General features: G+C 40.8%; 1 protein-coding gene across 5 annotated transcripts; it reads left to right on the top strand.

Annotated features, from left to right (window-relative positions):
- The first annotated feature begins 17,168 nt into the window (after positions 1-17,168).
- On the top strand, positions 17,169-61,236 carry LOC139361342 (lysine-specific demethylase PHF2-like). Of its 5 annotated transcripts, XM_071089974.1 has the most exons (5): positions 17,169-17,975; positions 21,552-21,736; positions 22,783-22,922; positions 24,601-24,893; positions 60,982-61,236. In XM_071089974.1, the coding sequence occupies exons 1-4, from the start codon at positions 17,887-17,889 to the stop codon at positions 24,745-24,747; spliced, it is 561 nt and encodes a 186-aa protein (XP_070946075.1). In that variant the 5' UTR covers positions 17,169-17,886; the 3' UTR covers positions 24,748-24,893; positions 60,982-61,236. The 5 variants fall into 5 exon arrangements, with proteins under 5 accessions (XP_070946075.1, XP_070946073.1, XP_070946071.1 ...); XM_071089972.1 differs by lacking the exon at positions 17,169-17,975 and having other exon boundaries at positions 20,921-21,736; positions 22,884-22,922; XM_071089970.1 differs by lacking the exon at positions 17,169-17,975 and having other exon boundaries at positions 20,921-21,736.
- The last annotated feature ends 10,853 nt before the right edge of the window (positions 61,237-72,089 follow it).

Genomic DNA, 72,089 nt, shown 5'->3' with positions numbered 1-72,089 from the left:
TAGGACTCCCTTACCCTCACAGGCACAGCTGGGGCCTTATGCAGGCTTTGGTTGGGCTTGGGGTCCAGACAGGACCCAGCCAGCCTGTCCATATGCCGAGCCTGAGGTGACCTTGAGATGTCTTTCTTAGCTTGGTTGGCAGAATAACAGCCCCTGAAGGCACCCATGGGAAGGGAAGCTGTGGATGGAGTTGGGGCGGTTCACCCAGCTGTGGATGGGGAGGTTGTCCTGGGTGACCTGGTGGCTGCAACATCATCACAGTGGTCCTTAGGAGGCGAGGAGGGCAGGAGGAGGGTTGAGTCAGGGCGATGTCTGTGAGAGTTTGGCCATCAGTGGCTTTGAACATGGAAGGGGCCAGGAGCCAGGGAGTGCAGGCAGCCTCTAGGAACTGGAGGAGGCAGAAACATTCTTCCTAGAGCTTCCAAAGGGAGCTGCCCTTGCCTACACCTTGATTTTAGCCCATTGAGACCCATCTGGACTTCTGACCTCCAGCCTGGAGAGCGAATCCTTCAGGGGGTGCCTATCCAAAGGCCCTGTGGGGATCCTGATGTCTCCAGCCCCTCATCCCAAGTCTTATCCTGAGAACAGACATGTTTCAGGGACTGCTGACCCTGCTAACTGAGCACTGAGTCTGTCTGTCTGTTCTACTCTGAGTTTAGTGGTCTGATCTCTGACCTTCTGCCTGAGAGTCAGCACCAGCCCATAAAGCCTTGGCAGGCAGGGGTGTTTGACGGGCCGTGTGCATGCAAAGGCCCTGCTGGGATGGTGGCAGAACTAGGTCAGGGTGGTGTAGGCCATCCTGTGGCTTCATCTGCTCCAGATGCTGCAGTGAGAGCACAGCCTGGAGCAGCCTGAGGGCCAGGTGAGGGTGTGGACATATGGGGCATGGGTGTGTCTATGGATGTGGGCCTGGACATGGAGCGTGGATGTGGCTGTGTGTGTGGATTTGGGGTCTTAACATGGATGTGGGGTCTGACGTATGGGTGTGAATTCTGGGTCTAATATCTGGGCTGCAAGAGCTCAACCAGCTCCCCTCCAGGGCAGTGTATTATAACATGTGTCTTTGAAATGAATCATGATGGTGCTGAAGGGACTGTCCTCAGCTCCCAGCTCATCTGGTCCCACAAAAGTCTTTGCATGTGACTGAAACTTGGTGTCACTGATGAGAACCTGAGGTATATGTGGCACTGTGGTCAGTGCATGTGACATTTTCCAGCCCTGTCCTGCCCTCCTCTGTGCTGAGCTCTTCTTCACGTGCTGTAGTGCTGTGCCCTGGTACCGTTTCTGGCTTTGGACTTTTACTTCTATTGGGAAGACACCCTTACTATAAACTTGCTGAAGGAAGACTGTTAACACTTTGCAATATTTGATGTAAATATTTTTAATAGCATGCATTTTAAAGTTTGTTTTGGTGTTTTGGAGCACGATTTTCATCCATCAATGTTGCTGAGTTTCCTTTCCAATTTTTGTTTCTTTATAAAGAAAGTCACTTTGCATCCTGAGAGCAAACAAGTATTCCCTCATGTTGTGCTTTTGATGGCTTTTCTGGTTTTTTTTGTTTTGTTTTGTTTGTGTTTTTTGTTTTGAGACGGAGTCTCACTCTGCTGCCCAGGCTGGAGTGCAGTGGTGCAATCTCAGCTCACTGCAACCTCCACCTCCCGAGTTCAGGCGATTCTCCTGCCTCAGCCTCCCGAGTAGTTGGGATTACATGCATGTGTCACCATGACCAGCTAATTTTTTGTACTTTTAGCAGAGAAGGGGGTTTCACCGTGTTAGCCAGGATGGTCTTGATCTCCTGACCTCATGATCCTCCCACCTCAGCCTCCCAAAGTGCTGGGGTTATAGGCATGAACCATTGTGCCTGGCCAATGGCCTGCCTTTTATACTTGACTCTTTGGACTTCATTGCCTTTATTTTAGCTTGTATTCTAAAATAAAGTGAACTTTATATTTTCAAAAACAATTTGCCAAGATCTTTTTCTGGGCTCCATGCTCTGTTCTCAGAACTCAGGACTGTGGTGGCTGTGGAAGAGAACACCCATCTAGGGCCCAAGACCCTGCTGACCTGGCAGGGTTAGTCTGATACTTTGGGCACTAGCAGTAACAGCTCACCCTGTCTAACAAGTGCTCTCTCTGGGCCAACCACCCATCTCTTTGCCTGGCTTTATTTGCACATGTAAAAGCCCCAAGGGCAAGGGCAGTACTATCCCCAATGAATGAATAAGGAGACTAATCTGTGTCTGGGCAGGCCCTTAACTTCTCGTACCTCAGTTTCCCTATTCTGGTAAATAAGGCTAAAAATAAGAATTCCCATTATTGCAGCGTTGTTGGAAAATAATGCTATTAGACTAGTTCTTGGCATGCTCCCTGTCTCAGAGTCAGTGCTCAGCCAGAGTTAGTAATGATGGAGTTTGTAATGGTGGTGATGGGGTGATAATGATGGTGTGGCGATGTTGGTGATGATGGTGCTGGTGGTGATGATAGTGGTTGAGATGATAATGCTGGCATGGTGATGTTGGTGATGGTATTGGTGGTGATGGTGATGATAATGACAATGGTGGTGTTGATGACAGTGGCTGAGATAATGATAATGATGATGTGGTGAAGTTGGTGGTGGTGATAGTGTTTGAGATGATGATGGTGTGGTGATGTTGGTGTTGGTGGTGATGGTGGTGGTGGTGATAGTGGTTGAGATGATGATAATGAAGTTGTGGTGATGGTGGTGGTGGTGGTGGTTAAGATGATAATGACTGTGTGGTGATGCTGGTGTCGGTAGTGATGGTGATGATGGTGGTGATGTTGGTGTTGGTGGTGATTGTGATGGTGGTGATGATAGTGATTGAGATGATGATGATGGTGTGGTGATATTGGTGTTGGTGGTGATGGTGGTGATGATGATAGTGGTGGTAGTGATGATGGTTGAGATGATGATGATGGTGTGGTGATGTTGGTGATGGTGGTGGTGGTGATGGTGATGATGATGGTCCTGGTGGTGATGATAGTGGTTGATATAATGATAATGATGGTGTGGTGATGTTGGTGCCAGTGGTGATGGTGGTGATGATGGTGCTGGTGGTGATAGTGGTTGAGATGATGATAATGATGGTGTGGTGATGTTGGTGTCCATGGTGATGGTGGTGACGATGATGGTGGTGGTGGTGGTGATAGTGGTTAGGATGATAATGATGGTGTGGTGGTATTTGTGTCAGTGGTGACAATGATGGTGGTGGTGGTGATGATAGTGGTTGAGATGATGGTGTGGTGATGTTGGTGTCGGTGGTGATGGTGGTGGTGGTGATGTTGGTGTGGGTGATTGTGATGGTGATGGTGGTGATGATAGTGATTGGGGTGATGATGGTGTGGTGATGTTGGTGTCAGTGGTGATGGTGATGGTGGTGGTGGTGATGATAGTGGTTGAGATGATGTTGGTGTCAATGGTGATGGTGATGGTGGTGATGATAGTGGTAGAGATGATGATAATCATGGTGTGGTGATGTTGGTGGTGATGATAGTAGTTCAGATGATAATGGTGGTGTAGCAACATTGGTGACGGTGCAACCTCTCCCTCCTCAGTTCAAACTGCCCTGTCTCACCTTACCTGGTGATGGTGATGATAATGATGATGGTGGTGCAGGTGATGATAATGGTGATGGTGTTATGTTGGTGATGGTGATGGTGGTGATGATGGTGGTTGAGGTGGTGGTGATGATGGCGTGGCAATGTTGGTGATGGTGATGGTGGTGATGGCCATGGTGGTGATGTCACTCTCACAGGCCCAGGTTATTTTTTTCTCTTTTATTGAGTTAAATTTACATAGCATAATATTAATCTTTGAAAGTTAACAATTCAGTGGTACTTAGTAAATTCACAATGCTATACAACCATTGCCTCTGTCTAGCCTCAAACTATTTTAATTTCTGAAGGAAACTCCATGCCCACCAAACAGTAACTCCTCATTCCTCTTTCCTCCCACTCTCTGGCACCACTAGTCAGCTTTTTGTCTCCATGGATATACCTATTATAAACATACTATAATTTCACGTGAGTGGAATGTGGAAGCATGTGTCATTTTTCTTTCATTTCATATAATGCCTTTGGGATTCATCCATGTTGTAGGATGTGTCAGGATTTCATTCCTTTTTAAGGCTGAATTATATTCTGTTATATATACAGACTACATTTTGTTTATTCCTTCATCTGTCAGTGGACATTTGGGCTATTTCCACTTTTTGGTTATTGTAAATAATACTGTGAGAAACATTTGTGTACAAGGATTTGAGTACCTATTCTTTCCTTTTTTCTTTTCTTTTTTTTTTTTTTTTTGAGGCAGAGTCTCGCTCCATTGGCCAGGCTTTAGTGCAGTGGTGCAACCTCAGCTCACTGCAACCTCTGCTTCCTGGGTTCAAGTGATTCTTGTGCCACAGCCTCCTGAGTAGCTAGGATCACAGTTGTGTGCCACCACGCCCAGCTTATTTTTGGTAGAGACAGGGTTTCATCATGTTGGCCAGGCTGGTCTCAAACTCCTGATTTCAAGTGATCTGCCCACCTTGGCCTCCTAAAGTGCTTGGATTATAGCCATGAGCCACAATACCCAGCCTGAGTACCTATTCTTAATTCTTTTGGGTATGTATCTGTCAGTGGAATTGCTGGGTCACTTTGTAATTCTATGTTTAATTTTCTGAGGAAACATCAAATTTTTCTTCACAGTGCCTGCAACATTTTACATTTCTATCATTGATGTAAGAGAGTTATGATTTCTCCACATCCTCTCCAGCACTTAAAAAAAGAAAATTGGCCGGGTGCGGTGATTCACGCCTGGGAGACCGAGGTGGGTTGGTCAACTGAGGTAAGGAGTTTGAGACCAACCTGACCAACTAGGTGAAACCTGGTCTCGATTCAAAATACAAAAATTAGCCATGCATGGTGGCAGGCGCCTGTAATCCCAGCTGCTTGGGAGGCTGAGACAGGAGAACTGCTTGAACCCGGGAGGCAGAAGTTGCGGTGAGCTGAGATTGTATCTATCACTGCACTCCAGTCTGGGTGACAGAGCAAGCCTGTCACAAAAAAAAAAAAAAAAAAAAAAAAAAGAAAGAAAAAAGAAAAAAATATTGTAGCCATCCTAGTTGGTGTGAAGTGATATCTTACTGTGGTTTTGATTTTAATTTCCTTAATGACTGAGAATGTTGAGCATCTTTTCATGTACTTCTTGGCCATTTGCATATTTCTTTGAAGAAATGTCTGTGTAAGTCCTTTACCTGTTTATTAGTTGGATTGTTTGTCTTTTTATTGAACTGTAATAGTTCTTTATATGTTATGGATGCTATAGCCTTGTCATATTTATGATTTGCAAACATTTTCTCCTCTTCTGTCACTTGCCTTCTTACTGTGTTGATAGTGTCCTTTAATGCAAAAAAGTTTTTAATTTTGATGGAATCCAAATTAGCAATTTTTTCTTTGTTGGTCATGCTTTTGGTGTCATACATATCTAGGAATCTATTGTCAAATCCAAGATCATGAAGATTTATTCCTATATTTTCTTCTAAGAGTTTTACAATTTTAGCTCATATTTAGGCTGTCAATCCATTTCTAGTTAATTTTTGTATGTGGTGTGAGGTAGGCATCCAACTTTATTCCTTTGCGTATGGATGTCCACTTGCTTTAGCACCATTTGTTGAAGAGAGAATTCTTTCTCCATTGCGTTGTCTAGGAACTCTTGTCAAAAATCAATTGACTGTTGATCTGTGGGTTTATTTTTGAGATCTTAGTTCTATTCCATTGATCTATATTTCTATCCTTATGCTGGTGCCACACTGTTTTATCATAGCTTTGTAGTAAGTTCTAAATCATGAAGTGTAAGTTTTGTTAGCTTTTCCATTTCTGTAAACAAAGTTGTTAGGATTTGGTAGGGATTGCATTGAATCTGTAGATTGTTTTTGGTAGTATTGCTGTCTTAACACTATTAAGTCTTCCAATTCATCAACAAGGGATGTATTTCCATTTGTTTATAGCCTTTAAGACCTCTTTCAGTAGTGTGCAAGTCTTGTATCTCCTAGGTTAAATTTATTCCTACATATAATTATTCTTTTATTTTTGACGTTATTTTAATGGTAACAGCTTTCTTGATTTTATTTTCAGATTACTCATTTCTAGTATATAGAAATCCAACTGGTTTTTGTATGTTGTTTTTGTACCTATAACTTCTGATTTTTTTTTTATTTTTTATTTTTTAGACAGAGTCTCGCTCTGTCAGCTCAGGCTGGAGTGCAGTGGCATGAACTTGGTTCACTGCAAGCTCTGCCTCCCAGGTTCATGCCATCCTCCTGCCTCAGCCTCCCGAGTAGCTGGGACTACAGGTGCCCACCACCATGCACAGCTAAATTTTTGTATTTTAGGGTTTCACCATGTTAGCCAGGATGGTCTCGATCCCCTGACCCCATGATCTGACCGCCTTGGGCTTGCAAAGTACTGGGATTACAGGTGTGAGCCACTGCACCTGGCCCTTCTGAATTTATTTATTAGTTGTAGAAAGTTTTTCTATGTATGAATTTCTTAAAGTTTTCTTTATATAGGATTATGTCATATGCAAATAAAGATAATTTTATATCTTCTTTTCCAATTCAGACTCCTTTTATGTCAGGATTTATTTTTATTTTATTTTATTTTTTTGCCAAATTGCTCTGGCTAGAGCTTCCAGTACTATGTTAAATACAAGTGGCAACAATAGGCATCCTATTTTGTTCCTCATGGGAAAAACTTTCAGCCTTTCACCATTGTATACGATGTTTGCTGTGAATTTTTCATCCATGGCTTTCATCATGTTGAAGAAATTCCCCTCTATTCCTAGTATATGGAGTATTTTTATCATGAAAGGATTTTGTTAAGTGCTTTTTCTGTATCAATTGAGATGGTCACTTAGGATTTTTTATAATTGTGGTAATATAGTGTAATGTGTCTTGGGAAGGACGGTGAATTGGGGAAGAATTGGGAGAGATGGGAACATAGGAATGAGGCAGAGGGCTGTGCCAGCTGAGGAGAAAGCCAGGTGAACCCTGCTGCTGCTTGTATTTTACTCACTTGATGAGATCTGTCCTCCTGGGTGAAGGAAAGAGAAGCATAACTTCTGCTGTCCCAGCCTCCAGGACAGAGCCCCTGGGACAGTGATAGAAATTCAACTGGTTTTTGTGTGTTGTTTTTGCACCTATAACTTCTGAATTTTTTTTTTTTTTTTTTTCCGAGACAGAGTCTCGCTCTGTCAGCCCAGGCCAGAGTGCAGTGGTGTGATCTCAGCTCATTACAAGCTTCGTCTCCCAGGTTCATGCCATTCTCCTGCCTCAGCCTCCTGAGTAGCTGGGACTACAGGCACTTGCCACCACGGGCACCTTTTCTTTTCTTCTTGCAGTCAGATGTGATGCTTCAGGGATTGCAGCACTGATTTATTTTCATGTGCTGAACCGTCCTTGCATTCCTGTGATTAATTCCACTTGGTCATGGTGCATTGTCCTATTAAATGTGCTCCTGGACTTCATTTGCTGGCATTTTGTTGAGGATTTTTACATCAATATTCATTAGAGATACTGGTCTGTAGTTTTCTTTTCTTACAGTGTCTCTGTCTAGGTTTGGATTCGGGGTAAAGGTGACCTCATAGAATGAGTTAGGAAACGTTCCCCCTCTTCTGCTTTGTGGAAAAGTTTGAGAAGGATTGGTGTTACTCTTCTTTAAATGTTTGGTAGAATTCACTAGTGGTGGTTCTGGGATTTTCTTTTTGGGGGACGTTTTTTGATTACAGATTTAATCTCTTGTTATAGGTCTGTTCAAATGTTCTATTTCTTTTTGAGTCAGTTTTGGCACTTTGGGTGCTTCTGAACATTTCTCCATTTCATCCAGGTTACTTAATTTATTGACTTATGATTTTTAATGGTATTCCATTATAATCCTTTTTTATTTCCTTAAGGTCAGCAATGTCAATATGTTAATTTTTTTTTTTTTTTTTTGCTTGCTCTGAGTACAAACAGTCTGCTTCATGCACATCTGTAGCTTCCGTTCCAGGTAGCTTGCTGCCCTGACTCCCTCCTATAGCAACATTCTGGGGCTGCCTGGGGGGAATGTCCATTTTTCAATTTACTGGTCAGTTTTATTTACATACATTGCTCACTGGAGGAAGATGTTGAAGTATTTTCCAATTTGTTTGCTGCATTCTTCTTGTGGGAGTTGTCTGCTCCTGTGCCCTGCCCATTATCTACTGTGTTCTTATTTAGTCTTGGGGCCTCTTTACACGTTACAGATGGCCAATCTCATGTCACTTTTTTTTTCTTTGAGACAGAATCTCACTCTGTTGCCCAGGCTGGAGTGTAGTGGTGCAGTCTCGGCTCACTGCATTCTCTGCCTCCTAGGTTCAAACGATTGTCCCACCTCAGTCTGCCTAGTAGCTGGGATTACAGGTGTGCACCACTATTCTCCAGTCAATTTTTTTTTTGTATTTTTATTAGAGACAGGGTTTCACCATGTTGGCCAGGCTTCTCTGGAACTCCTGACCTCAAGTGATCCACCTGTCTTGGCCTATCAAAGTGCTGGGATTACAGACATGAGCCACCGTGCCTGGCCTCATGTCACTTTTAACTAAAAAAAGAAAAGTAGAAGGTATCAAAATAAAGCATTTCCATTTTGCTGCGTTTGCTTCTGGAGAAGTTTACTGATGTCTTAGGTTGTGTCTTTTGATACTCTTTGTCTTCATTCCTTAGCTTGCTTAAGGCCTGTAGCCCTGCCATCTGCATAGGAGGTGGCTCTCTCTTGTTCTAAGTCCTCAAGTGGGTTTTCAAGGCATCTGGAGGAACACCAGGAAGGGAATGAGGAAAGAGTGGTCATGGTGTCTGGAGTCCTGGGCATGTTCCAAGGACAGGCTGCTAGGTCTGTGTCTGGGCCTCTTCTTGGCCCTCATGAGGACAAGCGGGATGGGTGGTTATGGTGTGGCCTGCAGGAGGGGGCTCCAAGCTGCCTCTGGCGTTTTCTGTCCTCTCTGGCTAACCCTGGTGAAGTGATGGGGACAGCCTGGCTGTGAGACCCCCTCTTCCTTCCCTGTCCTTTGGTGAGAGGACATTGGTGATCTTCACCAATGCAGGCATGCCGGATGCCCATTCATTGGGTCCTCATGGTGGGGGATATCAGGATGCTGCATCTCGGTCCAAGCTGCAGATGCCTTTCCAGGATGACATCTCTCCAGCTCTTTCCCTCCACCTTGCTTTCCTGTTGGAACACTGTCCCTACACAGGTGTGCTCCATCTGGCCCAGGTTCCCAGATGATGAGCAGGGGTTCTCCCTAGAGCTTGGCAGATGGAAAGTGCTTGAGCGGGTGCTGAGTGCCTAGGGAATGGTCTGTTTCATTCGTTTCAGCTGTGTTGGGGTGGAGGAGGGGGAGGTGCCTGATGTGGACATACACCACTGCCCAAACTACGAGAAAACCCATGTGAAGTCCACCTGTAAGTACTGCAGCCCAAGCAGCCATCTCTTGCTGATGAGAGCAACATGCTCCCTGCCTGCACTGCATGGAGGGCAAGGTCTCCTGGGTCTGGGCCCTGGGTTGCTGGGGGCCAAACTCCCTGAGTAGTGTCTAGGCCTAGGGACCCTGCCAGCCTAGCTGACTGTCCCCTGTAGCCTCACTAGACCCACTGTAGCCCCTCCTGATCCGTTCCTGCTGGCAGAGGCAGCATTGCCAAGACCCAAAGGGCTTTCTGAGGCCTGGGGAGAGGCCAGGCCAGCCTGAGTTAGGAGGATACGGACTTGGGGACCTGGATAAATGGTGATGCAGGGGTTTTCCAGGGGCCCCCAGCCTAGCCCTGCCCAGCCAGCCACTGCCACACGGGGGGCCCAGCCTGTGTTTTCTGGGCACGTGCATTGTTGGTGGACTTGGTCCTCTTTTCCTTTTTCAGCCCTGCCTCATCCCACCCACCACCTCCTCTGCAGAGAAGCCTGGAGGTCCTGTGCCTTTCCCACCCAACCTGCTGTTTGCATATCCTAAGAGCTGAGGCTCTGTTTTCGTCTCAGCCCTCTCAGGTGTGGTGGGTCCTGGGGTGCAGGCTTGCCTCACACTATGCAGGTTCATCCAGGTGAGCTGGAGGTTATGTGAGCCTTGAGCTTCAAGCCTCATCCCTGGTTGCAGAGGGGGAACTGTGTGGCGGTCTTCAAGGGCTTAGGAAGGGTGTGGCCTGTAGACAGGACAGATGACATGGATGTGGGGGTGTGTGTTAATGTGGCCTCCGGGTTCCACTTCATTGGAGGGTCCTGGGTGCTCACAGAAGCTGCACTCGCTGAACATGGGCTCTGGATGGCTCAGCTGATCACATCCCTACTGACCTGAGTCCTGGACAAGGTAGGGCAGGGAATGCATCTGACTCCAGGTCACAGCCAGTCTGAGTCACTCCCCTTCAAAGGGAGCCCCTTGCCAGTGAGTTGCAAGCTGAAGCACCAGACCCCTGGATCCCTGTGGGACGGATTCTGTGGAACCAGTGGGGGCAAAGGGAGGATGCAGGCAATGGGTGGAAAGGGCCCCAGCACTCCTGTTCTGTGGACTAAGGCCAGGTCGAGGGAGCCTTGGAGGCCTGTCCTGGCAGCTGGTGATGCTGCAGACTGGGTCAGGTTGGGGTATCACTACTCTGTGGACCTGGCTGCTCTTTCTTGGCCTCTCCTAAGGCCTGAGTGCTTTGTACTTGCCCATTGCTGGACAGCGGTGGGAGCTGCATGTGTCGAGAACAGATCTGGACCCGATCCCCAGCACAGCCTCAACACCCAGAAAACCACCACCAAATATGCAAGAGGGTGATGAGGAGAAGCTAGCAGTTCTTCCTGAACTTTCAGGCTGATGGCTTGCCTGCAGGGAGGTTCTGGGATTCCTAAATTGCCTTCTTACCCCTGGTCCCCACTAGTTGGCTGCATTTATGCTCAGAATGCATCTGCCTGTGGCAAGCTCATTAACCCGTCATCTGATTACTGCTCAAAAACAGATAAAGGGTAGGAAGGATCAGCCTGACAGGACGGGACAGTCTCATGCTGTTGCCAAGTTATTGAGCCTACCCAGAAAGCTAAGGGCCGAGCTGTCTTTATGACAGGAATGACATCAACAGGGCTGAGTTTTGAGTGGAGGCCTGGGGGGTGGGTGTCAGGGCAGAACAGGGTTGCAGCCAGGATTCCCCAGGCGGTGCTTTTCTTGGGGGGCAGGACCCGCTCAGGGCCCCCAAGTGGGGTCTTGGGAGGATGCTGGGGTGGCGCTGCTCTTGTGTGCTTCATGCAGCAGGTACACGTGTGCATCACTTGAGAAGAGATTTTCAGACTAGTAGGGAAGAAAGTGTCAAAAACCCTTGGGCCAGTGGCCTTTTCTCATAGCATATGTTTCAAAGGGTCCTTGCTTGGGGTCTCTTGCATGAGTTGGAGCTGGGGTAGAGCAGTGATGTGGTGCTGGGGCTGGGCAGGTTTTGCACATTGGTGAGCTCTCAGTTTTGATTTCTCTGATGTCCCCAGGCATCCATCCCCAGAAACAGCCCACCTGCCATGGGAGTCCTGTGTGCCTGCCTCACCCAGGCCCTGCCCATGCCTGCAGGGAGTTTAGGCAGAGGCCTGGTGTCCCAGCCTGCCCTCGATTGCAGCTAAAACCACAGTGCAGGCTCCCCTTCCCATCTCCTATGGCCAGCTGCCCGGGGAGAGACATTCTAGACCAGCGGACAGTGCTGAGGTTGCAGGCGATGGGACTCCCAGCCCCTGCCTGGCTGTACACATGTGCATGTGCATGTATGTGTGTGCTTACATATTTGTGCATGTGTTTGTGTGCCTGCTTGTGCTTGTATGTCATGCTCTGTTCAGGATCCTGTAACACAATACTACAGACTGGAGGGCTTAAGTAATAGAAAATTTATTTCCCACAGTTGTGGAGGCTGGAAGTCCAAGATCAAGGTGCTGGCTAATTCAGTGTGTGGTGAGGGCCTGCTTCTGGTTCATAGACAATGCCGTCGTGACGTGTCCTCACATGGTGGAAGGAAGGAGGCAGCTCTTTGGGGTATCTTTTATAAGGACAGTAATCACACTCATGAGGACTTCACCTTCAAGACCTCATTATGTCCCAAACGCCCCATCTCCTAAAACTGTGACCTTTGGGGTCAGATAAATTTTGATGGGACAGATATTCAGTCCCTAGCTGTGTGCGTGCGTATGTGTGTGCATGAGCGTGTGTCTGCATGCACGTGTCTATGGGCTGAATGTGCTATATAAATTCTGTGAGGCAGATTTTCAGTGATTATTGAGGGATGTGTGCTCTGTCAGGGACAGAGGTACACGGTTCGAGCAGCTTCCACCAGTGTGCATGTTCAGATTTGAAGTGAATGTGCACTGTGCCCAGAGCCTGTGATGCCCCAGTTGGTCTTTGCACTGACTCTGTCCATGCCTTGCACACAAAGGCACCTTAGGGACAAGAGGGCCGCTCCATGTCCCTGGAGAAGCTCTAAGCCAGAGCTGGGAACCTCTGGAGGACTCGAGCCTGCCTCCACTTGTCCTGCCCCTGCCACCCTGGCCTGCAGGTGGGGATGGGGACTGCTCAGGGTTCCCAGAGTTAGCGGTGCCTGAGGCCTGGTCCTCACACTTCACCCCCTCTTTTTGAAAGCCACCGTGGTAAGGATTGCAGGGTCCCTCCCTGTGCTTTTCTAACCTGTCTCTTGAGCTGATTTTGGCTGTGGCCTGTGGGCAGGGGCCACAGGCCCACAGGTTTACCCGACTGACACAGATATTTGGTACAGGGTGGCCCAGGGTACCTGGCCAGGAACTCGGGAAGGTGTCCCCATCTGATGAGAAAGCCGCATAGTAGTTATAAGCAGCCCTGAATATCAACTCCTGACTTAGACACAATTACTTATCTTATTGAACTGACTTTTCTCTTCCTGTCCTGCCCTGTGGGGTTGAGGTGACTGTTCAGCGGCCGTCTCCGTGGGTATGTTGTCACAGGGACGCCGTCATCATGCTCCCCATGTGGTTCTGGGACAGGGTTCCCTGTGCCCATGCAGCAGGAGGGGCAGTCAGCCTCCTTGCTCCTCTCTGTACCTTCGTTAGCGACCTTGGCATGGCGCCACTTCTCTGGCTTCAGTTGCTTCATCCGTGTGAGGACCCTGTCCCATGAGAGAGGAGGTACACAGGTATAGCCGGGGGGCCCCTGGCCTCAGTGAGTGTTCACGGACAGGAGTGCGATTGATGAAATAATGACCACGCAGACAGGTGAAATAATGACCATGCAGACAGGTGACGGGGAGGACGCCCCCATGCTGCCGGCCGTGCTGGGCCCCTGCGGGCTTCCCACCATGGCCCCCTGTCTCTGTGGGCTGCCTCCTTTTCCTTGGTCTCCTCAGCCAGCCCTGAGGCCTCTCCCAGCTGCAGTGTCACTGCTGCCACGTGACCGCAGGGCTGCCTTGTGCTCCTGTCTGAATCGATGCCGTCCTGGGCCTTCATTGCAGCCCCTCCTTGGAGCCCTGTCCACACTTGGTGCTCCTCGCAGGTGATGATCTAAGGGCAGGCAGGGAGCTCTCCTTGGTGCAGAAAGCTCAGCTCTGGAAGTTTCCTCCCTGGGTCCCACTTGGCTCCCCCATGGAGTGCACGCAACTGCATCCATTTCCACGAGGCCCTCTGAGGCAGAGAAGGCACTTTGTGAACTCTGAAACCCTTTACTCCCTCGATATCCACACCTCCCTGGGTAGCAGCAGGCCCAGCAGAGGGTGATGGTATTCACAGTCGCCGAGGTTTAAGGTTGTTGGGGGGTTAGGAGGGTCTGGGTTGTCATTGGGAGTATCTTTTCTCCAACTCCTTTAATCTCTGGGCTGAACATCTCAACACACACACCTCTAGGGCCTGCCTTGGCCCCCTGCCCATCTCAGCTCTTAAGAAGCAGGGACTTCCAAACATCTGTCACTTGGGCGACACCTGCTCAGTGTCCCCAGCCTTGCACATGTGTACATGCGTGTGCCTGCATTGTTGCATGGGAACATATTCACTATCGATATGTGCACATGTACAAAGTCCAACGTGTGCGTACCTGGTGCCCCGGGAGGTGGTGTGACCTGGGCAGTGCGAGGAAATAGGTGGGTTATGAAGGTCGTTATAGATAGTTATGAAGGACGGGCCCTTGTCACCTCTCGATATTTCCATCTGACACGTGTGGGAGCCCATGTCCCCACTCCCCCAAACAGTGGGGTTCCAGAGTCAGCACTGCATCTGCCCTGGCTGCCCTATAGTCCCAGATGTGGCACGACGGCCAGGCCGCCTCCTGTGGCTGTGGGAGATAGGTGGCCAGACCTAGACTCGCCTCTCCGGCGCCGTAGGCCCTGTCCACACCTGTTCTGGTGCAGAAGGCCTCGGACCCAACGTGGCCTCTGACCTGTGTTTCTCTGCAGTGCTGGAGACGTGGTGGTCTGTGTGCCAGGCAGTCAGCTCACACTGGGCCACATGGAGAAGCATGGCTTCACGGAACCTATCCTCATCCCTAAGAAAGGTGGGCTGGGCCTGGCTGACTGGGCCCCTACATTCTATGTAAGTGACATTGAGAAATATGTGGATAAGTACCATCTGCTTCACAGTGCTCTGGAGCTTGAGCTGGGAGTGCTGGGGCACTCGTCACTGTGCATGCTGTTTCCCTGGCCCTGGCTGTGTCCCTTCTGTGCCGTGAGCAGGGGAGGCTCCAGGCTCACTGTACTCTGTTCCTGGTGCTCTTAGACCCTGTGTCCCATTGAGATGACATATGACCTGGCAGGTCCCTTGCCCTCCCCGATATTCTGGCTGCAAAGTGGGGCTGGTCTGGGAGGCCCTTTGATTCCGGCAGCTATGAATTGCATTTTTGTGGGTGCTACATCACACCACCATGCCCAGGAGGCCCTGGTGTTGCGGGCCCACGTCCCCATCCTGGCTGCCTGGCCAGGCACCTGGCCTTCCTCATCTGTAGCATGACCTGTCCCCACGGCACTAGAGCCTCTTCCTCGTCTGGATTCCATCTGGGTTCTAGCCAGTGCTGTCGCCAGCAACAGTGCCCATTTCATGTCCCCTTGCAGTTCCACATCTGCTGGGTTCAGGTGGGTACTTGTGGGTGCAGGAAGCACTGGTGGTGGTGCCATTTGAAAGCCAGTGCAGGGAAAGGCCAGCACACCTAGCAGTGACTGTGATAGGCCAGTGGACACATGGCCAAGCATGGAGGCCCATGTGGTTGCCGGGCCTCAAGGTGCTCATGGGGGATGCCTGGATGGCTGGCACCAGGAGGAAAAACCCTGAACAGGCAAATGCTAAGGACAGGAGATGGGCAGACAAGCACACTGGCTTATTGGTGCTGGGGCTCCGAGATGACTAGCCCCACCACGCTGAGACTCACTCTCTTCCTCTGTGCACCACTCGTGAGGTGGGTAGGTGTGTGCTGGAGATGAAATGAGGTCACCTGTACAAGCCTCTGGGCACATACGAGCACCCACCAGGAGGCCAGCAAGTTCAATTTCAGCAGGGGCCTGGGGCCACGACTGTTCTCTCGAGCCACATGGCCACGCTGGGGCCACCGAGACTGGGCTCCTGGACTTGTGGTGAGGAGGAAGAGCGAGCACTGTGGGAGCTATGAGGCATCTCAGGAAGAGGGGCTAGAAAAGGCTTCTCCCAGTACCTGGGGCGGGGGTGTTGGGGGTCCATGCAGAGGGGCTGATTCTGTGGGATTCTTATTGAGGAGGAGGGAAGACTGGGCATGGTTTGAGCTGTGACAATAGCTCTGTGGCTGACCCTGGCCTGAGCCAGGATCCAGCCCCTGGTCTTGCCTGTGCTCAGCTTTGCCGCAGGTTTGCCTGAGTAGAGAGGGGGCTGTGGCCATCCGGTGGGCTTGCTGCACAATGCTGGTCAGGCAGCCTTGTGTACCGCAGCTGTAATGTTCACACTCACTGGGCCAGTGTTCTTTCTCACCTTCCCAGCCCCCGCATGGTGCATGCAGGATAACAGCTAATACAAGTGAGGGTGTGCCCAGTGTCAGGCATTTTTCTAAGTTCTTCCCATGTAGGAGCTCATTTCCTCCCTCCCACAGCTCTGAGAGGTGGCTCCTGCTCTGCCACCAAGGCCTGTGGTCATCTAATTACGCAGACGGGGCCTGGTTTGTCCCCTTGCCCTGTTCCTTCCACAGCTGTCCCTGAAGAAGCAGGGCAATGGTTCGTAGTTTGTATTGCTTCTATGTCTGTCTTTTTCCTCTTAATTTTTTTTTTGTGATGAAACTTTTTAAACACACACAAAATTAAAGAAACAATAAGCCCTCATGCAGCTAGCACTGGAAACAAAAACCAGCAGCCTTCAGCCGATTTTCTGCCTCCATACGTTTGTTTTCTTGTAGTATTTTAAAAGAAATTCTGGCCAGGCATGGTAGCTCATGCCTTTAATTCCAGCACTTTAGGAGGCTGAGGTGGCTGAATTTCTTGAGGCCAGGAGTTCGAGACTAGTCTGGCCAACAAGGCAAAACCCTGCCCCTTCTCAAAATAAAGAAATTAGCCGGTTGTAGTGGTGGCATCCATAGTCCCGACTCCTCGGGAGGCTGAGGCAGGAGAATTGCTTGAACCCGGGAGGTGGAGGTTGCAGTGAGCCAAGATTGCACCACTGCACTCTAGCCTGGGTGACAGAACAAGAGTCCATCTCAAAAAAAAAAATCTTTTTACATACACCATTTCACCCATAAAAATTCCAGTACATCGCTCACAGTTCCACCATTACACTCGATAATATTAACAGTAATTCCTCGGTGGCATATAAGACTCAGTTTAATTCTTCCCAGTTGCCTCAAAAATGCCTCTTTACATTTGGCAGTGGAATCCAAATGAGGCCCCCACATTGCATTTGCTTTTTATGTCCCTGGAGTCTCTTTTCTTCTGACAGTGACATTTCCTTCCATCTCATTGGTTTGTTGGAGAGGAGGCCATGGTTGGTCTTGCAGAATGTCTGACATCCAGGATTTTGTTGCCAGCGTCCCCAGTGGTGTCATTGAGCAGATCCTTTTGTCCCAGGTGTTTCCTATGAACTCGTGGTTAGAGGCTTGCTTGACTTGCCTTCAGGTTTTTGGCAGGACTCCCTCTGGGTGCGTGTGCTTCCATCCGTGGGGAGGCCTATCGTGCCTGGCCGCACTCTTGCAGTGATGCCAACAAGGCCAGTGGCCACGGCACACATCTCATCTGTCCACACTAACCCCATGGCCTTGCACTTTGTGGACAGAGCAGCCATGGAGAACTACTGTAAAGGGCTGCTGGCAATTCTGTGCTTTCTTCTGCCTCTTTCAGTCATGAGTCTTTTATAAAGAAATTTGCCTTCTCAGCTCGTCTGGCTATCCTGAACTTTTCTTTGTCAGCTACAGAGAAGGCTTTTCCCTTTATCAGTTTGCCAATTACCAGAGTCATGAATTGGTGCTGTACAAATGCGGGGGATTTGATAGCTTAATTTTTAAAAAGTAGGTATGTCTCATGAATTACTTGGAACATACACTGAAATGTATTTGTTGTTCATCTGAAATTCAGGTGGGCCAGGTGTCCTGTGTTTTCATTCGCTAATCTGGCCACCCTCACTGAGGCCTGTCACCTGGCTGCCTTGCAGTTATCACCAGGTCAGAGGGAGAGTGGTCAGGGTGCTTTGCTGAGCCAGAGGAAAAGCACGTGGATGAAGCTGGACGTTGGCACCCAGAGCCTTAGCATCCAGCCGCTGGCAACTCTGCTGTGTGTGACGGCAGCCAAGGGTATGTGTCCACTCTGCACATCCTGGCCTCAGGGAGGCTGTGCCAACTTCCCAGGGTGCTCGAGCTCCTCCCAGCACCTCCCCACGGCTGGAGCAGAGTGTGGATGTGACAGATGTCACCAAGCAGAAGGACTGCAAGATGAAGCTGAAGGAATTTGTGGAGTGTTACTACAGCACCAGCTGCAAGCGGGTCCTCAACACCACTAACCTAGAGTTCTCTGATACCCAGTGAGTGCCGCCACCCTGGGGCTGGGGTTGGGGCAGGGGTGCTGTGCCATCCTTGGCAGTCGCCTGAGAAGCACAGTTCGAAGGTCTCAGTCTGGAATACTGCACATGGCACACATGGATTTTTCCTGTTTCTCTCGCTCTTTTAAATTTTTTCCCTTTTTCCTTCCTTTTTTTTAAGGTTGGCCCACAGCTGTTTCTCTTTCAAAGTGTGAAGGTTTGAACAATTGTGAACAATTCAACATTCAACACAAGGTTTCAACACAAGGTTTGAATTCAACACAAGGTTTGAACATTGTGAACAATTCAAAAATAAGGAGCAAAAAGGCAAAGCCTCTTCTGACCTTGGCCAATCCCATCCTAGTCCTCAGAGAGAACATTGGTAATGGTGTGTAGTTTTTTCCAGAATGCACACACTTCATCACACACTCAGACACATCAATGACACACCCACTTATGGACACACAACATTCACACTCATGGACACACTCAACAGTCATGACACCAACTCATGGACATGCTCATGACACACTGATTCATGGACACTCGAACACGTTGACACATTCATGACACACGGACCCTCACATTCGCTTATGGACACACTTACTCATAGATGTCACACTCGCAGTCATGACACACTCATACCTACTCACAGACACCAACGCGTGGTGAACTCACACTCATGGACACACCAACACACTCCTGACCCATTGACAACACACCAACACTCACCCATGGACGTACTCATGCCACATTCATAGATACGACACACTATCAGACACATGGACACACTCATGACACTCAGCATTCAGCAACACAGGGTGCAAACACTCACGGACACACCAACACGCTCATGACACGTTCACAACACACCGACTCGCTCGCATGACATGGACTTGTGATACACTCACTCATGGACATTCACGGACACACCGTGGACACCTTCCTGATACACAGGCACTGACACAAACACAAAGGGACTCATGACACGCTTATGACACATTCTTGAAAGACTGAGACACTGACTCACTGCCACACTCACACTCCTAACATCCACATCCCTGGCACAGTTACCAACACCTGCACACACCCATGGAAAGGCCTGCACTCACACATGAGATTCTGTAGGGGGGGCTGTTGTGACTCACCTCCCTGCCTTCCAGGCAAAGTGGACTCCCCACAGATGTGTTTTGGTTGGCCCCATCCCCCTGAGTTTCTGGTGCTGGTTGTCATCAGCCCTGCGGTCACTGGGTGGGGCATCCTCTGTCATGGCTGATCTACACCAGCCTGGCTTCCCAGTGGCAGAGCTGCTGGCCCCGTACTTTGTGGCTCTGACCTTGTTCTCCCCCAGGGCTGCCAGCCTAGGGGTGGTCGGTGCCGGCCCTGGATCCACCCCTCACCCCCTCTCCATCAAATCTGCTGCCATCCAGCTGGCCCCTGGAAAAGATCCAGAACACTCACTCAGTGTAAGGCATGGGTGGCTAAGGATGGCTTCAGTCTGCATCATTTCCATCATCCCTACTTCCTGAAAGCACATAACACATGCAAAGGGGCAGGTAGGAATAAACAAAAGAATTATCTAAAACCACACTGAGAAAGATAATACAACACTGTGCCAAGAGCCACAAAAAGGTAATATGGCTGTGCATGGTGGCTCATGCCTATAATCCCAGCACTTTGGGAGGCTAAGGCAGGAGGATCACTTGAGGCCAGGAGTTTGCAACCAGCCTGGGCACCTGTCTTTAATTTTTTTTTTTTAAAAAAGGTAATGAGCATTCAGTATGGTTTGAGCTTCCTAACAGCAAAGGCAAAAAGGGAAATGGAGTGCGTTATGGTAACAGGGAAAGCAGTATGTATTGCTTGGTACCAAAAAACATAACTGAGTCATGTCTCCATCAACTTAATTTTCTTAAGTCATCTGAGAACTGAGGGGGTTCTCAGATGTCGGGATGATGGAGCTAGGGGGAGAGAGGGTACTTTGGCCTGTGGTTTTCCATTGGGCCTTTCAGGGCCATCCCTTTGCCTCCTGTGTCCACTGGCCCAGTCCGTGGACCATTAGAAGGTTGTTTGCAACTTTTATTGGTCACTGACCTATCAGAGCCTTCACATGAGCTTGGGTCAGGGCCATGGAGTGGGCTCTGCTTCATCATTAAGTCTGTCTCCTAGAATGTTGGCCAAGTAGGTAAGGTCAGGCCTGACCCCATGGGTTGTCTGGGGTAGCTCTTGGGGCCTGCTGCCTCACGGGGGCCCGCAATGACCAATGTACCCCTAGACCAGACAGATGCCTGCTGTGTGGCAGGTCTAAAGTGATGTGCCCACTGCTGGTCATTCAGACACATGTCACATCTGGACTCTTGCTCATGGTGACCTTGCGTGTCCATGGGGGCTTTAGGACCACCCCCCACCAACTCAGAGAAAGGTGTGGCCTGTACCTAAGCAAGCCAAGCAAGGAAAAGAAGGACATTTGAGGGTGTAGTGGGAGGCAGGGACAGCCTGGCCCCCATCGTGTGTGGTGTTTGAAAGACCCAGCTGGAGGTGGGTTGCAAGGGCCCTTGTGGCAGGGAACCCTCTCCTGTGGGCATCAAGGTGCCCAGATTGCTGAGTGTTCAGAAGTTGGCAGTGGGCAGGCATGGGGGCAATGAGGACTCCTGGAGGATGGAAAAGGGTGCTAGTTTGGAACCTGCTGGAGATGTAAAGGTGATGACTTTTTTTTTTTTTTTTGAGGTGGAGGCTCACTCTGTCACCCAGGCTGGAGGGCGATAGGGTGATCTCAGCTCACAGCAACCTCTGCCTCCTGGATTCAAGTGATTCTCCTGCCTCAGCCTCCCGAGTACCTGGGATTACAGGCACGCCACCATGCCCAGCTAGTTTTTGTATCTTTAGTAGGGACAGGGTTTCAGCATGTTGGCCAGGCTGGTTTCGAACTCCTGACGTTGTGATCTGTCCACTGCAGCCTCCCAAAGTGCTGATACTACAGGTGTGAGTCACCGTGCCTGGCCTAGTTTGATGTTTTTGATAAAATGTAGTGCATTTTATCCAGGACAGTTTACACTTCATTGAATCGAAGGCTTTGCATTTCCCTCTCTTCCCTGGATATGAGTCGGCTGGATTTGACTGTGATCTGACAAGGCTAGGGGTCGCAGGTGCCCTGTTGTCAGCTCTGAGGAGCAGTGGCTGTTATCCAGGTGACACCAGAGGTGCCTGGACTGAGTGTGAGAAATGATATCTACGCTGCAGCTCTGCTTGCCACAGTCACATGCACATGGCCAATCCGGACTCACTTTCCAGTTTGCAGGAAAGGAGGCTCCTTCTCAGGGGTGGATGGTTTTGGGGCCTTCTCATTGTCTTCTGGGAGTGGAGGCCAGCATCAGACCCAGTCTCCCGCCAGGGCCACAGCCAGTGCCTGGGCTCATTCCGCCCTCTGTAATCCTGTTTGCTCCTCTGTGAAATGACAGCTGTGACGCGTGGCCTGCAGGTGGTGAGAGTGTGGGACGCACCTCACAGAGCATGTTTCCCACTCCAGGGGACATCAGAAAGGGAGTCTCAGGTTCCCTCTCTACCTTCCTCTCCCACCCCCAGGATGCCCAGCTTCGTGGAGCCACCTAACATCATGAAGAAACTGCCCTGGGTAGAAAACTACTGGCTAGACGATATATTGCTGGCCAAGCCCAAAGTGACCCAGTACTACCTGATCTGCATGAAGGAAAGCTACACCAACTTCCACATCGACTCGGGGCACCTCTGCCTGATACCGCGTGTTCAAAGTAAGCCACGCCCCTTGGAACACCTCAGCTGTGCTGTGGCCATGACCCATCTGCAAGATTGTCTGCAGTCCCACGAGCCCTGACTGTGGCCAAGATGCCACTCCCCAGAGGGCCCTCGGACCATCCATCCCTGGGACAGGAGGCCATGGAGACATCCCTGGATGGAGGGGCGGGGGTGCATGTGGGATCAGATAAGCGCACAAATGTCTCATTTTTCTAATGGGATTCAGGCTCAATAACCATTGGATGAGGCCGCTGGGTGACTGTGCACTTAGAGGAGAAAGGGGGGTGTTGTGAGGACATCCTGAAAGAGGGGTGAGCCATAGCTAGGGCCCCGCACAGGACCTAGCGGGCAGGATGAGGGCATCTGAGCAGACGGGGATGGCTAGGAGCCTCACCATCGAGGCCGAGAGAGGGAAGCTAGAAAAGCCAGAAGAAAAATGAAAAATAGCAAAAGAAACAAAGGAAACCTTAAGCTGCGGGCTCCCCTAGCTGCTCACTGAGCTTCTCCAGACCCGCTGGGGCTGTAGCTGGGGGCGGGTGGGTATGCTTATCCCACCTCTGGGAGGCCTTGAGGAAGTCACTGGGGCACCCTCAGAACCTGCCTTGGCTCCACTGCCGTAGGACAGGGGTCTCTCTGCTCCCGGTGCAGAACCCCTCCTGGGGCCAGGCATAAGACCACCTGGAACACAGTGGCATCATTTGACCCAGCCTGGGATCCAAGTGGTTCTCAAGAGTGGAGCTACCTGGAATTCTTTTGACAGCCAGTTGCAGCTTTATTTGCAACCTAGGCATCCACGCCATTTGTAGTGCCTCAAAACAATGTAATGTGGGATTATGGGCTTTAGCCCTTGATTATGCTGGGGGCCCAGATACCCAGAATCTTCCTAACACGCACACTTCTGAATTGCGAAGCCCCTGTGTCCTCAGTGGTGCAGACGGGAGTCGTGGACCTGAACAGGGTACTTTTCACATTAGGACCTATCACTTGCACCCCCACCCTTTGTACTGTCATGGGCGGTTCTGCCAACAGGCTCTCTTGGCAGGGGGAGAGAACCTTCTGTCTCATCAGGCCAGCCTCAGCCAACATCTGTGTGAGTGCTGGCGGTCTGCCTCTAACCACAGCGAGATGTTCTTTGCCCACCAGGTCGACAAATGCAGGGCCAGACCCTCTTCATTCCCTCAGGTGAGTGCTGGCAGCTTTGGGGACTGTGTCCTAGGGCTTGCAGGCCCTCATCAAGGTTACTGGCCTCTCAGGCCGTGTCCCCACCATGGGGTCTCTTGGCATCCCTGGCATGCCTGCTCCCTTGTCCAGAACTTAATGCCATCCCAGCCCAGTCCCTGCAGAGGGGCCAGCAGTGGGGCTTGTGCTGTCTGCTCAGCATGGGCAGTCATCACCACTGAGGACACCTTGGAGCTGCACAGCCAGTCAGGCCCCTTCACAGCCTGGCTGGGCTCACTGTGACTGAGCCCACGGCTGGAGACCCAGCTCAGAGAGCCTTGTGTGGGAACAGCAGCCACGACATCAGAACCAGTGAGGGAAGAGGGTGCTAGCTGCTCATTAAGTCAATATTAGGGGACATTTTGAGTCTGTGCTGAAGGAGAAAGCCCGTCGTGAGCCACTTTGTGCCCCTAGATGATGTTAGAACAAATCCCAGATATTCTGCCGTTTCAATAAATATTCCACTATTTCTGAAGGACTTCCTTTCCTTCTAAAATAACATAGCTACAATACTGTTCCCACATCTTGAAAAAATGAACAATTAACAGCAATTCCCTAGTATCATCAAATAGCCAATTGGTGTTCAGATTTTCACATTGTTTTATAGGGTTTTTTTTTTCTCATTTTAAGTAAGTATCAAACTGAGGCCCTCACACTTTAATGATTTATAAGCTTCAGAATCTTCTGTCATCTATGAGTCCCTCCTCCTTCCATCAGTTTCCTCACAGTCACAGCTATTTAGGAAAGAGCTGTGGATTTCCCAGGGTCTGGCCCAAGCTGTCTCCAAGGATAACCTGGGATCCAGTCCCAACTCTGGTGGTGATGTAGCTGCCCCGGTCTTGTCTCCTGGCCCTGAGTGTGGTTGGGAGGCCGGGGGAGCTGGACATAGGCTGGAGCTTCCTCTCTCTGTCTGAGTACTGCCCTCATGTGGCCTGAGCGAGTCCCCTCAGCTCTGGGCCTCGGTTTCCCTGTCTGTGTGGTGCAGGGCTGGACTGACTAGTCTGTGCTGCCTGAGATGCAGTCTCTCCCCAACTCCCTTCCATGGAGCCTAGGGTGGGGCTAGGACCAGAGAGCTGCTCCCAGGGAGGCCCCAGGCTGCTGGTGAAGCTGCAGCGGTGGACAGGGCACCAAGGCACAGGCGGGCAGGAGCTGGAGCCTAAGCTGGGCCTGGAAAGGCCTGTGCTGGTCTCTGCTGCTCCCTGATCTGGAGCCATGAGAAGCCCCTTCATGGGAGCCAGGTGAGGTGCCAGCCACTCCTCTCTCTCTCCCAGACAGGATCTATGTCACACTCACCCCTGTGGACTGCCTGGCCCTCACAGGACATTTTCTCCACAGCCTGAACGTGGAGATGCAGAGGAGGTAGTGCCTTGTGTGCTGTCTGCCCTCAGGCTCCGTAGGATAGGGTCCTCCCTCTAGCTGGGTCGGTGCCGGACACCTCGGGCTGAGTACTGGCTCACCCCCCCTGTGGGTGACCTGGACATGACCGTCAGCCTTGATGGGCCTCTTCGTGATGTGGAGGGAAGGAGGAGGTGGGCTCTGGGGTCGTGCAGGCCGGCTCCTCGAGTCATCTGGCTGCTGGACGGTCATAGTTGCCCTTGGTGGGGTTGGGGTTGCTTAAAAGGCTGCTCCTTTCTCTTCTCAGGCACTGACAGAGCTCTCATGGGCCCCAAGGCCTGCAGCCACCCAGGGGCAATTGTCGCCTCGTCCACCTCAGCTATGCAGGGCCCAATGGGGAAGCCTGAGCTGGCGTGCCTGGGACCTGGATCCACCCCCAGCATCACCTGCTTGATGGTCAGTGCACTGAAAGCGGCTATTTGGTGGCTTCCAGAGCATATGAAGTGTAACGGATGTTGAAACTGGGCAGTCTGACTCAGTTTCCCAACTTCAAAACTGCCTGCTGGTATATGGAAAAGCACCTGCTGGAGGCGTTCAAAGGTACTGGTCACTGCAGGGTGGGCGTCCAAGCCTGGGGCTCTTGACTGTGGGGGCGGCCAGACCTAGCTCAGGGCTGATTGTCTGGGTGTGAGTGCCGCCTTCGTGTGGCCTGAGTCGGTCTCCTTGGCACTCAACCTTCTGGGCCTCAGTTTCTCCATCTATATAATGCAGGACCAGATTGAGCAGGCTGGGCCTCTCCTGATTGGACTGTCCCTTGTTTTAGAAAACACTGGGTTGTTGGTTGAGAGTGGTGAGTGTGCATGGCCTTGGTGCAGGTATTGATCACAGCTGCTCCACCCTCCATTCTTGCCTCGATTGGGAAGGCGGGGCCCTGGCTCTGTCGCCAGCTGAGGAGAGGGTGTGAGTGGGCTCTGGGTCCACTTAGGATCCCTCAGGGCTGTGGCAGCTGGACTGTGAGGCAGGCTTGTGGCTCGCTCCCAGTCCTCTGTGGAGGCACTGTGGCATCTCTTGGCCGCCCCTTCTATTGCAGGTCCTGCCTGGCCACACCCTCAGAGATGAGAGCAGATGACTCTTGGCAGCCACTACCCTGTTCAGGTCTCCAGACTCTGCCCAGCAGCATGAGGGAACCTGCAGGAAGATTTGCATTTATGTGTGATTTCCTTTCTCAGTGTGCCCTTCACCGGAAGTTGCTCTTAGTTACTCTTTTTTGGTTCTGATAGCAGCCAAGAGCTCTTTTATCCAGAATCCTTTGCATTCTGGCCCTAGTTTGAGAAGGAAAAATGGTCATTAGTCATGGCTTGCCAGGTTTCAGTAAGATTTTCTTATTGCTCCCTAAATGTGGAGCAGTACAAATAAGGTTCAATCTTTGTTATTTAGGGAATATACTACTTTGGAGACTGACTAAACTCCTGTAGCAACAAGACACCAAAATATAATGTCTTAAGAAGCACTTTATTTCTCTCTTGAGTAACAGTGTGCAGTTGAGGGATCCAGGGCCGGTGGGAGTCTCTGTTCCATGTCTTCTCCTAGACACCCATCTTTAGTGGCTCTTACTCCCATGCATGCTCAACATAAGGTCTCTATTCCTGGTTCCATGGGAACTGCAACGGTGTTATTTTCCAGGCAACTTCAAAGGGGCGAGGAAGTGTAGGCAAATTTGATCTTTAAAATGGTGACTAAATAGTAGTGTGGCTATAGAATTTATTGTCCAAACCCGAGCAACTTTGAGGGGAGAAGGGGAGTGCTAAACATACTTACATACTTTTTGAAATATTTATTATCAGCAATTTATTTTTATTGTATCGGCAGATCTAAAAAATTGTTCTGAAGAAAATTATAAAATAGTTTTAAAAATAGCTTATTTTCGTATGCCTACTGCCATAGAAAAGGAAACTGTTGGCTGCGTTGTGTGCATCCAGAGAGAGTTAAGAATGGAGAGACTGGTTATATTACTGGACATCATTTAGATACAAGCTTCTGTCACAGTGAGAACCCTTCTTGCTGTGCCCACACAGATGTCTCATGTACTGTGAGAGGAAATCAGGGGAGAATCTGGAAGCACAGAAACCTTCAGGGCCTACCTTAATGCAACCATTAATAAGGTAGTTAAACATGAAAAATTCTGGGAAAAATCCTAAACTAGGATGACAGAAGGACTGATAGGAAACCTAGTTTTTAGTTGGATAATCGTATATCCTGATAAATATCAAAGAACAATTCTAAAAGAACAAGAAGGTGAGAGCTAAACTTGTGTCATCAGAATTCATTGTAAATATTAAAGACATATGTGAACTTTGAAACTTTAACAGTCTTGACATAAATGTAGAGGAATATAATTATGATGTAATAAATAGTGTTTTCTTTATAATGTTTTTAATATTCAGGACATTTATTTCTGTGTATTATGTGAAATAAGTGTAACTTTCTTTAAAGGTAAAAATTTCAAGCCCCAAGCCCTGTTACTTAAGTCAGGATGATGAGAATGATTCAACACAAACATTGAGTAACTATCCAAATTGAATATGAAGAATTGTGTGGCAGTTATAAGCATACCTAAATCATGAAACTGGATTTAAGAAATGTTGGTGTGTAGCAAAGGGTAATTCAAATAGTAGAGAAATCTGGGAAACTTCAAATTTTGGGAGGAGGTAAGGACGATAAGGAGGACAAGAATTATCTAGGGAGGCTGGAGAAAAACTAAGAGAATATGGTGTCTGAAGAAAAAAATATTTCAAGGAACAGTGATCATGATGTCAAAGGAGTAGATTGAAGACACTGTTGCTAAGTATAATATAGCAGGATACCTTACACTTAGAACTGTATTCTTTGTTTATATATAAATATATGGCCAATGTATAAGTAGTTACTTGTATTCATCACCTTCATAACTGTCCCAGTGTAGAAGCAGAAGAAAATACGCCTGAATGAAATAGGTTCAAGAGCGAATGGGAGTAGAGTAATTGAACACAAAGATTAGACATAAACTGCTAAAAAAGAGGGGAAATCGGGTTCCAGATGGAGGCCAACTGGGATAAAGTTGTTTTTTTTTTTTCACATTAAATGACATAATTTTATTTTCTTGTTTTTTTATGTGAAGAACTTGGTAGAGGAATTACACAATTTCAGATGCAGAAGAAGAGTATTGTTGGAATGATAGGCATGAGTAGATAACAGGTGTGATGGTTAATACTGAGTGTCACCTTGATTAGGTTGAAGGATGCAAAGTATCATTCCTGGATGTGTCTGTGAGGGTGTCACGAAGGGAGGTTAACAGTTGAGTCAGTGAATTGGGAGATGCAGACCCACCGTCAGTCTGCGCGGGCACCCTCTAATCAGCTGCCAGCACAGCTAGGATAAAAGGCAGAGGAACATGGAAGGGCTAGACTGGCTAAGTCTTCTGGCCTCCATCCTTCTCCCATGCTGGATGCTTCCTGCCCTCCAACATCAAACTCCAAGTTCTTCAGCGTTTGGACTCTTGAACCTTCCTCAGTGGTTTGCCAGGGGCTCTTGGGTCTTGGGCCACAGACTGAAGGCTGCACTGTTGGCTTCCCTACTTTTGAGGTTTTGGTACTTGGACTGGCTCTTACAGATGACCTATCTTGGAACTTCACTTTGTGATTGTGTGAGTCAATACTCTTTAAAACTCATATATATATACACACAATATATATGTATATAATATAATATATATAATATATATTTATATATTTATTTATACTATTAGTCCTGTCCTTCTAGAGAATCCTGACTAATAAAACAAGTGGGCAAGCCTTAGTCACAGTAAGAGGAGTGAACATTATTTAGAAGCAAAGACAGTTCGCCCATATGGAAATGAGATGTAACAGAATGTAGGTATGGATATATGAAGGTGAGCAGCTGTAGCGACTGGAGATTTTGAAGTTCTTGTCAAATTATTACTTTTTTACAAGTGAAATAGAAAATAAAGTCATCAACAAAGTAAAAATGAAAGCGGAAAAAATAAACATGAACTGTGACTCTGGGAAAGGATGAGAGTGAATGGAGCAGGGAATATTATTTTTTTCTGGGAAATATAAAGACATGAGCTTTGAGATCATGAATTTCAGTTGAAACAAATCAACCTGATTTATGACTTGATGGGTCATTACTTTTTAATGCTGAATACTATTTCATTATTTGGATATATTACAGTTTATCCATTTACCTAATTAAGGATACCTTGGTTACTCCCAAGTTTGGCAATTTTTAATTAAGTTGCTATAAACATTCTTGTGAAGGTTTTTGGGTGGATGTGCTGTCACCTTCTTTGGGTAAATACCAAGGAGCATGATTGCTAGATTTTATGATAAGAGTTTTGCTTTGTTTTGTGAAAAGTTAGACGAACTGTCTTCCAAAGTGGTGTAACATTTGCATTCCTACCAGCATCACCAGCATTTGGTACTGTCTGCCTTTCATATTCTTCAGGCTCCATCTTCATAATTTTTTTTGCACTTACTTCTAAAATAAAAGTCATTTCATTCCCTGCTTCATTTCTTAAACATCCTTTAATGAGTACCTTAAAGTCAGAAATCCCCAGAAATTGAAAGTGTCAACTGTATATTGAGAGCTAAAGACTGCAAAGGAGTGATACCAAATTGGTGATTATTTAAAACCTCAGTTGAAAAATTCTAATAGCTAAAGAAGAGTTATGATATTTTCATACATATTTCTTTCTCTTTTACATGTGTAAACTTAAGATAATCTGGAGTATTGTGTTCTTGGGAAAATCAGAGCTCTTCAAAAAAATTATTGTTCATAATTAGAAATTTAGACCTAACATTTTCATGGTAATTCAACTAGAGTAAACTTAGCTAAACAGAGCCATTTATTGGCCTGTTGTACATATTGTTTTAGACATATATATTAGATAATAAAATACTGAAGGAGAATAAAAGAATATGAAACTACTTTGAGAAAGTATCTAAGAAAATAAGCTATTTGTGGCCTTTCTACTACCTATACTCAATTTAGAAGAATAATAGGGTAATATACATCATTGATCGGTAAACTCAACTTGCTAAGAAGCATAAAAATATAGGTAGGAGATTTCAGTGAAGAATATTAACATTCATTAACAAGTTCATAAGATCAAATGCTTAAAACCAGAATACTTCAGTATCCCAAAATTTTAAAGGATTTTTTTTGTGTGCATTTTGTTTTGCTTTGTTTCTTGCCAGTAGCCTTCTCCTTATTAATATGAGAGTAAAAGGCCAGTGAAAATTCATATGAATAATTTTATAAACAGACATTTTATAGAGTTAAATATTGATGTTCCTAATTTATTATTGTAAATTGTTCACCAAAAATGAAAAATTTAAAAAGGGTAAATTTGAAAAGAAGGAAATATTAAGGGAAGTAGAATAAGTAAAGTTTACCTAAGTCATAACTTAGATTAAAAATATTTGCAATCAGTAGGATTTCCTGGGACATTTCCCAACAGGGACAAAATGGCTATACAGTGTGGATAGTAAGAATGGTTACTGCCTGCTTGTGTACCTTTTGGAAAGTACAATACTGGGAATGTAGTACTTCAGTTTAGAGCCTGTGAATGTCTATCTCTTTCTAAAAGTGCATAGAGAAGTGTGGGAACTGAATTTCCAAGATAATGAAGCACAAAGCAAAAAGTATATATGTAGAAGTCACACTACTGGATTTTAGTTATTTCATCATTTAACTGTACAAGACTCCAGCAGCTAACTGAACTTGTCCAGCTTCATCCTCTCATCTGAAAGTTTGAATATTAATAACTCTCTCACCAAGTGGTAAGGATCAGGGTATTAGCATGCATAATGGGACTTGGGCAGGGTTTGAAACATAGAAAATGCTCAATAAATGAGACATACTATCTTATTAAACTCTGATTGACCATTGGCCATAGATAAGTGGATGTTCTCTCAAGGGTTAGAGAAAATCGGCATCGTTGTGGGCTTTTAAAAATTATTAGCTCACTTAAATTAATAAGTAGTTATTTTAAACTTTATTATTATAATAAACTCTATACACACACACACACATATATATCAATAGGACACACAGAAATATATAAGGAGAGATGCGTGATGGGAATCAGCTCACATTTATTACTGTGGAGGCCCACAAGTCCAGTGTACTGTCTGTGAGCTGGGGAACCCATCCTCTGCTTTTTGTTCTATTGGGGCAGTCTCTAATGAATTGGATGATGTCCACCAACAGTGGTGAGAGTGGACCTTTTTTTCTCCTGATTGTTTACTACAGGTTCAAATGCTAATACAGAAACATCCTCACAGACACTCCCAGAAAGGGTGTTTCCCCAGCTATCTGGGCATTCTTTAACCCAGTCAAGTTGACACATGAAATTAACCCTTAGGTCAGCACAGAGGCTCACACCTATAATTCCAACACTTTGGAAGGCTGAAGTAGAAAACTTGCTTGTGGCCAGGAGCAAAGATTAGCCAGGGTAACATGATGAGATGCTGTCTCTACCAAAAAAAAACCAAAAAACACAAAACATGTGCACACACACAGCGGGGTATGGTGGTGCACACCTGTAGTCCCAGCTACTCAGGAGGCTGAAGTTGGGAGGGTATCTTGAGTTCAGGAGTTTGAGGTGACAGTGAGCTATGATGACACCACTGCACTGCAGCCTGGGCAACACAGGGAGACTCTGAATTTTAAAAAATTACCCGTGACATAATTCAACATAATATGTTGAGTAATATACGTTCAACATTGTAAAATTTAAACTAATATAATGTTGGTTGTGCATATATCACCTCTAGGGAACTTGTCATATAATTCCTTAATTTTAAATTATTTCTGATTATTCTCTAGCTGTAAGACCCTCATTATAAGATTATGAAAGATTTGGATAGAAATTTGGTTTCATCTCCAATAACTTATTAGCACAAATTTGTCTTATAAAGAAAATCCAATCAGTAAAGACATAAAACAAGTTAAAATATTAGCTTTATTGTAAACTGACAATGAAAATTTAATCAGTAGTATTTTGAATAATGTGCATTTTCTTGTCTTTCAATAACAATCACTGGAATTAAAAAGAATCATGCATGGATATGTCAGTTGTTTAACTGACAAGAGAAGGGACTTTGTTAAAACCCTTTTTATATTTAATAATGTTTGCTACTATTATATAAAAAATTATGTTTACAGTTACTTATTAGTTGCTTTAATTGTATTCTGGCAGAAATCCTGCAATTCTTTTATCATGAATTGGAAATCATACCACTTACAGAAGGTGATAATATTTAGACATTGAAAGATACATGGAATAAAAAAGCAAAAAAACTATACATCTTCATTAGGCTTGTTGGAATATAATTATTTTACTTTTTAATACTATCATGTTAAATATTAAAATTTTCAGTTTGTGTTACAATGTTTAGAGCTGTATCAATCTACTTGTCTGGTTTGAAATGTGCAATTTTGTGAAACAACAGAATAACTCATTGAATAAATCCCAGTTTTATGCTAGATAAGAGAGAGGAAAAATATGTATCTGAATCCTTCATTCTTCTGTCATTCAGTATAGACTTTTGGCTGCTTCAGCTATAAAGACATCCAAAGAATGGCTTTCATTACAGCAGATTTGGCCTTTTCACATTTAACTCACATATTTTGGAATAATGCACTTGCAAGGTTAAAGCTGTCTGTGACTTAAAAAAAATCCAGTGTGTCTTTGGTGGCTAAAAGCATTTGGATATAATAAAAGGTTTTTTTATATATCAAGGACAAGTAATTGTCAAAATCTAACAGTAAATGTAAGTATTTTAATTTCTGAATACATTTTGAAAGTTCTTTGGAAAATGTCTGCAATATGTAATTTAGAAAAGTCTTAAAAAACATTTTAATGGACACATTTTAATTTTATAAAGGGCTACCTAGTATAATTTATCTTTTTTATTTTTGAAATTAACTCATAGAGCTCTCTATAAAGCCATGAGTAAACATTGAGGAATAATTTTGATGACCTACTGTAAAATACACTGATATTAATCAAATAGGTTTAAAAGTTAGTTAATTTCTAGCATCAATTTCTCTGTGAACGTAAGAGCTTATATGTGTGTTTATGTGTATGTGTGTGTATGTTTCTGGAGACTTAGAATTACATAGACCAAAACTGCATCTTAATCATCTACATGATTTTTAAAACTGGTTCAGAAGTTTGGATGTTTGCATATGCAGGAGGTAAATTTGGTATGATCATGCAAATCAAAAGGATTTTATTTTTCATGTGTTCAGGAGAGAGTATCTTTAGTACTTCAGTTTTGAGTGGAAAAATTGGTTTGTTTATTTAGAGAATGTTCAATTATGTTGTTGCAAGTCACTCTTCAGGTTGCAGGCAACCCGTCATTAATAGAAAGATTCTATACCTTTCAACAAGGGACTTTTTATTTCTTCTGTAACTTTCCCCAATGCCCTTCTCCCCAGGAATGATTCATTCAAAATTTGGCAATGAAAACCAGTACCAATGGGAGATTACCTAAAGATACTATTTTTCATAGAAGGTATTTTTACTGCTGTTGAAATATAAAAAGATCAGTCAGTTCTATTCATTTGTGAATTTTCACCAAATGTTTTCGCTATATTCGAAATATTTTCACTCAAACCTATGTAGTTGACAGGGCTGGATCAAAATTGGTATTATTTTATTTTTTGGTAGAAACATTAGCCCCCCATTGTTGAAAGCTCCGCCCTACTGGCTGAAGTGAGCTTTATGAAACTAAAAGGGCCAGTGCCCCACTGCTCTTCTTTTTCTCTCTCCCCCCCCCCACTTTTTTTTTTTTCAACTTTTAGAAGCCAGGTAGTAAAGGCTAGCATTTAGAAAGTTATCATGCATGCCCAGGAGAAGTCACAGGTTGAGAGGTGACTTCAGAAAACATTTTAAGGTTACACCTCTGACTATCTTTTTAAGATACAAGAATAAAAAATAATAAAAACAGAATCAGTAAACCCTGAGGAATCAGGGAAATCAATTTCCAGAGTTTCATATTGTTACATTCAAACGTTCAATGTTCAAGAAAAATCTCAAGGGATACAAAGACCACAGAAATATATGGCCTGTTCAAAAGCACAAATAAAATGAACAGAAACTGTTCTTGAAAATGTTCTGATAGCAGATTCACTAGACAAAGATTTTAAAACAACGGTCTTAAAGATGCTTAGAGAACTAAAGGAAGACATGGAAAAAATCAAGAAAATATGTATAAACAAAATGAAAAAATAAAATGATAGAATCCTAAAAATACAAAAATATTTTGAAGCTAAAAAGTACAGTAACTGGAATAAAAAAATTAGAAGGTTTTAAAAGCAGCCTTGAGTAGGCACAATAAAGAATCAGCAAACTAGAAGAGAGGACAATGAAAATTATTGAGTCTGAGGAATAGAAAGAAAAAAGATGGAGGATAAGTGAACAAAATTTGATTGACTTGTGGGAAACCATAAAGCGGAGCAATATGTGCACTGTGAGGGTCCCAGATGAAGAGTGATAGAAGTGGACTGAAAGAATATTTAAATAAATAATGAACCCAAATTTTCAAATTTATTGAAAATTATGAATATAAAGATCCAAGGAGCTCAGTAGCTCCAAATATGATAAAGTAAAATGTTCTCACATCAAGACATCTTCTAACAAACTTTTGAAAGACAGAGTATTCTAAGCCAGAAGACAAGTGACTCTTCATATACAAAGAACTCCTGACCTCAGGTGATCCACCGGCCTCAGCCTCCCAAAGTGCTGGGACTACAGGCGTGAGCAGAAAGTGATATTTTTTAACACATGGAATGATCCAGACTTGTTTCGTCATAATTTTTCTAACCATGTACTGGGATATCATTACAAGAAAACTCAGTGTTGACATTTTAGCGTGCAGTGACAAATCTTTCTCCATATTGCAAGGACCGTCTTCTGTTATACTCATCTCAAAGGGCAGAATGTAATGTCCTGTTTAACTGGGAGAAGGAATATATCAGTATTTAAATATTCTTATAGACATGTTACCTTATTTTTATCTTTTTTTTTTTTTTTTTTTTTGAGACAGTTTCTGTCTGTTGCCCAGGCTAGAGTGCAGTGGTGTGATCTTGGCTCACTGCCACATCCCTCATTCAAGTGATTCTCCTGCCTCAGCCTCTTGAGTAGTTGGGATTACAGGTGTGTGCTACCACGCCCGGCTCGTTTTTATATTTTTAGTAGAGATGGGTTTCGCCATGTTGGCCAGGCTGGTCTCAAACTCCTCACCTGAAGTGATCCGCTTAGCCTCCCAAAGTGCTGGGATTACAGGCGTGAGGCACCTGGCCTGACATACGTGCAAATCTTATTCTATAAAAATGTGTTTTTGTATGTATAATAGTTTGAAAACTAACATTGTATCTATAAATAACTCTTTATAAAAATGTATAGTTTTCATTGTAAAAACAAAATGAGTGATATTATTGATGCTAAATAATCCCATCACTCTAAACCACAAAAGTTGCCCCCATCATCATCTTCAGTATTTCAAGAACTGCAAGATCCAGTTGGTGTTAATTGATGGGGAAGTGGTAATCAAAGAGTCTTTATGAAATATAAATCGTATTTTCCATTTCATGGGTCTTGCTAATTCTGAATGATACCTAGGGGAAATGCTCAGTTAAAATAAATGAGTAACTGAGTCACTGGGCATTCAAGAGATCATTTGCAGTGAATTAAAATCTATAATAAAACTCACACTTGTTTCCATGCTAATTATGTTCTCATGCTAAATATATTACAATGTTTTATGAAGTACTCTATGTAATATCATAGAAATTGATAAAATTATATTTTACTAAGATAAAATAGCTTAAAATTATAACTTTTCAAAATTTATTTTTATGTATAAGAATAAAAAAGCCCTTTCTTCTCCATCTGCTATTGCATTCTGCTTAAAGTTCTTTAATTTTATTATCACATTATACACATGTGATATCTTAATTAAAATATTAATTTTAATCATCAACCCTAGAATAAAACTTAGACAAAAAAGTACATATAATATGAAAAAAAATGAATTAAGATTTCAACAAATATTTCTACCTAAAAGTAAAATAATACCAATTTCGATTCAGTATTGTCAACTACATATAGCGAAAACATTTGGTGAAAATTCACAAATGATTAGAACCGACTGATCTTATTATATTTCAACAGAAGTAAAAATAGCTTCTGTGAAAAATGATATATTTAAGTAAACTCCCATTGGTACTGGTTTTCATTGCCAAATTTTTAGTAAATCATTCTGGGGCAGAAGGGAATTGGAGAAAGTTACGGAGGAAATAAGAAATCCCTTGTTGAAAGGAATAGAATCTTTCTATTTATGAAGGGCTGCCTGCAACCTGGAAGAGTGACTTGCAACAACACAACTGAACATTATCTAAATAAACAAACCAATTTTTGCACTAAAAACTGAAGTACTAAAGATACTCTGCTGAATACATGAAAAAGATAAAATCCTTTTGATTTGCATGATCATATCAAATCTAGCTCGTGTATATGCAAACATTGAAACTTCTGAATCATTTTTTAAAATCTTAAAAATTCATGTAGATGATTAAGAGGCAGTTTTGGTTTATGTACTTCTAAATCTATAGAAACACACAAATACACATGAACACACACATAAGCTTGTGTTTTCACACAGTAATCCTAGAAAATTCTTAAACCTATTTGATTAATATCAGAAGTACATTTTGCAGGAATAGTCATGATAATTGTTTTTCAATGTTTAGTCACAGTTTTACATTATAGAGAACTCTGAATTAATTTCAAGAATATGAAAGATGGCTGGGTGCAGTGGCTCACGCCTGTAATCTCAGCATTTTGAGAAGCCAAGGCGGGCGGATCCCCTGAGGTTGGGAGTTTGAGACCAGCCTGACCAACATGTAGAAATACTGTCTCTACTAATAATACAAAATTATCTGGGCATGGTGGCCCATGCCTGTAATCCCAGCTACTTGGGAGGCTGAGACAGGAGAATCACTTGAACCCGGGAGGCAGAGGTTGCAGTGAGCTGAGATCACGCCATTGCACTTCAGCCTGGAAAACGAGTGAAATTCCATCTCAAAAAAATAAAAATAAAAAAGATAAATTAGCACCGGGCACAGTGGGTGGCTCAGGCCTGTAATCCCAGCACTTTGGGAGGCCGAGGTGGGCAGATCACCTGAGGTCAGGACTTCAAGACAAGTCTGACCAACATGGAGAAACCCCGTCTTTTCTAAAAATACAAAATTAGCCAGGTGTGGTGGCACATGCCTGTAATGCCAGGTACTCCGGTGGCTGAGTCCGGAGAATCGCTTGAACCCAGGAGGCAGAGGTGGTGGTGAGCCGAGATCATGCCATTGCACTCCAGCCTGGGCAACAAGAGTGAAACTCTGTCTCAAAAAAAAAACAACAAACAAACAAAGTTAAATTATACTAAGTAGCCCTTTTTTAAAAAAAAATATGTCCATTAAAATGTTTTATAAAGACTTTTCTAAATTACATATTGCAGAAATTATCTTCCAAAGAACTTTTAACTATATTCAGAAACTAAAATATTTACTTTTACTGTTAGATTTTGATTCACACTGAAAATCAATGACTCATCCTTGACAAAACCTTTTGCTTTATCTAAATGATTTTAGCCACCAAAGACATACTGGATTTTTTTTTTTTTTTAAGTCACAGATAGTTTTAATCTTGGAAGTGCATCATTCCAAAATGTGTGAGTTATATTTGAAAAGGTCAACTCTGCTGTAATGAAAGCCATTCTTTGAATGGTGTTATAGTTGAAGCAGCCAAAAGTCACACTGAAAGCCAGAAGAATTAAGTATACAGATAACATATTTTCCTCTCCAGTCTAGCATCATACTGGGAATTTATTCAATGAGTTATTTTTTTGTTGTTTTACAAAATGGAACATTTCAGACCATACAAGTAGATTCTGATATAGCTCTAAATATTATAACACAGACTGGAAAGTTTAATATTTAATATGTTAATATTACAAAGCAAAATAGTATCTCAATGAGTCTTAATAAAATGCATAGTTTTATTTGCTTATTTATTTCATGTATATTTCAATGTATAGATATTATCACTTTCTGTAAGTGGTATTTTTTCCAATTCATGATAAATGAATTATGGAATTATTGCCAGAATACAATTAAAGCAACTAATAAGTTATTTTAGACATAAGTTTTTGTAATTTTTAAATAAAAGTAGTAGCAAACATTGTTAAATATAAAAAGGATTTCAACAAATGTCCCTTCTCTTGTCACTTAAACAACTGACATATCTATGCATGATCCTTTTTAACTCCAGGGATTGTTATTAAAACAAAAGAAAATGCTCATGATCCAAAATGTCCTAAGATTAAATTTTTATTGTTCACAATAAAGCTAATATTTTAACTTGTTTTATGTCTTTAGTGGTTAGATTTTATTTATAAGACAAATTTGTGCTATAAATTGTTGGAAATAAAACCAATTCTATCCAAATCTTTCAGAATTTTATAAAGAGGGTCTTACAGTAACAGGATAATCAGAAATAATTCCAAATGAAGAAATTAGATGACAAGTTGCATATAGGTGATACATGTACAACAAGCATTATATTAGTTCAAATGATACAATGTTGAATATACATATTGTCATGGTTAATTTTTTTTTTTTCTAATTCAGGCAGAGTCTCTCTGTGTCACCCAGGCTGGAGTGCAGTGGTGTCATCGTAGCTCACTGTCACCTCAAACTCCTGAACCTATCTACAGTACTTACTATCCACATTATATACCCATTTTGTTCCTGTTGGGAAATGTCTGAGGAACTCCTACTGGTTGCAAATATTTTTCTTCTAATTTATGACTTAAACTCTACTTACTCTACTTCCCTTAATATTTCCATCCTTTCAAATTTACCTTTTTTCTTTATTTTTGTGAATAATTTACAGTAATAAATTACAAACATTAACTCTATAAAATGTCTATGTATAAAATTACTTGTATGAATTTTCATTGGCCTCTTGCTTTTGTTTTAATAAGGAGAAGGCTGCTGGCAAGAAACAAAACAAAATGCACACACAAAAAAACCTTTTAAAACACACTTCAAGATACCGAAGTCTTTGGTTTTAAGCATTTGATTGTATGAGCTCATTAATGAATGTTAATAGTTTTTACTGAAATTTGCTACCTATATTTTTATGCTTCTTATCACTGAGTTGTTATACATACCAGTGATTTTCATGACCCTATTAGTATTCTAAATTGAGTGTGGATAATAGAAATCCCATAATAACCTTATTTTTGTTAGATAACTTCTCAAAGTAGTTATTTTATTCTCCTTTCTTAGTTTATAATATAATATGTCTTAATATGTACAACAGGCTAATAAATGGTTCTGTTTAGCTAAGTCTAGTCTATATAATGAAAATGTTAGGCCTAAATTTCTAAACATTATAAACAATTTTTTGAAGAGCTCTGATTTTCCTAAGTATACAATACTTCAGACTATCTGAAGTTTACACATGTAAAGGAGAAGGAACTACATATGAAAATGTCATAACACTTCTTTAACTATTAGAATTTTTCAGCTGAGGTTTTATATTGTCACCAATTTAGTGTCACTCCTTTGTAACCTTCAGCTCTCAGTATATAGTTAACACTTTTATTTTCTGGGAGATGTTTAGACTTTAAAGAACTCATTCAAGATTGTTTAAGAAACAAAGCAGGGGATGAATTGAAGACTTTCATTTTGAAAGTAAGTGCAGAAAAATTATGAAGATGAAGCCTGATGAATGTGAAAGGCAGACAGTACCAAATGCTGATGATGCTGATAGGAATGCAAATGTTACACTGCTTAGGAAGACAAGTTCATCAACTTTTTAGGAAAGTAAGCAATCTCTTTTCATATAATCTAGCAATCATGCTCCTTAGTATTTACGCGAAGGAATTGAAAACATGTCCACACAAAAACCTGTACAAGAATGTTTATAGCAGCTTAGTTAATAATTGCCAAACTTGGAAGCAACCAAAATGTCCTTCATTAGGTAAATGGATAAACTGTAATACATCCAAATAATGAGATATTATTCAGCATTAAAAAGAAATAACCTCTCAAGCCATAAAAAGACATTAAAGGAATTTTAAATGCATATTTCTGAGTGAAACCAATCAGAAAATGCTACATACTGTATGACTTCAGCTACATGACTTTCTGGGAAAGACAAAACTCTGGAGACAGTTAAAAAAAGTCAGTAGTTGCCAGGAGTTACAGGGGACAGAGGGATGAGCAGCTGGAGCACAGAGGAATTCTAGGGCAATGAAACTCTTCTGTATAATGCTATAATTATGATTATTATATTGAGATTTTAAATAAAATTCAAATTTAAAATGCAGTAACTAAGAGGGAATCAGGTTGATTTGTTTCAACTGAAATTCATGATCTCAAAGCTCATGTCTTTATATTTCCCAGAAAAAAATAGTAATTCCTGCTCCATTCACTCTCATCCTTTCCCAGAGTAACAGTTCATATTTATTTTCTCTCCTTCCCATTTTCACTCTTTGCTGATGACTTTTCTATTCCACTTGTAAAAAAAAGTGATAATTTGACAAGAACTTCAAAATCTCCAGTTGCTACATCTGCTCACCTTCATATATCTATACCTACATTCTGTTATCTTTCGTTTTCATATAGGTGAACTGTCTTTGCTTTTAAATAATGTCCACTCCCTTACTGTGACTAGGTCCTGTGTCCTGTTGTATTAGTCAGGATTTTCTAGAGGGACAGGACTAACAGAATAAATGTATATATAAAATGAGTTATTAAAGAGTATTGACTCACACAATCACAAGGTTGAGTTCCCTGATGGGCTGTCTGCAAGCGGAGGGGCAAGAAAGCCAATCTGAGTCCCCAAATCCCAAAAGTAGGGAAGCCAGCAGTGCAGCCTTCAGTCTGTGGCCAAAGGCCTGAGAGCTCCTGGCAAACCCCTGGTGTATGTCCAAGAGTCCAAAAGCTAAAAGAATTTTAAAGTTTGATGTTTGAAGGCAGGAGGCAACCAGCACAGGAGAAAGGTGGAGGCCAGAAGACTTAGCCAGTCTAGCCCTGCTGTGTTCCTCTGCCTGCTTTTATCCTCGCTGCACTGGCAGCTGATTAGAGGGCACCCACCCAGAGTGAGGGTGGGTCTGCATCTCCCAGTTCACTGATTCAACTATTAATCTCCTTTGGTGATACCCTCACAGACACACCCAGGAACAATACTTTGTACCCTTCAATCTAGGTGGCACTCAGTGTTATCCATCACACCTGTAAGTGAAATATGAACAGTCTGAATTCAATATATGATCCTCTTTGCATAAATTATCTGTCATTTGTAATACACATTATTCAGAACGTCGGAAAAATCTTTCCTGATGTATTTCTTATTTAAAAGTAATGAGCATTTTTATAGTTTTTATATAATTTATATCATTTACACGTCACAAAATTCCCATAATTATGTTGGCTTTAATCATCAAAAATGTATTGGTGTACTTAAATACAATCACATTGCATCCCTTCTCTCCAGCAGATGTTGTAAAAGAAACTATCACAGCTGGGGGAAACTGATACGCAAAAGTGTAAAGCTTGGCAGAGAAAAGATTAATTTTCTGTACTTAATGCCCTTGATTCTTGAAAACTTTAAACTTTTTTCACAGTAAGGCCAGTGATTTCATTGTCTGGTGGGCAGTGGACAGATGATAATGTTCTGCTCTACTTTAATTTATGATGAACCAAAGAGAACCGGTTGTTTCTCTAATGAGTTTGCAAGAGATGCTTCGATGCTGAAACATTAGCTGCATCCTTTGGACTACTGTGATGGGGAAGTGAGAGGTAGTTTTAACAGCTTGCTAAAATTATCACCATTAGAGTTAATGAAGCACTAAAATATCCATACCAGATGTTTCAAATGGTTAGATTTGGGGGAAAGCATGTAATAAATTTACATTTTGGCACTAAGTACAAATTTTAATTTACTCTGATTACTTTATAGCCCATCTGGAAGGCCATTTGAAGGAGTTATGGAAAAGCTATGAAATAAGTTGTAATCAAGAGATGACACTTTATTGGCAAAGAAGCAGAAGAGTTTTACACCCAATGCCCATATTGCTCAGGAGGTTCAAGTTACACTTGCCCAGAACCTATTATTGAATCACAGACTTAGAATCAATATGGGAAGCAGATTAACTAAATTACAACAATTGGCACCAAGGCTTAATCTCTTCACAGACCAGGTAAATCTTCTAATCTATGACCATATACTTTATCCTTATGTATTTACTGAGCAAAAGAATAAACAGATTTCTTGTTACAAATTATTATAAAAGAGACTGGACAAGTGAAAAGGGATGATTGAGCTCCTAAGCTTTCCCATGGATGAAATCAAACAAACCTAAAGCATAGGGAAGTATGAATGCTGTTGAAATAGCATGTTCAAAAATCTTAATACAAAGTCTGGCATGTAATGATAGGTAGCCATTTTTATTAATCACGATGCCGGGAAGGATACTGAAAGAAAAGCATTGGAAACTCCATGATGTTACAAATTTTCCTCAAGCCCAAACCATTATAAGCTAGTGGGCCTCTGTCCAGCTCTCAGCTCCAGAATACATTATTTAGACTAGTCAGTGTTTGCTACCAGGTGTTAATTTTTAAAATTAGTTGTCAAGATTTTAAAATTGCAATTTTCTGCATTAAAATTTGGATTCCTAATACTCCTTTAAAAATCAGAACGTCTGGCACACTTCAGCTGAATCTGAGAATGTCTATAGTGTTTAGTCTTTAGACAGAATATACCAGCATAATGGCCATCTTCCCATCTTCCCTCAGCCCTTTTTATTTCTTTCCTTTTTTTTTTTTTTTTTTTTTTTGAGACATAGGCTCTCTTCGTCATCCAGGCTGGAGTGCAGTGGCACAATCTCGGCTCGCTGCAACCTCTGCCTCCCGGGTTCAAGTGATTCTCCTGTCTCAGTCTCGCAAGTAGCTGGGATTACAGGTGCCTGCCACCAAGCCTGGCTAATTTTTTTATTTTTTATTTTTAGTAGAGACAGGGTTTTGCCGTGTTGTCCAGGGTTGTCTCAAACTCCTGACCTCAGGTGATCCACCCACCTTGGCCTCCCAAAGTGCTGTGATTACAGGCATGAGCCAGTGCACGTGGCCAGCTCTTCCCATTTCTAAGCCAAACATCAAAAGCCAGGCTAATCCTTTAATATTTGTGATTTGGAGATGGAATTCAAATACACATCCACATTTTATATATTTAAATATTTAAGTTATAAACCAAGCCAACAAACTGTTATATAAAATATATTTTATCCTTCTACCTTGACAAATACATCTTCATAATTGCCCAGAAGGCTAAGTTCAAATTTGTGATTCTCAAAGTTCTGGGGTGGCACATGGTGCCAGAGGAGGAGACCATCTTCACACTGTGGTTTTCACTCCTGCTTGTTCATCCCTGCTCTCTCCCAGAAACCCCAGTCTACTTGTACTACAAGTTCTGTCCATTGCCATGAAGGACCCCGTGCCTGCTCCTCAGGTCTGGGGGTCATCATGTGGGAAGAGGGTGCAGTCTCCAACATTAGGAGGATAAATCTAGGAAAGAGGCTCACACAAGTCATTGAAGCAATTCAAACCCATTTGGGGGAGAACTTTGGGGTTCAGGGCTTGTGAAATGGGGTTTTTGGAGCAGGCTCCCAATGGCATGTCCCCTGGACTCTGCAGCTTCTTCACGGTGGGGAGAGGCGGAGCTGGAGGAGGGCCAGAAAGTGTTGTTCTGTGCTCAGGATGAAAGCCAAAAGGCAGTACTGTGGATGACCATTCATGAAATGTGTTCCATTGTTTTCTTATGGTTGCCTCAAGATGAAAATGTTATTCTTGAAATTCAAGTTTCTATAAAAAATGATGACATGAAAAATAATGTGATGGGTTTTAAGAAAGCAGAAAGGGCTTAGTTCTTGGAGATTATTTTACCCATTTATGTCACATGCCTAGGATGTGCAGGTGTTGGAGTTTAAGGCCTTTGGTTAGCCATCTTCCTCCTGTTCATATTGCAGTGCTGTGTTTATGTTACATAGTAGCCGTTCATGAAAATTGTTTGTCTTAATGCCAGAGTATGAGTTTTGTGGAAAACTCATTAAATTATTTCAATTGAAAGAAGAAGGAAATTAGCAAAGTTTCATCTAAAGAGCCTTTTAAGAAAATGCCCTTAAAATAGTGATTCTCTTTCTGCTTTCAGGATCCTATCACTCTTAAAAATTATTGAGAATCTAAAAGAGCATTTACTTATATGGCTTATGTCTACATTTACTATAATCAAAATTTAAAATGAGAAATAGAAAAAGTATGTATTAGTGTATTCAAATTAAAACTTAATTCTATTTTTATGAAAATAACTTTCAAAACAAAAAAAATTATGTGGCATTGATTGTTTTACACTTTTGCAAATGTCTTTGATATCTGACTTCACAGAAAGCTGAATTCTCATGTGTATTTTTGCATCAGTCTTTTACAATAGGTGGTTTTAGTAAAGGTTATGAAGAACCTTCAGCCTTACACAGATAATATTAGGTGGAAAAAGGAGAAGCATTATAGTAGACGTTTTTAGGTAGTTTTAGTCAGTCTCTGGCACTACACCAAAACTTGAGAAATGATTGGTTTTGAAAGGCTAGTTGCAGTGTGGAATCATAACAATGCACTTTTTATGTTCCGTTACTTCAGAGTACATTGAGATCTCAGGCACTTTGGATTATTCTTTAATCCATGCATTATTTTGTGACATCATATGTTGGTCATTGGAAAATATTGGTCCATTGGGTTATGCTGGTATATTAATACACAGTATCAAAAATCATACTCATTTCTGAGGGCTCTGCTCTGTTCCTTTGGTCTATATCTCTGTTTTGGTACCAGTACCATGCTGTTTTCATTACTGTAGCCTTATAGGATAGTTTGAAGTCAGGTAGCATGATGCCTCCAGCTTTGTTTTTTTGGCTTAGGATTGACTTGGCAATGTGGGCTCTTTTTTGGTTACATATGAACTTTAGTTTTTTCCACTTCTGTGAAGAAAGTCATTGGTAGCTTGATGGGGATGGCATTGAATCTATAAATTACCTTGGGTAGTATGGTCATTTTCAAGATATTGATTCTTCCTATCCATGAGCATGGAATGTTCTTGCATTTATTTGTGTCCTCTTTTTTTTTTTTGTTGAGCAGTGGTTTGTAGTTCTCCTTGAAGAGGTCCTTCACATTCCTTGTAAGTTGGATTCCTAGGCATTTTATTCTCTTTGAAGCAATTGTGAACGAGAGTTCACTCATTATTTGGCTCTCTGTTTCTCTGTTATTGGTGTATAAGAATGCTTGTGATTTTTGTACGTTGATTTTGTATCCTGAGACTTTGCTGAAGTTGCTTATCAGCTTAAGGAAATTTTGGGCTGAGACGATGGGGTTTTCTAGATATACAGTCATGTCGTCTGCACACATCTACAACCATCTGATCTTTGACAACCCTGAGAAAAACAAGAAATGGGGAAAGGATTCCCTATTTAATAAATGGTACTGGGAAAATTTGCTAGCCATATATTGTAGAAAGCTGAAACTGGATCCCTTACTTACACCTTACACAAAAATTAATTCAAGATGGATTAAAGACTTAAGTTAGACCTAAAACCATAAAAACCCTAGAAGAACACCTAGGCAATACGATTCAGGACATAGGCATGGGCAAGGACTTCGTGTCTAAAACACCAAAAGCAACGGCAACAAAAGTCAAAATTGACAAATGGGATCTAATTAAACTAAAGAGCTTCTGCACAGTAAAAGAAACTACCATCAGAGTGAACAGGCAACCTACAGAATGGGAAAAAAATTTTGCAATTTACTCATCTGACAAAGGGCTAATATCCAGAATCTACGAAAAACTCAAAACAAATTTACAAGAAAAAAAACATCCCCATCAAAAAGTGGGCAAAGGATGTGAACAGACACTTCTCAAAAGAAAACATTTATATAGCCAACAGACACATGAAAAAATGCTCATCATCACTGGCCATCACAGAAATGCAAATCAAAACCACAATGAGATACCATCTGACACGAGTTAGAATGGCGATCATTAAAACGTCAGGAAACAGGTGCTGGAGAGGATGTGGAGAAATAGGAACACTTTTACCCTGTTGGTGGGACTGTAAACTAGTTCAACCATTGTGGAAGACAGTGTGGTGATTCCTCAAGGATCTAGAACTAGAAATACCATTTGACCCAGCCATCCCATTACTGGGTATATACCCAAAGGATTATAAGTCATGCTGCTATAAAGACACATGCATGTGTATGTTTATTGCAGCACTAATCACAATAGCAAAGACTTGGAACCAACCCAGATGTCCATCAATGACAGACTGGATTAGGAAAATGTGGCACATACACACCATGGAATACTGTGCAGCCACAAAAAAGGATGAGTTCATGTCCTTTGTAGGGACATGGATGCAGCTGGAAACCATCGTTCTCAGCAAACTATCGCAAGAACAGGAAACCAAACACGGCATGTTCTCACTCATAGCGGGAAATTGAGCAATGAGAACACTTGGACACAGGAAGGGGAACATCACACATCAGGGCCTGTTGTGGGGTGGGGGAGGGGGGAGGGATAGCATTAGGAGATATACCTAGTGTAAATGACGAGTTAATGGGTGCAGCACACCAATATGACACTATTCATATGTAACACACCTGCACATTGTGCACATGTACCCTAGAACTTAAAGTGTAATAAAAAAAGAGAAAAGGAGAAGGGGTAGGAATTGGTCTTTTGAACTAATTATAAGAGGGGAGAGAGCTACTATATGCTGGCAACATTATCTTCATGGTAGTCCATGCACAACCCTGAGAGAGCAGAGGCCCAAGTGAGAGTCAGCTGCCTCATGCTGAAGAAAGGAATATCTCCCCAGGTCTTTCAGGAATCCCACTGACATCTTTGGAAGATAAGAGCCAGGTTGCTCCCTTGGCATGGATGTGGGCATTGTCACCAGGACTACTAGCAGGGGCAATACTGAGGCTCCCTCAGGAGGTGGGCAAGGAGGTACTGGATCTCCCATATATAATCATGATAGAGAGCCTGGCTCACAAGCATCTGTGGACCCCTCTTCAGAACCACCAGGAAACTTGGAGTAGCCTGTGTGCCTGTTGCAGGAGAAAGGTAAGTGTGGTAGTCTCCTGTGAGTAGATGAAACAAGATAAAAAAAATCTCAATTATTGATGAAATGTGACCAATTATATGTAGTGATGTACAGAGGACATTTATTACTTCTATCTATTCTATGACAGTGTCCAGTTCCTCTTTTAGTCTCAGTGGTTCATTGTAAATATGAAATAATATATTGCAGGGACTTGTTTAACCTGTAGAATTCTGAGAAATTTTAAGTAGATCTTGGTACTTTTAAAAAAGTGTATGGATACTTTCAGCCTGGTTAAAGCCCTAATACCTTCAAAGCAATGCTTGCATAAGCAACAATAACAAAATAATTTCCCCATTGCCACATTTCATTATGTTCCCATTCCTCTAATTTTGCACCTACTCCCAATTTTGCTGTGGAGGATCCATTTCATCTACTTTTGATCTCTTGGCATCTATGGCAAAGAGTACTAGCCTTTCAACCCTGAAAGGTTTTCATAAGATTCATCTGAATCTTTGTATCTAAAAAGCATTGAATTGCTTAAGTTCTCACCAATGCTTATCAATGGATATGAGCCGTGACAATACTGGAGCTCCTTCAGTTGGCTTCGTGAGCAGAACTATCAACAATGGGGAACATGAACTGGAGCAGAAGAGGACAGACTGAGATATACCATATGGTGACTGTAGCTGAAAGCCAAATACATGAGTGTACACACATACACACCGGAGGGCTATCAGGAATTCTTGAGGATAAACACATCTCATGAGGGCAGGCGATAGTGTAATCTGGAATCAATGAGGAGCATATTGAAACTATATAAATCCTGCAGGAAAAGATAAAGATAAAATGTTCTACATCAAAAGGAATGCAGCTTAGAAGAAATATAGGATGAGAAAGGACTATAGCAATATGTAATCCCTGACAAAACAGGAAAAAGTAACAAAACCAGATGTTTCAAGACACCCCCACTGTTTATGCATGGAGTTCAAAGACTCCCCAGTTCCATTAAAAGACTCGTCTTTCCTTGAAAAACTATTACTATTGAAATGCTGACCTAATGAAGATATCTACTAGAATATCTCAGAATAAATAACTGAATATTGAATAATGAAACCTGAGTGCATAAGATTAAATGATATTGTAACAACTCAAGATAAGTATGAAAGTTCAATCTAAGGTTCATTCTGCCATAGGAAAAACAAAGCAACTGTTTGGATAATTCAGAAACATGTTTTTTTTTTAACTCAGTAGCAAAGATCTTTAGTAGAGATGAGACCTCTAGACCTCATCTCTACTAGACATTTTAGACATGTATAGTCAGGGTGATAGCCTGAATATACATCTGCATATAAATTTGGGGGTTTTATCATGTATGTAAGTCTGAGTTTTTTATTTTGTTTCATTTTTTTATTTTCAGTTTTGTATTTTTTTATTTTTTTCATTTTTTAAATTTTTATTTTGTTTCATTTATGTAGGTGTCTGTTTTTATGCCAGTGCCATGCTGATTTGCCTACTATAGGTTTATAGTATATTTTGAAGTCTGAACACAGGTATTCCCTTGTGTTTAGAAAGTCAGGTAGTGTGATGCCTTCAGCGTTGTCCTTTTTGCTTAGGGTTGCTTTGACTATTGAAGATATTTTGAGTTCCAGCTAGGCACAGTGGCTCACACCTGTAATCCCAGCACCTGGGGAGGCTCAGGTGGGAGAATCTCTTGAGCTCAGAAGTTTGAGACCAGCTTGGGTAACATAGTGAGACCTCATCTCTACTGAAATTCAAATATAAGTTAGCCAGGTGTGGTGGTGGATGCCTCTAATCCCAGAATACTCGGGGGGCTGAGGTTGGAAGATGGCTTGAGCCTGAGAGGTTGAGGCCTTAGTGAGCCCTGACTATGCCACTCCATTGATATTTTGAGTTCCACATACATTTTACGAGTTTTTCTACGTATGTGAAGAATGCCTTTGGTATTTTGATGGGGATTGCACTAAATCTTTAAATTGCTTTGGGAAGTATCATTTTAATAATACTAGTTCTTCCAATCCGTGTGCTTAGAATATCTTTCTATTTTCATATATCATCTTCAATTAGCATTTTATACTTTTCCTTGTATAGGTCTTTCTCTCTCTTTTTTTTTTTTTTTGTTAAATTGACTTGTAGGTATTTTATATTCTTTATAGTTATTGCAAATGATTTATTTTTCAGGTTGTTCACTGTTGGTGTATATAAATGCTACTGATTTTTGTATGTTGATTTTGTATCCTGCAACTTTACTTAATTCGTTTATCAGTTACAAGAGTTTTTTGGTGGAGCCTTTAGGTTTTTGTAAGTATAAGATTATATCATCTGCAAACAAGGCTAATTTGACTTTTTCCTTTCCAATTTAGATGTCCTTTATTTCCTTCTCTTGCCTAATTGCTATGGCTAAGACTTCCCATATTATGTTGAATAAAAGTGGTAAAAGTAGGCATCCATGCTTTGTTCCGGACCTTAGAGCAAAGACTTTCCATTTTTCTCCATTCAACACAATGTTAGCTGTGGGTTTGTCCTATGAAATCTTTACTATTTTGAGTTGTTTTTCCTTCTATATCTAATTTGTCAAGAGTTTCTATCATAAAGTGATGTTGAATTTTCTCAGACGCTTTTCAGCATCTATTGAAATGATCATATGGTTTTTGTTCTTGCTTCTGTGGATGTTACATATTATTCCTGCATATGGTGTACCATACTTACATTCCTGAAATGAATCCCACTTGATCACGGTGAATGATCTTTTTAATGCATTGTTGAATTTGGTTTGCTAATATTTTGTTCAGGATTTTTACATTTATTTTCACCAGTGATACTGGCCTATAGTTTTCTACTTTTGCTATGCCGTTTTCTGGTCTTGGATCAGGGAAGCTAGCTTCATGGAAAAATTTATGAAGTATTCCCCCCTCTTCAATTTTATTTGAATAATTTGAGTAGAACTAGTACTAGTTCTACATTAAATGTTTGGTAGAATTGATTAATGAAGCCATCAGGGTCTGGGATTTTTTTTTCATGGGAGACAATTTTAAGTACAGCTTCAGTTTTCTTGTTGTTTGTTTGTTGACGTTTTCTATTTCTTCATGGTTCAATCTTGGTAGGTTGTATATGTCCAGGAATTTATCAATTTAGTCTGAGTTTTTGAAATTGTTGGCATGTAGTTGCTCATAATATACTGTAATGAGTATTTGTATTTCTGCAATCTCAGTTTTTATGTCTCCTTTTTGGGTTCTGATATTATTTATTGGGGTCTCTCTTTTTTCTTAGTCTAGCTAAAGGTTTGTCAGTTTTGTTTATTTTTTTAAAAAACGATTTGATCATTTAATCTTCTGTATTGTGAGACCACTTTCACTTATGACTACCCTGGTATATTTGATTTTGTCTTTCTACTAATTTGAGGTTTGGTTTGTTCTTGTATTTCTGGTTCCTTTAAGTACATCATGAAATTTTATTTATGATTTCTTTATTTGAATTCTTTCTACTTTTTCAATGTAAACATTTATTGCTGTAAACTTCCCTCTTAATACTGCTTTTTCTGTATCTCATAGATTTTGGTTTGTGATATCTCCATTTTCTTTGTTTTAAGGAATTTTTACATTTTCTTAATTTTTTAATTCATTCATTGGTTATTCAGGAGCATGTTGTTTAATTTCCATGTATTTGTGTAGTTTTTAACGTTTCTCTTGTTACTTATTTCCAGTAGTAGTCTCTTGGGTTTAGAAAAAAACAAACAACCCCATCAAAAAGTGGGCATAAGGATATGAACAGACACTTCTCAAAAGAAGACATTCATACAGCCAACAGACACATGAAAAAATGCTCATCATCACTCGTCATCAGAGAAATGCAAATCAAAACCACAATGAGATATCATCTCACATCAGTTAGAATGGCAATTATTTAAAAATCAGGAAACAACAGGTGCTGGAGAGGATGTGAAGAAATAGGAACACTGTTGGTGGGACTGTAAACTAGTTCAACCATTATGGAAAACAGTGTGGTGATTCCTCAAGGGTCTAGAACTAGAAATACCATTTGACCCAGCCATCCCATTACTGGGTATATACCCAAAGGATTATAAGTCATGCTGCTATAAAGACACATGCACACGTATGTTTATTGCAGCACTATTCACAATAGCAAAGACTTGGAATCAACCCAAATGTCCATCAGTGACAGACTGGATTAAGAAAATGTGGCATACACACCATGGAATACTATGCAGTCATAAAAAGGATGAGTCTGTGTCCTTTGTAGGGACATGGATGCAGCTGGAAACCATCGTTCTCAGCATACTATCGCAAGAACAGAAAACCAAATACCACATGTTCTCACTCATAGGTAGGAATTGAACAATGAAATCACTTGGACACAGGAAGGGGATCATCACACACCGGGTCCTATTGTGGGGAGGTTGTAGAGGGGAGGGATAGCATTAGGAGATATACCTAATGTAAATGACGAGTTAATGGATGCAGCATACCAACTTGGCACATGTATACATATGTAACAAACCTGCACGTTGTGCACATGTATCCTAGAACTTAAAGTATAATTTAAAAAAGAAGATAATGCCTGTTAATTCCAGATAATAAATAAAATTGATCTTCTTGAGTGTTAAAAAAAAAAACCTGTAACCTACCACACATTATGGCTCAAGTTGCACTACCTTAAACATGCTCAGAACATTTACAGTAGTCTATAGTTAGACAAAATCATGTAACACAAAGCCTACTTTAAAATGAAGTATTGAATATCTCGTGAGTTATTGACTACTGTACTGAAAATGAAAAACAGAATGGTCGTATGAGTACTCAAAGTATGATTTCTACTGAACTCATATCACTTTTGCACCATTGTAAAGTCAAAAAATTGTAAGTTGAACCATCATATATCAGGGACTATCTGTACATTACCCATGTCAATGGCAAATAAGACAAAACTAATTTATATTTGCTGTTGAAATGTATTTTTATTCACAAATCTCTCCATCTTGACAGTAGTCACCATTGAATCTCAAGTGCAGCATAAACTGAGAATGCATCTATAATTGTAGGTTGAATTTTGCATGAGCTACAGGAGGCAGCCAGGTGGGGATACCCACTGTTCTGGGGGCAGGAGACACTGGTTTTGATTTTTGCAGTGTTATTAAGATGAAATAGCTGAGGGATTTTTTTTTTTTCTTTTTGGAGCCCGGGTTGTGGGGGAGAGAAAGTGTAGGGTGGGAAAGAGATAAGAAGATGGGGGAAAGTGGATGGGGAGCTGATGATAACTTACATTTGTGAAATGAAATTGGAGTTTGATAAATAAAAAATACTGGATTTTATTCAACCAAAAAAAATGGTACCATGTAATAACATTCTAAGGTTTTTTTCATAGACATCTCTAATAGGAAATCTATATTCCTGTGATGTTCTAAGAGAGAATCGTTTTAACTCCTGATTATACCTGCCAATTGACAGAGTATGCTAGAACATTGCCCTAACTTCTGCAGTTGAGTGCACAGCTGGCTAAGGTGCTGGTGTTCAAGTGCAGAACTAATGATCAGCTAGAGGTTGTGAGATCTAGTGTTACCCTGTCTCTCAAATGCTGCAGACTTCTGTATGCTAAGCTTCTTATGTTATCTCTATTTTAAACGGATGGCTGAGTAAACATTTGGGTTTATGGTGTTTCAGGTGGCGCTTTTCTTCTCGTGATTTTCCTAATGTTTACTTCCTACTTTGTTTGATAAGTACTAATTAGTAAAACGTTTATATTCCACATTTTTATGGATTTCATGTTATACTTAAAAAAAGTCTGTCAGGATCATTGGCCATTATAACAGGATTCTTGAGGCCACAAATAATCTTCAACAGTAGAATGGCTGAATAGTTGAAAGGAGGAATCATTTTTTTGTTTTCATTTGAGATAACATTTTTAAAATTTGGTATTTGAATAATATGAAAATCACTAGTCAGAACTTTCCCATTTGGATGTTTTGATTTTGATCGGTAGTTTTCAGCCTTGACAATACATTGATGTCTCCTGGGGAATCATGCTTGATCCCAGTCCCCAGAGATTCTAGTTTAATTAGTCTTGTGTGTGGCCAGGTTATCTGGGTGTTTAAAAGCTTCTCAGGTAATCTAATCTGTGGTCAAGACTAAGAAAATTACTATAGGTAATTTTAGTTCTTAAATTTTGTTCTTAAATTTTGAACAGCTAGGTTAAACTGACCAGTTGGTTCAAACAACCTGTAAGCACATTTTAAATAGTAGAGCAAGTTGTTTTTCTCTGTTGACGAGCTGTGAGATAAAATTTAACTGATGGTCAATTCCAAAAAAAGCTATTTTGTAAAGTGACTAGTTCCTGAGAATTTATTATTCTCAGAACGTAATAACTAGTTTATCATGCAGAATATATTTTAGTTGATGAACTGCTCTTGAAAACAAGACAGAAGTAAATTCAACTGATTCTTGAACAATGTGAGGATTGGGGTGCCTGCTCCCCCCACAGTCGAAAATTCAAGTATAATTTCTGACTCCCCCAAAACCTGACTACTAATGACCCGCCTTTGACCAATAGCCTTACCAATAACATAGTCAAATAACACATATTTTTTATGTTATATGAATTATATATTGTATTTTTACAGTAAAGTAAGCTAGAGAAAAGAAAATGTAATTAAGAAAATCATAAGGAACATAAAATATATTTACTATTCACTAAGTAGTTGTGGATTATCATGAAGGCCTTCATCCTCACCATCTTTATACCAACTAGGCTGAGGAGGAGGAGGAAGAGAGACGGGTTGGCCTTATTGTCTCAGGGATGGCAGAGGCAGAAGAAAATCTGCATGTAAGTTAATGCAGTTCAAACCACTGTTGTTCAAGAGTCAGCTATAGATTTTAATGTTTTCAAGTGTGCTAAGAATATTTTATCAGCTTTTTGAGAAGAAGTTTCAATGGATTTTTTTTATTTTCATGAGATCAAAGTGTTATTTCATTTTTTCTCCTAATAAAGATATTTATATTCATCTTCTGTCTCAGAGACTATTTTCCTGAGAATTTTTACCCAAGTTTTAATCTTGATTCAAATTCAGCCATTGTCTAGTTAACTTCAAATTCTGTTTCCAAGGCTACACAGGTTTTTAAATCTTTGCTCTTGGTCAGTGGAAGTTGGTGAAGAAAATAGGATGACTTTAATTCTTTCTGCCACCTCTAGTGATAGAAATTGAATCCCTAGAAATTAGATTTCTATCCAACTAACTTTTCCTTGTTGCTGTGAAAAGTATCATCTTCAGTTGGTCATTCATCCTAGAATCCATTTTTTTTTTTTACAGATATTTGTATTCAAATTGATTGGTTTGGCTAGTATGGCTTAGATCTACTCTTAATGAGCAAAAGCAAATTTGAAAGCTTTGTATGAGGTTTAGAGGGATAGGAAGCATTCACCACCAGAAAATATTAAAACAAGGGGGCAATTTCTTAAATTGCAGCAAAGGACATGAAGGTTTGGCCAATAGGAAAGTGCTTTTATAGCAACCAACAGGCCAACAAAGTGTAAGGTAATTAGTCTATTGGTCTATAAAAGCTTAGATGAATTTTAACTGTGGCCACATCCCCAAATCCAGATTCTATGGTTCCCTTTTCCCTTAAATATTTAAAAGATTAAAAATTAACATGTAGTAACACATACATTTTGCCTTTTTATTTTTCTCCATTCCCTTCAGTCTAAAAATGTGTTAACCATAATCTATTCCTTCGAAAACAAATATTTATTAAGGCCCCTTACTGCATGACTCTAGGCTCTGGGAATTAATTAGGTACATCAGTGAATTCTGTTAATAAACTATTTTCTAGAGAATTTTTAAAGATATATTTATGGGCTACAAGTGCAGTTTTGCTACAGCAATATATTGCTTCGTGGTACATTTTTATATATAAAATATCAATGAAATTTCTCTTTACTTTTCAGTAGCCAAATTATATAAATATTTATGCATGTTACTTCTCACAACTATTTTTTTTCATCCCCAGTGTCTGCCTTTAATAATGTCCCTGTTGAAGTAGCACTCTTATTTGGACCTATTACACATGTTTCCATCTGCAGTCTACAGCCAGATTCGTCTTTCTGAAGCTTAGCTCCAGGGATCAGCTCTCTCCTACTCACACATGAGCTCTGGCTTCCCACCAACAGGAAAACTAAAGTCATGCTTTGGCTGCCTCACCAGTTGACTAAAATCTTCCACAACTGGAGCCCAACAACTCTTTCAAATTTACCTTCTCCTAATTCCCTGCACCCTGTACAGGCTGGTGTGTTGTATAGGTCCAAATACATTTAAGTCATCATGTTCTGACTAAGGAAAATAGAAAAACCAAAAGAAAAAAAAATGACTTTTTAAATAAACTTTTTGATTTAGATAAAAGAGTAAATTGTCTAGGCTAATATTTAATCAATGTGCTAAATTAGACAGTTCCATTTATTATCTTATATATAAATACAGTATTATATAATATGCTCATTTTCTCTAATTTCATATTCATAACAATTTTATTCAATATCTTCATCTATCTTTCAGATAAGTCACTCTTGTCACTGCTTTAGTTATTATTTCCACAGTTCACTTCAGTATCAGGTTTAGTATATTTATTTCTACCAAGTTGTTTGAGGTATGGCACATCTTTGGATCTCTTTGTGCTGCTGTTTCAGAAGTTTTATCCTAACGTCTAAGTACCTGTCTGCATATATTAGGGAAGATGGCCGTTTTATTTGCCCTGCGTGTGTATTTATGATTTCCATTTCTTTAAAAAAAAGCTTTTGTGTAACAAATGTAGCCCCTCATTATATAAAAGATTTTATAGTCACTGAATATAAGACTATAGCCTCTTTCTGAAAGATACATTTTTAGGAGGAGTAATTTTACATTAGGGCACTATATTAGTCCATTGTCATACTACTATGAAGAAATAGCCAAGACTGGGTAATTTATAAAGGAAAAAGATTTAATTGACTCGGTTCTGCATGGCTGGGGAGGCCTCAGGAAAGTTATAATCATAGCCAAAGGCAAAGGAGAAGCAGGCACCTTCTTCACAGGGTGGCAGGATGGATTGAGCGCTGAGGGTAGGGGGAAGAGCCCCTTATAAAACCATCAAATCCTGTGAGAACTCACTTGCTATCATGAGAACAGCATGGGGGAAGCAATGATTCAGTTACCTCCACGTAGTTTTTCCCTTGACGTGGGGATTATGGGGTTTATGGAGATTACAATTCAAGAAGAGATTTGGGTAGAGAAAGCCTAACCGTGTCAGGCCCTTAGGGTACTGCCCTTCTGATTTCCCAAGGAAGTTTCTGCTTCTGTGGCTTACTTCTTGTATCCCATTGTTAGCTATTGGTGCTCTACCTGTTCATTCATCCCTATAAAACTCAAATACCAACAATTTTCCTATGCTAATATTGTAGTTATTCATATAAACATCCTCTTCCTCTATCAAACCCCAGGGAGTTTGGGTAGGGAGAGGTAATGACTATACTTTATGGATTGTTTTAAAGCATGAATTTGAGAAAGATTTATTGAGCAAATAAATGGATGAATAAATGAGTATATTGGTAAAAACTAATTTATTGCTCATGATTTTTAGAAAAAGAGTCTAGGGAAAAAATATTGATGTGTCAAATATTACATACATTGCCGTATTCAATCATAGTAATCCAAGGAGGTGTTGCTACTGCCATCCTTGTTTTAAAGAGTAATTTGTCCTTAGTGAAATTACATAACTTTTCTGAGGTCACCAGCATGATAAAATCAATCCCAGATTTGCCTATCCCTAGAGTGCATGCTCTTTCTACTGGTCTTTGAGCCTTCATGGTTTCTTTCCCTTGAGTAATCCCCAAAACTCTTAAGGCTCAACATAATGTCTATAGCTTCAAAATTTCCTAGAGACTCCTTGTTTCACAGGTAAAGTAAGCTGTAGACCTGGTACAGATCTATTGATACAAAAACATGTACGATTTACTGTTACATATGAGCCGCCTAAAGAAACCCAGATGGATATTTCACAGCATCTAATTCTATTAAATGGATTGCAGAAGAGTTAGGGTATGACAGTTTTAGAGATGTTGCATTTTTATAAAAATAGAAGCCTTAGGACAAGAGAACTGCTATAATATGCCAAGTCTTTGGTGTATACTTCAGATGAAAGCAATTTATAATAAAATTTGAAAATGCTTCTGAGAAAATGTCAAAAAATAGTCTTCTAAAGACTACTTCGTTCAGATACTAGCCTTTGAACATCTACCGTTAGTGTCTGGAGTTTCAGAAATATTATTGATGCCCCTTCTCCCCTGGCAGTAAATATCCATGAGATAATTTAATGGGGATGACCAGTGGATGAGTTTGCTGTTATCCTAGATGTAGCAACTGGAAGTTACACCAGATAATGATGTCCATTCTGCCTTGCCCAGCACAGTTCTGTAATGCACTCTCATTCTTCCCAAGTTTGAGAGTGGTGCTTGCACCTCTAAAGGCTTACTTCTCACAAGTGGCTGCCAAAACGAAAGATTTTTGCTGCTTTTATCAAACTAGTTACCTATCCTGGCCTGAGAATGAGTCCTTGCTGAGAAATGCCAGAGGCTTGTCAGTCCACAATGAGCTCACTTTTCTGGCTTACTGCATTTTTGTCTTTTGCTAAAATGCAAATGACCCTAAAAGAGGTCACTTTAAAATGTGTCTGCCAGTGATCTCTCTCAGCCAAGATTGCAAAATTTTATGCTTTGTGCCAACTCTAAAAGTGGCTATGGTTGTCAAGAGTGCTCCATTAGGAAGAATGATGGGGCCACACCTCAGCTCAACAGGAGAGATTAGAGTGATGGATTCGAGATGCCCACCTGGGCACAGGATGACTGGTGGTCTTGGTGGCCTATGTACCAGGCATTTATGGGTCCTGATTGAGTGAGTGAGGGAGGTGATCATACCTTTTCTAAAACCAGGGTGGAGGAGGAGAAAATGAGAAACTTGCTTCTAAAGGAAAAATATGGATACGTAGGGAGAAAGGAAAGCAAACCAGAGGCTCTAAAGACTAGCCTCCTACTTGCTGGCCTCCTCCATGTTGGCCTTGCTGAGTGCAGTCTTGCCCCTCAGCTCCTCCTCCTGGGGTTCTTTTTTACCGGCCAGAAAGCCTTGCAAAGCCACTGCTATGCAGCAAAGTACCACCATTTTCAGTAGTTCAGAGATTAACATTAGAGAGGAGGCTGATCTATTCTAAGCCATAAAACTTCTCAGATCTCATGCATTCAGAGTTGTGATTTTAGTATTTGGCAACTGGGAGGTTGCACAACATGAAAAGATGCGTGATAAATGAGGTTCTAATCTCAGTGATCCCCAGCACACACCATGGCCCACAAAGGTCCAAGGCCTACCTATTAGTAGCCCCATCTTCACTCCAACGGTGGCCACAGTGAACATGATTCCAAACATGGTAAGTGATATAAACATATTTGTGGAAATTTTGAATAGAATATTCCAACCCTGGATCACAGAGGCTAAGGTGACTTGTCTCCCAGGTGGCGGTACTGTCTCTTCATGGAGATATGAACACCTCTAGCCTTTCTCCTGGCTTCTCATTCTCAACTGCCCAATTCTCAGGATTCTCCAATTTCTCTTTGCCCAGTGGCCTTTAGCAAATGCCAATTAAGGGCAGACTGCCAAAATCTCTGTTTGGGAAACACCTACATTTCTTACCCTTCTCTTCTTTGCTCCCTTCCCCCACAAAAAAACAAAACAAACAAAAAACAAAACAAGAGAGGTGGGAGGGAGAAGACTCCTGCTGCAATTTCAGATGAACTTCCTTTTACTCTTTTTGCCATTAAGACAACCCATCCCATCACCACCGCCACAACCAGGGTAGATTTACAGGCTGTCACTTTCAGATTACCTCAACCTCTGGTGTGTGTGTGATTTCTTAGCACCTTTAAATGCCATGGAGTGATAGGCCCAGGCCTCCGTGTCAAGTGGGGTTCATGCCAGGGCCTGAGCCCATCAGTATAATTAGAGTCACTTTAACATACTTATACGTTAGTATAGATAAAGTTAAATTGGATGTTATTCAGATAATTATGCAGCACCCTTTTGAGAATTGGAGAGGACCTGGAAAGCAGGAAATTGAAAGCTGAAGCTCCTCTGGAGAAAATTCTGAATCATGTTTTTACATCTCTGCAGCTTCTCTGTTTGGAAGTTGTTTGCCTGCAGTCATCCCTGCCCAGCACTCAGCACATTTTCAATGAGCATGTGCTGAGCGGTACATGCCGAGTGCCAGGGTGGGGGGCACCGAGAGAATCTGCAGTTCTTTTTAGGGGTTCTGCCAAAGCCATTTTTAATTTATTTAACTTCTATGATTTGCTTCAAACATCAATCAAAAAATTAATTTTACTCCTTAAATGAAAACTTGAGCATTTTAAACTAAGAGTTTCTCCCTACAACCATTTTAATTTTATTAATTTTTGTTTTGCAGTAATATTTGCATAACATAAAATTTACCATTTTAGCCATTAAGTGAAAGAAGCCAGACACAGAAGGCCACATACAGTATGATTCCATTTATATGAGACATAAAAATCTTTTGGGGCAGAAAGTTGACTGGTGAGGGGTTGCCAGGGGCTGAGAGTGGGGAGAAATGGGGGAGAGATTGCTTTGAGGGGTGCAGAGTTGCCTTTTGGCATGATAAAAATGTTCTGGAGCTAGATAATGGTGATGGTACATGTGCTGTGACTGTGCCACATGCCACTGAATTCTACAGATTAAAATTTGTTTTCAAATTAGATTCACTCAGAATATAAATTTTAATTCATATGTGTAGACAAAGTCATTTCTACCAAGGGCCAAATGAATACCATATATATATACACATATATATATATGGAGATATTGGAGAGAGTAGTAAAAAGGTTAAAAGCACAGTTCAATTTGTTAGATTTGCCTAGAACGCAGGCTCTGCCACTCAGTGACCTGAGGGAAGGTAAACAACCTCAGTAGTCCTTCTCTGTAAAGTAGCAATAATCCTAATGCCTCCCTTGCAGGGTGGTTCTGGGATGTTTTGAGAGATTTTGTCTAAAATGTGCAGAACAGCTTGGCACTTAGTATGCATCCAATAAGCAACAGATGCTAATATAAAATGAAAGCATGAAAGGTTGGACACAGGGAGAGACATGAAGTCAGGCTGTGTAGCATGGCAAAGCAAATGCCCTGAGGAAGGAGGGTGAGTGTGGTGGAGGTGAGAGAAGTGAGTACCAGAATTAAAGGTTACAAGCATTTATAAATACAAGTTGAGATCTGCCCATACTAAGAAACAAGAAGTGTGCTGAACAGTATTTTGCCCTACATCTGAGGCATCACTCTGTGCTTTGGGAATGTTGATCAACTTAAGCTTTTCTCTCCATGAGAAGGAAAAGCAGCCTTCTCTGACCTGGTAAAGTTAATGGACTTCAGGTAAAGCAGAGGCCAGGTGAGAATGAAGTTGAGACAATATTACTTTTGCAGAATTTGTGTTCTGCCCAATATCTCACAATATATCTCACAGCCAGGTGAGAATGACTTTGCAAGGAGTAGAATTGGTGAAATTTTCCTGACACACTCTGGCATCTTGGCCCCTAAATGTCAAGTTCCAGGTCAGAACAGAAGCATGTTTACTCAAAAACAAGACCAGGGTGAGGCCTGGCTGCTCCAGCCACTTAGATGTTGAGCATCTGTGATGTGAAGGTCACAGTAGCTTAAAAATTAGTGAGGAAAGACATCCCTGTTGTGTATCAACAAGAATATAAAAGGAAAACAGCCCTTCTACTAAGTTCCTTCATTCCACTAAACCCAATTTTAAGATTGTGTGAAATGATTGCTTTCCCTAACAGAGGGTGAAAGTATTCGATATTCACAAAAGAAAACCGCATCCAGAGAAATGAATCTTTTTGTCATTTTACCGCTTGAATTTCTATAACTCAAAATTGTCTTTGGCGGATGAAACAGAGCTCTGTGAACTTAACTTTATCTGAGGAATTTTTTTCCCTTTGCAGTAAGAAGCCAAAACCACATCAAAAGCACAGCTCCCCAACAGAAGCCTCTAACCTTAGCCTACGATAGACACTTAGACATGTAACCTGAAAAAGAAATCCAAATGTAGACATCAACTTAACTGCTTTCTGTTTTGCAGCTCTCAGACTTCCAAGTTTTTTGAGGAATCTCATGATGTGATATATTGGGCAGAATACAAATGTTGCAAAAGTAATATTGCCTCAACGTCATTTGGACATGGAGTCAAGGATTAGGTCTGCCATTTTGTTTTCACATTGTTTGTGAGTGTGAGTGTTTTCTTTTTGGTTTTGCCAAGGGACCTCAAAACCCTTCTCTTCCTGTTTGGAACTAGGGGGAAGAAAATATGATGGAATTCCCACAGACTTGAGCAAATTTGATCTTCAGCAGCATAATGACAGTCCAGAGGAAAGTCCAATCAAGGCATTTACTGTAAATGACGAGTCTGACACTGCATTGTTACACACCATAGTAGTGCAAAGTCTTTATTCTTCCCATACTTCAACACTGAATTTTCTAGAGTTTACATTGGTTTAAAGATTTTCAAATAGGATTGCCTATTTTCATGAACACAGAATGGATTACCATTTCATAAATTCTCAATGAGTTTTTAACCTTTAAATATTGTATGTTGTTTTGTAGCTGGGGGATGATAGCACATCTTGGGTTGCAGCTACCCTAATTGCTGAACTGGATGAAAGCTAGGTCATTTCTGAAGGGAATGTGTACTGAATGTTAGAGTGTACAGATGAAATAGGTGGTTAAATTGGAGAATGAGGTAGATGATTTGATTACTAAAACTGTTTTAACCAAAACGTAGCCATGTAGATATAGCATTAACTACACACAGTTGTAATTCAGCTTAATGATGACAAACTCTGCTTTTGTAATTTTAATTTTCTTATCTGAATATTTATAAATTATTTTTTCAAATTTAACTATCTGACCTCATTTAATACACATCAAACACTGATCCTGTTTGTAGAAAGTGTTGCTTTTATAAGGTTTCAATAATATCTAAAACAACACATTAAAAAGCTGAGACCATTTTATGAAGATAATTGTTTGTAATCATAGGTGTTGAAAGCAAAAAGGTGCCACTTGTGGTATTGATTTGTATTTATAACAAACAAACTGCTCAAGAGACTGCAGTGTTGGCTGTTCTAGATTTATTCACCTCTGAAGTCTCTTGCCCTTGCTTTGACAAAAACTGTTAATATCAGTTTTTCAGTGTTTTAGGGGTTGACAGCTGCTATCACTGACAGAAAAAAAGGGAATATTACCCCTCCACACCATCAGGCATACTAGGAAACATTGCCAGTTAACGATGACATAGAGTAGCTTTTAGGGAACATTTAGAACTCAAATAATATTAGAACAAACCACTGTAATTATCAAACACTGATATATAAATGATATGAGAGAAGGAAGAAAATGGAAATGTTAGAAATGTGACACAACGACCAGATTAAAGGATGTTTTCATTTATACTGTGACCTCTATTAACCATTTAACATCTAGGTAAGTCCTCCAACTAGCTGACTGTGTCATTTTAAAATAATGGTACCATAATTTTAAAATAAAAAAGTGAGTGAAAAGAGAATAGTTTATTTGAATAGTGTAATTGAGGAAACAATTCCCAGAGTTCTGCTTTGAAAAGTTCACTTTAGCTAAATCATCAAAGCCACCTTAGTAGTTGAAGAAAGGCTGCTTTGGAGATGAAACCATGACTAGGCCCTTTCTTGCCTATGTGACCCTGCACCAGGAATATAACTTCTCTGTGCCTCAGTTGTTTGACCCACGAAATGGAAGATAATGAAATTATGTCCCTCTAAAGTTAGACACTAATAAAAAATAGAAAATGCTTAATATTCACGACAAATCAAAAGTGCAATAAACATTATCCACAATTAGTATTATATTGCATATTCAGAGTTGGGAGCCTTAGGTCATTCAAGTTTTTCATTCATTACAGATTCAACAATTATCCATATATTTAATTGATGTCAATAATACTAGAGTTTTAGTACTCATGGCTTGAGTAAAATTGCTTTTCCAATAATACATGCCTGAAATAATATTTCAGTTACATCCAGTTCCCAAATATTTTAATCACTACATATTTCTTTCATTCATTTAAGCAAATCATATATGCTAAACATCTACCATTGGTTAGATATGGTGCTCACACTCAGAGGCACACTGTTGAATGAAATGTGATCCCTTCTGACTTTTACTTTACTTGAAAATTATGCCAGACAAACTCAAAGATTTGGGACGATTACTCCTTGGGAGGAAAGCCAGGTAAAAAGATATGAGTAAAAAAAAATGTGTATTCCATAAACTGCTATAGGTTTCAAAATTTGTACATGAAGTCTATGAACACTTCCTTAGGAGAGCATATTGCGTCTACCGGACAAACGGTTTTAACATGTTTAGTGCTTATAGGCAGAGAATAAAAGTAGGAGGTCAGAAGAAGTGAATTTGTGCCTTGTGCTACTACTAACTAGCCATTGACTTTAACAAGTCACCTAAGTCAGTTTCCACACTGCAGTGTAGAAAACAGACTCACAAACACCAACTGGTTTACCCTGTGAATGTATACAGTAGAGGTCCCAGAAAACTAGCTTGCAGAAAGATTCAGTTTCATATGCAAAGGGCTTTTATTTTTGAATTACAGTTATTTAAAATTGAGAGCTTTTACATAAAAATTTGGAGTTCTAGGTTCTCTTGAAAACTTATACAATCTGGTAACAAATACTTCAATCTTTCATGGCAATTTGCTGGAACTAAATGTTAAGTGCACTCTTTAGAAATGACATTCACTCATTGATTAAACAAATATGCCTTGAGTGTCCACTTAATTCATTTAACAAATAATTATTTAATATCTACTGTGTGCCAGGTACTACTCTCGGTGCTAAGTGTATGCTAGAAATGTAAAAAGTCTTTTTAAGTCCTTTCTCAAATCTACCTTCTCATTGAAACATTCCCCAGTGAGGATTCAACACTCTAATCCCAGAGTTCACAAATTACAGCTCTTGGCCCAGATCATGCCAACTGCCCATTTTCGCAAATAAAGTTTTACTGGTGCACAGCCATACCCATGCATTAATGTATTGTCTATAGCTGTCCTCACAATACAGGGTTGAGTAGTTGCAATAGAAATTGTATGGCCTGCAAAGCCTAAAACATTATCTGATTCTCTACAGAAAAGAACTGCTTACCCTTTTCCTGCTGGTTTTCTCAATCCAGTTTCTTCTCCCCAGTTTCTTCTTTTTTTCCATTGCCTGATTGCCTCTAACGTTCTATTTACTCTACATATTTATAGTTTGTCTGTTTTCTCTTTGGATTTCAATGTTAACACCATGAGGGCAAAGATCTTAATTTTGCTCACATATCTATCCCAAATATCTGGAATACTCAATGAATATCTGCAGAGTGATTGAATGAGGTTAGAGGAATTAGTATACAACATGCAACCAAGGAAGCCATGGTGAGGAGCTAATGTTTAATTCTGAATGTTACGGGCAGCTACAAGAGTATTTTAAACATGATATGATCCATGGCATCACAGTTTCATGACTTCCTACACTGCTTACCCTGGATTATATGGCGGGTCCATTTACCTGTATGCTTGGTCTGTGCTACATGTTAGTCCAGCAAATACTGCATGAATAAGAAATGATCATAGTAATGGAATCTCAAAAGACTAGCATTCAATCACTTCACCTCAGAAGATTCCCCTGTGGGCAGAGGCCCCAGGGAGAAATGGTTTTAATGCCAAGCTCTGCATAGTTCTTTAATAACAACATTAAACATCTAGCTCAATTATTTTGGGATAGAGAGATCTTACGGGAATTTTACAAGCTTATGTATTACATTTGTTATAATGCTTGTGAGTTTTCTTCTGTGAAATTTATGCAATGATGTTAGTGTAACCAAAGCGTGATAAAACTCACCTTATCAACTAATAATGCTGAGTACATAGTGTGCTACAAGTGGGTTTCAGGTGTGCTGGAATAGTGATTTCTCTTCACCATGGGGGTGACCAAAGCCAGTCAGTATCTTAGTCAGTCATGGCCTCATCCATTTACCCTCAGATATTATAGAATTACTGTCATTTTCTATGCATTCCATAAGATTAAGTTCCTGCAATGGGCAACCATCATAATTTATTAATGATATTTATTTTCCAAAAGACAAGAAAAATAATTAAATTTGTAGTTATTCATAAAAGCAGAAGGCCTATTAGAACAACTTGAAAAAGGTTTCCTGAGAATATTCCTATTTTAAATAATTTACAAACTAGGGAAAGCATATATAAACAACAAGAAACAATGCTATGGATGGGTGCAGAAAAGAGGGCTTCACTAATTGCATCTAGGGGATTAAAGCAGGGCTTAGGAGGAATAGGAATTTGAGATGCACATTGGAGAGTAAAGACTTTTTGACAAGGATAGAGGGCCAGGGCCTGATAATTGGCTGACAATATTGCCCCAAAGATTCAAGTGAATGTCCACATTCTTTGTGATAAGAACCAGGGTGAGGACATTTTAACATTCTTAGATTGATCTAGGGATGAGATACCAAACAGTTGTTTCATTGTTTTCATCAAACAGCGTGAAATGGTTTTTCACTAACACCTCATGTTCCATATTATTGTCAGTCTTCCTACCAAAGAGTTTTTATCCCATGTCCACCATGGAGCAGCCTCACCAGTCTCACTCCAGGAGGAGCTGTGGAAAGCAGTATATGCTGCTCAACTACCTAATTAAGAAAACCCTGCCTCAATTCACTTATAGGCAGAGACTGGGGAACTGGGGACTATTTAGTCACAGAGTATAGGAATTACACACACACACACACACACACACACACAAATCAAAAAACAAAAAACTTCCTAGAATGTCACTTGGCCTTTTATGATTATTGTTAAAGCAAAATCAACAGTCAAATGATTGAACAATGTCAAACAACAAAATTGTGTGATTCAGAGATTCCCAAACTTCCTTGATCCACAAACCGTTTGTGTCTCAGTAATTGGCCAAAAACAATGTTTAACTATTCTGCTTATGAATAGTTAGGTCCAAACAATTTATGTCTTAAGAATTTAGTAGCCTTTAGGAAAAATATAGGCATAAATGAAAAAATATTTTTATTTTATTTTTAAATTACCGCAATTACCAAGTCATTAGGAGTCTGAGTCGATTTATGTTCCTTGAACTTTTCAAATTTTGGAATCTGTTTGGATGCTATCACCTTCATTTCCAATTTCATATTGATTTCTGTGCACTTTTTATCGGAGCAATAAATGAAAACCTAGGTTAACAAAGATGTGACATCATTGACAGAAATGTAGTGTGATGAAATATGAACTACTTCAAGCTAGTAGTTCATATCATGTCTGATGGAAGCTACATTTTGCTGTGTTTTTCTCATAAATTTAAAATCTGATCGATGTAATGTCAAAGAGATCTTTGATACAGAGCCAATGAGAGTTGTGTGTCTAAATGGCCAGCGTTTTAGATGTCAATGTCAATTTTTTCCCATGAGCTTATTTTTCATTTCAGAGATGAAAAACTGCATGAGTCTCATTTTGTTGTTTTGCTTCCCAAAACTGCAGCTTCAACTTATTTCTCAAATCTCCAAATCTCTCTCTATCAAGAATTACTGATTTGCTGCATGTTTAAAAGCACGAAGGGCACAATCAAAGGGCTTTTCCATGAGTATGGCTACTCACCCGTCATAAATCTATTCTGTATAGATATAATTTTATGGGAAATTTCCTTACAATAGAGTATTATGCCCTCTTCTCACCAAGTTTTCTATTATCAGAGTCTTTACCCAAACACTGTTCATTGACACCTTTTTGACATAAGCATATTGATAATTAACAAAAAAGTAACAAGGAAACATGCAGTTGGAACAATAGATAGAACATGGCAAGAAGTTGTAGAGAAATTGAAGAAATTAAAGGATGTAGAGACATCTTCAGCTGGTGATTATTATATCAGAGTTGGAAGGATCCAAGGCCATTGTCACAAAAAGCAATTTATAAAAGTTTTATTTGTGACTAATATTTCTGTGATTATATATATGTGTATGTGTGTATATATATATATAAACACAGGTGTGTGTGTGTATTTCTTCAGGGGAACTAAATTCAAGATTAACAAGAAAAGATCTAAGACCACTATGAGTTAATAAGTTCCATCTCACTACATTAGGCAAAAAATAATTATTCTTATTTTAAAGATATGGTTAGGTACTTTGGAAGATGATTTCCTCAGTAAATTGTAACAAATCAATTAGAATAGGCCTGAAACTACTTGGGTGATTAATCTTTTAACCAATAGACAGGCTGTGGCTCCCATCTTGTAGCCTAACCAAGATGAAAAATGACTGTGTGCCACATTGCAAACTAAGATCTTACAGATCTGGTCATAATGGCAAATGTGGACATATGGTCATGTTCCATGCAGGGCCATTGAAGAATTCTTTGTTATTGTTCCCATCTTTCATTTTAACAGAATAAGAGGGTAGTTCATTTTAATGGCTCTGTACTGTATCTTACTTTGGACAGGATAACTAGACAGGTCGGACAATAAGGCGAATCACCTTTGGTAGATACTCAGTATGAAGTACTTACTCAGGCTGCTCAAAGTGCTGTCAATTAGAGAGAGAAGGGGGAAAGTTCTGAGCACATTAGAAAGCAGGTGAAGTTTCAAGTCCTCCTTTTTGTGTAATTGACACGAAGGAAAAGAAAAGCATTCACAGTCCTCATGAAGGCTGCAGGGCTTTCCCAGAACCATGAACCTCCATTTATGTTCCTTATTGCACAACAGGGGTTTCCATTCTCAGTTTCCTCTATGTGAATGATTCCAACAGGAGCTCTGTGATGCTACAGCCTTGATGGTCTACATAGTTAGTTTGATAATGTGGAGTAACTGCTTGAACTTTTTTTAATTTTGTAAGATGAATTTATCACACTTTATATTTTAAATAATGAATAGGAATGTTTTACACTGAAACTGGAGCAGCAAATAAACAGTAGCTTAAAACAAAGGTCAAATTCTATAAATTTATTTTTTACTCAAAAAACTATATTTTGTTGATTCAATTATTTAAACTGAAAATGACTTTAAGTATAAAATTTTAATTTATTGACTTTTCATATGCATTGTTATTTCAAATACAATGACAACACAACACCATCTTGCCTCATCCTAAGATTTGGAAAAGATTAAAAAAATAATAAGTACTAAATGTCATACAAATTCCTTTACTTATCAGATTTACCTTACAAACCAATCTTTTATCAATTATAGAAACACTAAATATATACATGGCATAATATTCACTACCATTGCTTAATCTGACATTAGATTATATATGCCAGTACCAATTTACTTAGTCCATCTCCTACAATGAATAAATTTATAATCAAATCTTAAAATTTTAATAATTATACCTATATAAAAATTGAAAAATAGGTCAACAGTAGTCACTTTTGAGGATACAACTTATTTCCGTAAGTTTCTAAGAACAGACCTTTCAGTTGAAGAAAAATGGCAAATATATGACTCTCTCTAAACAAAGTTAAATAAGCCTTTCATTGCAAATAGTTTGTAGAAATCCCAGCAGGGATATGCAGAATGCAGATACATAGTGCTGGATCAATTTGAATTCAACTCAAATACAGAATTGATTTTTCTCCCTGGCAGTTTTCTGAAATGTACATTATAGCTTTGTTTAGTTAAACCAGTCATGACACTTGTGCCTCTGAAATGCTAATATACCTGCAACACACCCTCTGAACGTGTTAACTTTACTTCTTTGGTGGAACAAATTTCTGTCCCTTTTATGCAGAAAACTAAGATGAGCAGATATTTGTGTAACGTATATGTTAATTAAAACACGCTGTTCCCTGGGGGCTGGGAGCAAAGAAAGTATTATGGCTATTTTAAGGAAGACATTCACTTGTGAAATACAGGAGCAATAGGGCAGGATAGTGGATTGCTAGATGCTGTAAAGTGACTTATAATAACGTACTTAAGAGAAAACCATGCTCTAAAAATAAATTTGGATGCCTTAATTTAATAGTAATACGGTTTCCATCTAATGTTGTGTCATGCTGATGGTCACCAAGACAGTAAAAATTACTTCACCTGGTTGTAGGCTGTCACAGCTCTACTCACTCAATGGTTGATAGGTTTACATTACCATAAATAATTAGCTTTTCCAGGTTAGCTGAAAACCGTCTTCAGACCCTATCACCATTCTACTCACTAGCAAACCATGGGCTTACAGATTAAGAGATAAAAAGCTAGCATGTCTCAATTGGTGCTATACTTTCATGCCAGAAGAATACACAGGCAAGCAGTGACTGTCTGATAGACAGTTGGTCAAAAACCCTCTGGACTCAGGCAGTGATCCCAGAACATACTCACTAGCTTCCTACTTATCTTTTGTTTGGTTAAAGATTCAGTTTCTGAATGTTGAGGTTATTTGTTTTGTTTTTAATTTATTGTCCATCTTGGTCCAAGAGTTGGTATATGTCACCCAGATATCAATCAAACACTCTAGGCTGGAGTTGACAACAAACTAACTACTCTTTTTCACAGTGGTATGACCATACTGGTTCCCTCACAACCAGCATTCAGTTAGCCCACTCAAGTCTTTCTTTGATGAGTGAAGTTTCTAACAAGTGTATGTGTCTTAGAAAGAAAACACAGGTGATGCGGTGAAGTTTCAAAGTGACTCACAGTTTTATTTGTAGAGTACAAATGTCCAAGTCTTATCTTCAATGTGAGATGTAGTAGCTGACCACAAACACATGGAATATCTTGAGTAATTTCATCAGTTTTACATAGGTAAATGTGTATTGTCATAATTGCAGAAAATATACTTCTACCTGTATTTATTGATTTATTAACTTTAAAAAATAGTAATTGATTTCAATATGAATCATGAGCATTGAGATTGCAAATAGTTTTTTCTTTCTAATTTTTTATATTTACATAATTTTAAATATCCTATCATTTATAATTTAAATTCAAAAATATATACAAACATCCATATATTCAATAATCTTTTGACTGCTTATTTTTTACAATAATAATATTAACATTTGTCTCTTTTCCCGTCACCCTTATGCCACAGGCATTTTTAATGACCAAATAAATATAGCACTCTACTAATCCAAGTAGCATATTGGAATATAAATTTCCTTCACTAGGCATCCAGTCTGAAAGACGCTGTCTTTTACGTAGTGCTTAAAAGTGTGCTCTTTTTCATTTTATTTCCTATCTGGGAACCATTTTTCTCATCCAGTTTTCCCCCTTTTTGAGTGTCTAGTTGATTTTTCCCCTATATATTATTACTTGTTTTCATTATATTAATGTTTAACTTCATAAATATAGATTATATGCTATAAAGCCTTTTTTCTTGTTCTCCAGCTACCAAACTTCCAGTCTTTCATTGTCTTTCTCAGTCCAAACTGGTTATAGTTTAGATTTATTATATTACAGAGATCTCATTCTGGGACTTGCCTTCATTGTTTAATTGGGTTGTTCCATTGCTTTTTAGATTCCATGGCTCTCTTTCTCATGGATTACCCCATTATTTTGCTGAAGAACATCCTAATGGTTTGAATCTTTCCATGTCCGAAGAAACCATATTCCACCTTTGTATGGTTTGATTCTAGGCTAAAAAAGGGGAGGGTGGGATTACATAAGAATAAAAAGTTATAAAACACTATAAAAATTATTAACTAGAATATATTAATAAAGCCTCAAATATGCAATAAAAAAATGAAGTACCATAAGAATTCACTGACATACTGGATTTTTAACATATCTCTTTAGTAAATGGTCACTTAGATAAAAGATAAAATTGTAAGTACAATTTTTAATCAGCATTGTAGCCACCAACTGAGGAATATACATTAACTTCATACATAGATAAAACAGTTGACAACAATTTTAAGTAAATTACAAAGATAACTGCAATGTCACATAAAGTTGGAAATTTTCAGAAAAAAAATTAAAGGCTAATTTGGTTGTTTGAAAATACTGAAAAGCAGATAATTTTCTGGAAATGTCGATCGAGATAAAAGTTACAAATAATATCTGGAATGTAAAAAAGGGACATATTGCATGGTAGAGAGAATGAAATGTAATAGGAATAACATGATGAGTTTTATGAAAATAAGATTAGCTTACATAAAATTTCTTCAGAGAAAAACTCAAAAGATGAACTGAATGGACTTCTTAATATTAAAGAAATTCAATGATAATAAAATACAGTTATATACAAGATATAATTGGTCCAAATGGCTTTGCTTATACATTCCAGCAAACACTCAAAAAGTAATTCTAAGGATTCACCAACTTTTACATAGAATTTGTAAAAGAGCCAGTACTTTCCAATTCATTGAATTGGGTTAGCATATCCTTGACATCACAACAAGTAAAGATTGTACAACTTATAAAAACATAAAAATTATTGGCCAGTTACACTCATGCAATTCTAATTGCATCTTTTTAGATGTAGTGTTTTTTAGAGAGCAAAGCATCACAGCCCTTGGCACCTAGTATACGGATAATGACTTGACAATTTTTTTCATTATTGCTACCAGCAAAATTAGTTAGAAGCAATTTGTCTTTCTATATTAGGAAAAACAGTATACCATTATGCCCTTGTCACTCATCAGCCCTCCCGTTCTCTGTCCATAATATATTCTAAAGGGAGCTTAATTTTCCTGATGGCCTACAAAGTATTTTGCTAGTTCATTTTATTGATGATATTTTCTTCATTGTGCCTAGTGAGTAGGAAGAAATACATGTGTACCCAAGAGAGGGTGATAATACCCATGAAACTCAGAGGCCTGCTACATTGGTGAAATTTCTGGACCCTCTGATCCGTGGTATGTTGGGATCTCTTTTATAAAGTAAAATTCAACCACTATATTTACCCCTGCCAATCAATTAAAAAAAATTAAAGGTGGTGATGCTCTAGATTTGGGGGTAATTATAACTTATTCAGCCTTACTGTGCCAAGGTGTTTACTAAGTTAATTGAACACCTCATGGTTTTGAGCAGGACTTGGGAGCAAAAAGTCTCTGCAGCAAGTTTAGGCTGCAGTGCAAGCTGCCCTGTCCCTTTAAACTTAGGACCCACAATCGTAACTGTTTTGGAAAGATCTGTAGTAGAGAGATGCTGAATAAAGCTTTTAGCAAGCCCCAATATAAGAACTGCAGTGCAGGCCCTGAGAGCTTTGGAGTTAAGCCATGTTCTCTTTCCCTCTTTCCCTGACAACTATATGCCGTCTGAAAAGCAGTCCCCGGTTTGCTACTGGGCTCTATGAATACATAACCATGTGACACCAAGTATCTACACAATAGAAACTACCTGTTATGTACTTGGTATTATGTAATTT

Source organism: Macaca nemestrina, unplaced genomic scaffold, assembly GCF_043159975.1.
Source record: "Macaca nemestrina isolate mMacNem1 unplaced genomic scaffold, mMacNem.hap1 Scaffold_44, whole genome shotgun sequence".
Classification (NCBI taxonomy): Eukaryota; Metazoa; Chordata; class Mammalia; order Primates; family Cercopithecidae; genus Macaca; species Macaca nemestrina.
This window is presented reverse-complemented; position numbering and strand designations above follow the sequence as displayed.

Bases quoted from the DNA above. Each gene is read 5' to 3' on its own strand.
- LOC139361342 (XM_071089970.1), top strand. From the start codon at position 21,421: ATGACAGCTGTGACGCGTGGCCTGCAGGTGGTGAGAGTGTGGGACGCA. The intron at 21,737-22,782 runs GTAAGCCACGCC...CTCTCTTGGCAG, and splicing joins CCTGATACCGCGTGTTCAAA to GGGGAGAGAACCTTCTGTCT. The intron at 22,923-24,600 runs GTGAGTGCTGGC...TTCTCTTCTCAG, and splicing joins GACCCTCTTCATTCCCTCAG to GCACTGACAGAGCTCTCATG.